The sequence below is a fragment of the Rattus norvegicus genome, chromosome 1 (assembly GCF_021556685.1).
Source record: "Rattus norvegicus strain SHRSP/BbbUtx chromosome 1, alternate assembly SHRSP_T2T, whole genome shotgun sequence".
In the NCBI taxonomy this organism is placed as follows: Eukaryota; Metazoa; Chordata; class Mammalia; order Rodentia; family Muridae; genus Rattus; species Rattus norvegicus.
In genome coordinates, this window is record NC_141534.1 from 183,650,474 (window position 1) to 183,722,562 (window position 72,089).

Sequence of the window (72,089 nt, forward strand, 5' to 3'; positions counted from 1 at the left end):
GACCTCTGAGTTGAGGCCAGTTTGGTCTACAGAGTGAGTCTAGGATAAGCAGGGCACCCTGTGTTGAAAAACCAAACCAAACCAAACCAAACCAAACCAACCAAACAGGGAGTGGGGGGGGGGGGGGGGAGGAAAAGGAGGAAAGATACTCTATTATGGAAGCCCAGGATGTTGGAGCACCAAAAAGAACCTGTCCAACAGTGCCAAATGCTGCCAAAAGGCCAAACATGATTGTATAGGCCTGTCATCCCAGTCCTTGGGAACTGGATTCAGCTGGATAAGGAATTCAGGGCCGTCTTCTACTACATATGTAGTTGTTAAATTTAGGCAGAGCTATCTGAGACCTCAAACCAGTGAACTAGTGGGTGGTGGGGTGGCTCAGCAGGCACAGGTGCTTGCTGTTCATACCTGATGACCTGGGTTCAATTCCCAAAATCCATAGTGGAAGGAGAGACTTCACATGGCATATATATGCCCTCCCCACAATAATAATGATAATTAATAATAATAATAATAATAATAAATGAAACAAAGTTTAAAAAAATTAGAGACAAAAAAATTCTAGTCTGAAAAAAAATCTTGTTTTATATTTTTCCCATCAAGCTTTAAATTTGATGGGAGTGTATCTGGAGGAATGGCACATCAATTAAAAGCTTGAGTACCCACATTGTGCAGGTCACAACTACCTGTTAACTCCAGCTCCAGGGACCTAACATCTTCTTCTAGTTCCCATGGGCATACACACACACACACACACACACACACACACACACACACACACACACACACACACACAGAGAGAGAGAGAGAGAGAGAAGCATACAAATGAATAAAAAGGAAATAAAAAGGAAAACTTTAAAACTTCATAGTGTGTGCGTGTGTGTGTGTGTGTGTGTGTGTGTGAGAGAGAGAGAGAGAGAGAGAGAGAGAGAGAGAGAGAGAGAGAGTGTTTCTAGGAGATGTGCATGCAGCTCAGTTGGTAGAGTGCTTGCTTACTATATACACAGTCCTGGATTCAGTCCCAGGATTGCATAAACAACACATGGTGGGGTAATCCCAATGCTCAGGAGGATCTGAAATTCAAGGTAGTACTCAGTTACATTGCAAGTTTGAGGCCAGCCTGGGCTACATGAGACCCTGTCTTAAAAAACAAAAATTAAGAAATTGATAAAAAAAAAAAGAAACAAACCAGAATGTGCTTTTCAGAGGTTCCAGAAAAGTCACCACTCTTCGACCCATCACTTTATATAAAAACATATTCATTAATCTCTCTGATTCTGACCCAATACCGATACCCAATACCCAATACAGACTTTATTCTGTGCTCCTTCTCTCTGTCCCTTTGTTCCCCTCATCCCCGATAGCGAGGGCTCTAGAAATAATTCACATGTTATTTATTTTCTCAACCCTAAGATACAAAAAAGTCATATCAGAGTTACCAAGTTGTTGAATGTAAACAAACAAAAATAGAGTTTAATATTTGTTTAAAAGTTTTTTAATCTTTAGTGGTGTGTGTGTGTGTGTGTGTGTGTGTGTGTGTGTGTGTGTGTGTGCTAGTCTGTCAAAAGACCTTGCTCAAGAGCTAGGCATAATGACATGTACCTAAGTGGGGACAGGAAGATTGGGAGGTTCAAGTCCAGTTCTGGTCACAGAAAATGTGTAAGGCTTTTATCCTTAAATTCTGGCCATATTCTGTGATTTTGGCCTCGTCCATGATCTCAGCTAAGGGCTAATTCCAGAGCCAAGTTAAAAGCCAAAGCAATTCACAGCCTAAACTGGAATCTATACTAAAGGACAGATGTACCAAGGTCATTCTAAGCTCATTGCTTCAGAACATGTCAGTATTGGTTCAGGCACCAGCTGATGATCCCACAGGAGAACATTCTCAATGTAAAGTGGCACACATGTATGCAAACAACACTGCCTGACCTCCACTGAGTGACCAGCCCCATGTACAACTTAACACTCCCAAGTGCGGGTTGGCACAGAATTAAGGCCCTCCAGACTAACCCAGATCAGAGCTAAAGCATGCCTCAGCATGGCCCAAATCCTAGAATGTGCTAGCCTACTCTCAGACTCATTAGTCTGTCTGTCAAGCACTTAGTCACCCTACTAGCTCTAGATGTCGCAGTAGGTGCTGGGCCTTGGACATGGGAGGACTTCCTAAAAGCTCGAATCATCCAGGAAGCCTAAGTAAAGGCTACACTTCCAGAATGGTGTCATCAAATAACCTCACAGATTTTTTTCTCATGACATATTTTTGCTTCATCTGCTTATGCAATTTTTAAATTACATAATGGTATGTCCTGTATCGATCCCATCCCATCACCTATGTCCTACTGGGTTTCTATACTGCCTGTGACCTACTTCAACAAATACTTACCTAGAAGATACAAATGTACTGCCTTTAACGTGTGATCTCTAATTCCATAAAAGGAGATTAATAAATTAATAAAATACTGTAAGTACAATAAAGGTATAATAAAGACACCTTCAGAGTTCAGCAAAGCATCATGGAAGAGTGGTTTCTCAGGCCAACATGGCAACATGCACATGTGATCCCAGCATTTGGAAGACAGAGGCAGAAAGATTATGGTGATAAGTTTGAAGCTAGCCTTCGCTACAGAGTGAATTTGTGTTAGGCAACTTGTAGCCCAGGCTGGCCTTGAACTTGATCCTCCTGTGTCTACCTTTCAAGTGCTGGGCTCATAGGTGTGCACCAACATACCCAGTTTAAAAGAATTGTTTCTTAAAGAGAGTGGTGTAGTTAGAAGTAATCTATATTATGTGCCCAACCCCATTTATGTGTGCGTGACAGGGGCCAGTGGACAACCTTGGCTGCTGTGGTGATTTGAATATGCTTGACCTGGGGAGTTACACTATGGGGAGGTGTGGCCTTGTTGGAGTGGATGTGGCCTTGTTGGAGGAAGTGTTCCACTGTGGGGGTGGGCTTTTAGACTCTCCTCCTAGCCACATGGGAGCCAGTCTTCTCCTGTTTGCCTTTGATTCTTTTTTTTTTTTCTTTTTTTTTTTTCTTTTTTTTTTTTTTTCCGGAGCTGGGGACCGAACCCAGGGCCTTGCGCTTCCTAGGTAAGCGCTCTACCACTGAGCTAAATCCCCAGCCCCCTGTTTGCCTTTGAAACAAGATGTAGAACTCTCAGCTCCTTCTCCAGAGCCATGCCTGCCTGGATGCTGCCACATCCCTAACTTGATGATACTGAACTGAACCTCTGAACCTGTAAGCCAGCCCCAACTGAATGTTGTCCTTATATGAGTTGCTTTGGTCATGTTGTCTCTTCACAGCAGTAAAACCCTAAGACAGATGCCATTCCTTGGAGAGGTACACTTTCTATTATGTTGCAATTTTGGAGAGAGAAGCACTCTCTGGGCTGGAACATGGTGGATAGGCTGGGTGGGTTAGCTCATGAACTCCAGGGATCTGCCTGTCTCTGCCTCCGAGCACTGGGATTAGAAACATGCATCATCATGTTTCTCCCCACCCCACCCCACCCCCCAAAATGGTTCTGGGATCTAACTCAGGCCCTCATGTTTCCAAGGTAAGCACTTCACTGGCTGAGCCTCTTCCCAGGCCTCCTCTGCTCTGTGATGAATAGGTAGGGTTTATTCTTTTTGTTTTTGTGATACCGAGGATTGAACCCAGGGTGACCTGTCTGTGAGACAAACTTTCTACCAATGAACTGTATCACCAGTTCTCAGCTAGCTCTCTCTACTTTTGGGAGTTGGGGTAGAACAGGGTCTTACAGTATAGCTCTGACTGGCTTAGAACTCGATTTGTAGATCAGGCTTGACTTAGAACTTGTATTGATCTTGCTTCTGCCTCCCAAGGGCTGGGATTATAGTCTTGTGCCACCCGGGTGCCTTTTCCCTTTTCTTATTCTTATTCTTATTCTTATTCTTATTCTTTTCTTATTCTATTATTATTGTTTTGTTATTATTATGCCAACCCATAGGATAATGCCACCTACATTCAGGGTGGGCTCTTCCTCCACAGTTGTCATTGGAAGCTCTCACATGCACACTCCAAGGTGTGACTCATAGGGGCTCTCGTGTTTCTTGATTCAAACCGTCTAAGTGCTGAGTATGATGGGGAGTTGTTTCCCTAAGCATGTGTGTGCAGAATGCTCTTCCAGTCCTTGATTATGAACTTCTTAGAGTCTCAGTAACGTGGCTGCCTAACCATGACCTGGCAAAGGATGACACCAATAGACAAGCTGACATGTCTATAGACAGAAGGACAACTCATGGCGTCCTGACCCTAGACAAAGAACTACAGGTAACTAAGGAACACTAAGAGAGGGAGAAATAGTCTCTCCCAGGGAAGACTTTCCCCAACAGTTGGTTATCCAATATCAAGTGGTCAGTTCTGAAATCATATGTAACATTGTATGTACTAAGCAAGTTGTGTTTAGTATATATGGTTATGAGTCACCATTGGGATGCTGGGAACAAACCCCGGGTCATCTGCAAGAACAAGTGGTCTTAACCACTGAGCCACCTCTTCAGGCTCTAGTACTGGGACTTTTTTTTTTTTTTGAAAAAAGATTTTATTTGCTATTTTATGTATATGAGTACACTGTCATTGTCTTCAGACACACCAGAAGAGGGCATCAGATCCCATTACTGATGGTTGTGAGCCACCATGTGGTTCCTGGGAATTGAACTCAGGACCTCTGGAAGAGCAGTCAGTGCTCTTAACCACTGAGCCATCTTTTCAGCCTTAGTACTGGGATTTTTAAGTGCTTTTTATTCAAAATGGCCAATGTGGCAAAGCAATGTGTTTTGGGGTGTCATGTACTCATTCAGCATAATGGTGGAAAGATGTGGTTAGAGCTGCAGGTTCAGCCCTAATGAAGGTTGCCTATAATGATGATTTGTCCTGGATTTCTTTCCCCTCCTACCACGTATTTCCAAACATTGACTCACCTGTTACCACTAGATGCATGTTGGCTACAGGTAGATGATTGTGGTAAACCAGGAGACCCTGTCTTGGTAAAGATGGACGTTATTTCTTTGTTCCAGGTAATTGATGCCCTGAGGCATGCAGGCCTCTGGCTATCAGGACTCCAGCATTTCAAGAGAACTCAGAAATTCTAGCTTTTATTTCAGAAATCCCAAATATAATAACTAATTAGGAGAAAGACAACTCAAAATCCTGTGTGTGGGCCACCGTCACTCTAAGCCTGGATTGTACCACCCTTTTGGGAGTGAGTCCTCCTCAGACTCCTCCTCTTTACGTGAGTAACAGATGAGCTACCTGGCTTCAGGTTGAGTTGACATTTCATGCAACCCAGGCTGGTTCTGAATCTCTCATCTTCCTGCCTCTGCTTCCTCGTTGCTGAGATCTCAGGAGCATGCCAGCACGCCTGGTTTATGCAGGGCTGAGGGTCAAACTCAGGGCTTCATGTATTCATGAAGGACTCTACCAACTGTACCGTTTCCTCAATCCCCAGCTTACAGCACAGTGCAGAATCACAGGCATTCTCTGATGAGACAGCTCACTGGATACGCCATTCATTCCTAAGCAGGGAGGACAGTCATATGTTCTTTTAACTTTATGGAATGAAGTTCCTGGGATTGGGACCAAGGGTTAGTAGCTGAGCTCATTACATTCTCACTAAGGTCTTCCCTTGGCATAAAACAAAAATTATGACTGTAACACACAAGATTTATTGGATAATGCTTCTTACGGAATGATTGGAATTTATTCTAAACTGCTGCAGTTCTTGTAACTGACAGAACATATATATATACACATACACACACACACATACATACGTTTAAATGTGAAATACTTCCAGTCAGGCTCATGTGTTTGAACACTTGGTCCCCGGCTGGTGGCGCTGTCAGAAAGTTGTGAAGCCTTTAGGAGATGGCATCTGGTTAGATGAAGTGAGTCACTGGGGTTGGGCCTTGAGGTTTGATGGCCTGACTCCTCTTCCTGTCCTCTGTCTGCTTCCAAGCTCTGGATGCAGTGTGACAAGCCACCTCATGCTCCTGCTGCCATGCTTGCCCCACCAAGATGGGCCGGATCCCTGCTTAAACTGTGAGCTTTCCTTTCCTGCTTACCAGGTATTTGTCATAAAATGAGAAATTTACGGGCTGGAGAGATGGCTCAGTGGTTAAGAGCACTGACTGCTCTTCCAGAGGTCCTGAGTTCAATTCCCAGCAACCACATGGTGGCTCACAACCATCTGGGATCTGATGCCCTCTTCTGGTGTGTCTGAAGACAGCTACAGTGTCCTCACATACATACAATAAATAAACCTTTAAAAAAAATGAGAAGTTTAGTGAATGCAATATGCTTCAGAATTCTATTTTGAGGTGTGTGTGTGTGTCACTGGGAGGGCACATACTAACCACTAAGCTATGTCCATAGGCTTAAAATAATTTTTTTTAAGACACAGTGCCACTAAGTTGCCCAGGTGAGTCTTGAAGTCGTTTCGTGCCCAAAGCAGGTCTTATATTTTCAATTCTCCTTCCTTAGCCTCCCAAGCAGCTAGAATTATAGGCCCATTTATTATGGACATATGTTTTTAAATTTACATAGTTTCATTTAGAAATGTTTTAACAATGCAGAGAAAACATACCTTTGAGAAAACCGGTGCTATTAGCATTGACATCATCGATTTACCATAAAAGGGAGGCATGGGGGTGACTCACAAGGTGAAACACTTTAGGGCTTGTGGGAGGAGCTTTCCACGGATGCCACTGGCTCCCAGGAGAAAGAGCCCTTGTTACCTACAACTACTCTGTTGTCTCCACGTGCTGGGAGGAGGACTTTGTCTCTGACTGTACCACTGACTGATTCAGTCTCTTCACCCTTTCCTGTAGAGCCTGATGTCACAGCTACTACTGATGCTTGCAGTAGTTTTCCTGGACATTCTTCTAGAGTCTTTCATAATGCCACCTTTGATTGCAGTTTCGACTCTGCTGCTTCTAACAAACGCTCTGCTAATGGTGGAGGGAGCACCGCTTGCCCTGACGGAGTCATCACGCTGTTGGGACTGTGCTCAGCTGCCATTGCCGGAAGAATCCATTGGTCTGCCTGCAAAGGCTGGCTGCTCAGCACAGCCCAGCCCAGCATGTGTTGCCGTCACTGCTTTGTACTTTTTTAGGGAAGCAGGTTTGGTAAGATTGCCAGCCAGGAGTAGGATCACTGCTCTTTCTTAGGACATTTTCTGTAGAGATAGTACGGTTTTTAAAGACTTTAAACTTGAAATTATGTCTACTGTAAATAGATCTCCATATGATCTATTGCTATGAATATTTATCTCCTACATGTTAATCTGCATAATAGCAAAAGGGAGAAATTGCATTTTCCATTTCCCCTTTCCTTTTCTTTTTTTTCAAGGCAGGGTTTCTCTGTGTAGCCCTGGCTGTTTTGGAACTTGATCTGTAGACCAAGCAGGATGGCCTTGAACTCAGAGATCTGCCTGCCCCTGACTCCCAAGGGCTGAGATTAAAGGCACATTTTTTTTTCTCAAGGAGGAAAAAAAGCAAAAGTGAAATTTCCATGCCAAAACATTATGAAAAGAAAAATACTAATATTTGAGATAATTTTTCTTCTGTCCATTTATATGTTTAACAAATATGTATTGATAGGATCTGTGTGATAACCCAAATATCTTCTATAACCTCACGAACCTTACAAGTTAGTGAGAAAAAAAAAATTGAGGAGCCAGGCACAATGGCACTTGCCTTGGATGCCAGCATCCAGGAGACAGAAGCAGGTAGATCTCTGAATTTGAGGCCAGCCTGGTCTACATAGCCAGCTTTAGGACAGCCACGGAGAAATAGAGAGACCATGTATTAAAAGAGAGAGAGAGAGAGAGAGAGAGAGAGAGAGAGAGGAGAGAGAGAAGAGAGAGAGAGAGGAGAGAGAGAGAGAGAGAGAAGAGAGAGAGAGAGAGAGAGGGGAGAGAGAGAGAGAGAGAGAGAGAGAGAGAGAGAGAGAGAGAGAGAGGGAATTACATCTCCCATATGCTCAGGTGAATATGTGATCAAGGCAAGGTTGGGTGGCTACTGGGGGCTGGCAGCACTTGAATTCCAGTGATTGAGAAGAACCAGTCACTCTTCTGAAATGGACCGAGCTTGGGCAAAGGTCTTAGGTGGGAAGGTTTCAAAGAGCAGACAAGCCCATGTGGTTGAAGTGTAGTGACTCAGAGAGAGTAGGAGGAGGGCAGAAGGAAAAGTGACATGCAGGCTTTGACAGATACAAGGAGTTTAAAGCGTTTAGACGAGAAAGTGCTGTCTTCAAGGAGTAAGTACTGTCTCTTAAAGCAGTTGGAGAAGGGATGACTGCGGGACCAATGGGGGTAGGACACTCACGAGAAACGATGGTGTTGGTGGAGGCAGAAGAACCCATGGACGGCTTAGATGCCTGGGATGGAGGAGGATCCCAGCTGACTCACAAGGTTTCAGTTGAGCAACCGAGTGCATACTGTTTACTGAGATAAGGAAGGAGTGAGTGCAGAGCAGGTTGCAGAGAAATAGATGCTAAGGTGCAGTCAGGGGTATAGAGACCTGTCAGGTAGAAGTTCTGGATCAGGGAAAAGGGCGGAGGTAGAGTTCTGAGTTGGGAGTTGGCTTATGGTGAGGAAAAACCTGTCACATCTCTGTCAGCTAAGGGAGGAGCTCAGGGGCAACCACTGTAGTTAGGAGACTTCTGACAGAAATGACACATGAGCTACAGGGCTTCCTCATTCACTGTCTGACGGTTGTTGTGTTGATGAAAACCGTGACTCTGAAGCAGGTAATAGCAGAAAGCTATGAGCTAAGCCCAGGTCTCCCTGCGAGGCTCCAGAAGCAAAGCCCCACATCTCCCAGAGAAAACTTTGTGTGGCAGCTGCATTAGTCAGACTTGGTGTCAGTGCGACCCAAGTGTCTGAGAGAACAATTTAGGGGAGCAGAGGCTGATTTTGGAATACAGCTTCAGAGCTGTGAGTTCTCCATGGTGGTGAGGGCATGGCAGAGCAGAACAGTTCACATCATGGTGGCCAAGAAACCGAGGAAAAGAGTAAAAAGAGACAGAGGAAGAAGATAGAAAATGTCCATTCAAAGACGACTTTATGAAGAAATGGTCTCAGAGGAGAAGTAGAAATGGAAGGCAGAGTTACATAAAAGTCCAAGTAAAAGAGGGGTAGGGTACATGGAGAAAGTCAACTGATCTGAATCAGCATGTTGTTCTTCAATGACAAGTTCCTGAGAGGGAGGACCAGGGGATGAGGAGTAATCAGGAAGCCAGGGCAGGTCAGGAGGTCCCGCACAAGCTGGTGGCTCATACAAGGAAGTCTATTAAGAAACCCAGTATCTTACTGACCGTTTGTAGAGGGAAGAAACAGAAGCAACAGAAAGCTATCATGGGGCAGGATGACATCAGCAGGAAGTAACCAAGCAATGTTGCATAAGGGCAGCTTGGACTATCTCACAGGCATCACAGACCCGGCACACAGAAACCTTGGTACTGATAACCAGGGTCCCTCTGTGGGGAAGAGTTAGATTCCCAGGATCCAAAATATGAAGTTCCCCCAGGGCCCTGGCCCCAGGCTATTGCTGGCTCTCCCTAGCCTGTTCCTGATTTTAGACAGGAACTAAGTTCCTTCTCCATACCTCAGGGCCTCAGGGATCTGTCTCTGCTTTCCACATGCTGGGATTAAAGGCACGTGGTGACACTTGGCAATCTTTTGGTGTGAATTTTAAAATTGTATTAGTTTTGGGTGTATGTGTGTATGACTATAAATGTCACAATTTTCAGGTCGAGAGGTCTTTCTTAGTTAGGGTTACTGTTTTAGGGTTTTACTGCTGTGATGAGTCACCATGACCAAGGCAACTCTTATAAAAGACATTTAATTGGGGCTGGCTTACAGTTTCAGAGGTTCAGTCCATTATCATCAAGGTGAGAGCATGGCAACCTGCTGACGGACATGGTGCTGGAGAAGGAGTTGAGAGTTCAACATCTTGATCTGAAGGCAGCAAGGAGGGGACTGGATTCCATACTGGGTGGAGTTTGAGCATAGGAGACCTCAAAGCCCATCTCCACGATGACACATTTCTTCTAGCAAGGCCACATCTACTCCAAGAAGGCCATAATAGTGCCACTCCCTATGGCCAAGCATTCAAACACATGAATCTATGGGATCCAAACCTATTCAAACCACCACAGTTACTTTTGCTGTATTGGAACACCATGACCAAAAGCAAATTGGGGAGGAAAGGGTTTGCTTGGTTTGCACATTACTGTTGATTATTGAAGGAAGTCAGGGCAGGTACTCAGACAGGGCAAGAACCTGGAGGCAGGAAATGAAGCAGAGGTCGTGGCGGAGTGCTACTTATTGGCTTGTTCCTTATGGCTTGTTCAGTCTGCTTTCTCATAGAACCCAGGACCATCAGCTCAGGGATGGCCCCACCCACAATGGGCTGAGCCCTCCCCCACAGTCACTAATTAAGAAAATGCTCTACAGGCTTGCTTACAGCCAGATCTTAGAGCAACATTTTCTCAATTAAGGCGCCTTCCTCTCAGATGACTCTGCTTGTATCAAACTGACATAAAATTGTCCAGACGCCGTCAGAGAGTGACTTTTAAAAGTTAGTTTTGTCTTCCTGCTATGGCCTCTGGGATGGAACTCAGATTGTCAGGCTTGAGAGGTTAGTGCCCCCTGAGCAATCTCCCCGACCTATCACAGCTTGGAAGCTACCTTGGCCTTGGGCTATATAGTGAGTCACAGGCCAGCCAGAGGTACCACGGTGGGACCTGCCTCAAAATAAATTTAAAATGTTTGAAAAATAAGCAGAAAAACAATTTGGAGGGTTGTCTTGGGGGTCAAAGAAGGGATTTTCTTGTCAAAATTACATTATGGATGTTTTAAGCATGTAGAAAAGTTGAAAGAACTTTGCACTAAAGTCACTGAGTTCTATACTATATGTTACTACTTTCTTTTTTAAAAACATTTCTTTATTTAATAGGGAGGGATTTTTACACTATGGGAGATACTCTGTGGTACAATATTCACAGGCCTGGTTGGTGACTCTACAGGCAGAGAAGGATTATGGGAAAGGAGAGGACTATCCAAAGACAGGAGTAGAGCCATTGGGTAATAGGAACCAAGTCAGCATGAGCAAAGCGACTGCCTATTAGGTTACACATGTGCAGAAAGAGGAAAGGAATAGTGAGACCAGAGGCTCTTGCAGATTTGAAACTGAGATACGGTGAGCATGGTGTTATTTCCCAACCAACCACTTAACTCGGTTCCTGCTTGTTAATGGAACCCAAATTTGGTGTGGGGGTAGCAATGTAGAAAGAAATAATTAGGATTGACACAAGTCAGTCACAACTATTGCCTTCCCCTCTGCCGGACACTGGCTATCCCAGGATACCCTAAGGTGAAGAGAATGATTGGCAGGACCACTGTGAAAAGTCCTGCGAAAGAAAGGGAAAGAACTTTCCCAGAAAAGGCCCTTTGCTGCCTTGCCTGCCCAGTCCCTGCCCTCCATGCTTCCTACTTTGGAGGTCAAGATTCATAATGTCACCAGGAGTATCGTAGTGTATCCCTCTGATACTAGCACTTGAGAGTTGGAAGCAGGAGAATCAGAGGTTCAAGGTCATCCTTGGCTACACAGAGGTTAACTTGGGCTACACTTGATCCAGCTCCTATAACCCCAAATAAAGAAAACAAACGAACGAATGAAAGTAATGAGTGGCTTGGGTTAGGGAATGTAGCTCAACCTGAGAGCACTGTTCAATGTGTGAGGCCTCAAGTTCCATCCTATGGTGACAACCCCTCGCCTCAACAAACCTGGAGACTGACCAAACTGATATAAGGAAGTTCTCAACAGAGGTGATTCAGGTTATCTGCTAAAAACATGAGGAAAAATTGTCCTCTGACTGCCCACTCAAATCATGCATTTACACACACACACACACACACACACACACACACACACAAATCACAGTAGTAGTAGTAGTAGTAGTAGTAGTAGTAGTAGTAGTAGTAGTAGTAGAAGAATACTTTTTTTTTCGGAGCTGGGGACCGAACCCAGGGCCTTGCGCTTGCTAGGCAAGCGCTCTACCACTGAGCTAAATCCCCAACCCAGAATACCTTTAAATATATAAATGGTTTGTATATTCATGGGAGACTGATTAGTAATGGATTAGAGAACTTGATAAGGGTAAAGCATTTTCTTTTCACAAAGGATACTGACAATAGGATTTTGCATGAATTATAAAGACCTTGATTTACTCATTTATTTTCTGTAAAGGCCAAGTAGTAATAATTTTCTTTTTCTATGATCCTGGCTGCTGAACATGCCTCGAAAGCACTCTCCCACTGAGATATATGCCCAGTACTCTCACACTGTATTCTGAGATCATCTTGCTTAATTCCAGGCAGGTCTCAAACTTGCAATCCTCCTGTCTCAGCCTCCTGAATAGCTGGAATTACAGGTATATGTGTGCCACTGCACCTGGCTCATAATTTGTGTCTTGAGAGCTGAAAAAAATTTTAATATCTACTCAGATCTGCCATTGCAATACCATGGTAGTCAGAGGCACTATGTAAAGATACTATATATGTAATGTGTTTACTTGGTAAATGTGGCTGTATGCCAACAAAACTATCTACAAAACCAGGCAGTGGGGTGATGGGGTCCAATCGCCACAGGAGGCTGATCTGTGAAGAGACCTTATTCTAAGTCTTGGCTCCCACAGAGTTTGCTGTTGAGTTGGGTCTTTCCTTTCTTTCTTTTTAGTTTTTGAGTACTTAGTGTGTCTGGAGTAGTAGACAGTCTCTACTGTCTTCGTCCATCTTCTGAACACAAAGAGCTTGCCTTTGTAACCAACTGAACAGTTGCTGCCAAGTTGAATCCTGGAAGAAGAATACAGAGGGGCATACTGTCATATCAAGAGGCCAAAATAGGCTGGGTGCACACCTTTAATCCCAGCACTGGGGAGGCAAAGGCAGGTAGACCTCTGAGTTCAAGGCCAGCCTGGATCACAGAGTGAGTCCCAAGACAGTTGGGGATATTACATCAAGAAAAAGAAAAAAGGTGGGAGATGGTGGCATATGCCTGTAATCTCAGCAGTCAGGAGACAGAGGCAGGAGGCTTGCTACTAGTTCAAGGCCAGTTTGGGTTACATATGTAATTCCAGGGCATTGAGGGCTACAGAGAGAGAAGCTGTAACAAAACATTAGAATATATGCAATATATGTACACACATACGCACACACATACACACACACTCACACTCACACACACACTCACACAGTCACACACACACACTCACACAGTCACACACACACACTCATACAGTCACACACACACACTCACACAGTCACACACACACACACTCATACAGTCACACACACACACACAGTCACACACACACGCACACACATACACACACATACACGCACAGAGAGAGAGGGGGGTGGGGAACAATGAACATAAAACAAACAACCACCCAGAAGCAGCTGAAAGGCACTGGCTCTCCCGAGGTACCAAGAACTACTCTACGGGGCACGGCTCACAGTTGCTGGTTTGTCCAGATGTTTTTCTTTACTTCTTGCCTGCCCTCCAGCAAACTCATTTTGAGTTTCTTAGCTGAGTTGAGGTTTCCTTGGAAATTAAAGAATCAAATTGCCTAGTTCAAGATGAGCGATATCCCATGAAGGCAATAATCAGCTGGGGTTTCCTAGGTAACGGGCAGATGGGTGTGTGAAGAGAGAAGAAAAACTCTATTCAGTACCATCTCCAGCAACTAATATGCACCCCGGGTCACAGCACAGGTGCAGAAATGCTTTTTAACATATCCCCGTAGCACGCTATGCAAGGCACCCTCTAATCTACTCTTCACCATCTCTGTAGCATAAATCACTACTGCCTAGGAGCTTGCTCATAGTTAATAACACTAAGCAACGGCACATTCAGTGGCGTGCACTGCCCAAGGCAGGAAGCAAATCTGGAGCTGTTTTTTTTTTTTTTCCAACATAATATTTTTTTAAAGTTTTTTTTTAATGTTTAGATTTATTTATTTCATATGAATGCTGTGTCACTATCTTCAGACATACCAGAAGAGGGCATCTGATCCCATTACAGATGGCTGTGAACCACCATGTGGTTGATGGGAATTGAACTCAGGACCTCTGGAAGAGCAGAGAGTGCCCTTAGCCACTGAGCCATCTCTCCAGCCCCCAACATAATATTTTTATTGATTATTGATTATTTGGGAATTTCACATCAGATACCCTCACACTTCCGAGTCCTCCCTTTGTGACCCCCCCCCAAAAAAAAAAACCAAAAGAAGAGATAAAGTCAAAACCAACCAACCAAACAAAAATACTGTCCAATTTGTGTTGCTCATATACCCAGTGGCCAGTTCCTTTGAGAAAACCGAGTCCTCTCTCACCCTCAAATCCATCGATTTCTTGCTCATTTTACCTCTCCATTCATATGTTGACTTATTGGTTACCTGACGAGCTGATCGGTTAGTCTGCTAGAATACACACCAGGCCTAGAGTCAGATAACAGATTCAAGACCAGGCACAAATGCCTGGCATTTGAGGTAGTGTCGGGGAAGGAGTCTGACTTGTGTAATGTCCTGACTTTTCTTCCACCCTTCTGCCTATCAAGACATTCTCCATCCTAGCTAAAACCTAAGTTTCAGGCTTTATTTATTAAGTAACATTTCTTTCTTTTTTTTTTAAGATTTATTTATTTATTATTTATATGAGTACACTGTAGCTGTCTTCAGACACACCAGAAGAGGGCACTGGATCCCATTACAGATGGTTGTGAGCCACCATGTGGTTGCTGGGATTTGAACTCAGGACCTCTGGGAAGAGCAGTCAGTGCTCTTAACCACTGAGCCATCTCTCCAGCCCCCTTAAGTAACATTTCTTTGTCCTCTTAGAACCTCATTCAACACTCACATGAGTCATCTTCCATGTTTTCTTTTTTTTTTCTTTTTTTTTTCGGAGCTGGGGACCGAACCCAGGGCCTTGTGCTTGGTAGGCAAGCGCTCTACCACTGAGCTAAATCCCCAACTCCCATGTTTTCTAGTATTTTGTTTGCTTTTGTTTCATACGGCAGGTTCTTACATTGTCCAGGCTGGCCTTGGCTTCCTATACTTTTGCTATACTACCGCATGCTAGTATTGATGTGTGGGGACCACCATACCTACAAGTCTAGTAGTCCCTCCAGCATTGGGGTGGCATATCAACTCAAATCGTACATGGTTACTAACAACACTTATGACTAGGTAATATCTCTCAAGTTGAAATTTAGCGTCCCTACACCATATTACTTTTATGTTCCTCAAGTGTCATTATGTTCAACCTGTTCATTTCCTTACACGTGTCTCCCTGCCTCCCGTCCTCCTCCTTCCTTTCAGTACTGAAGACTGAACCAGGGCCTTGAGTACACCAGGGATGCTCTCCACCACTGAACACATTTCTCACCCTTGCTGCTATTTTCCTTTACCAATTTTTTACTGTAAGAACTCATCTTCTTTGCTTTTGCTTAGTACTGTTTGGTGGGAGAGTTTGAGTCAGGGTCTCACCCGGTTGCCCAGGCTGACCTCAAAGTTGAGTCTTCTGCTTCAGTCTCTCAAGTGCTTAGATTAAGAGTCAGGCGGCGCCAGGCTTTTGTCCTCATGGCCTTCTGAAGTGCTGTGCCCCGCTGTTTCCTAATCCAGAATCTTGCTGTTTACTCATCGTTCATCCTGTTTTTCTTGTCTTCCCCGTGCCCTTCACCCCAGAAAGGTGCCTCCACCTCGGTCACCACACACCTGTTCCTTATCTTCTGAGTTACACCACTGGATGGATCTCACCTTCCCGTTTGCTAGGTTTTATTGATCTCCGTCAGATTTCTATGATTTTTTTTCCAGGCAGATCACCGCCAGGATTACTGAGGTTTGCCCTTAGAAAAGCTACACCCGGTTTTTTGTGCTCAACTCACAAGGTATTTGTCCTTGTGATAGATGATAGGTAATAAAAATGTTCCTGGGTTTAATATGTTTACAGTCTAGTATTTTGGTTTTGTTTCATAAGGCAGGCTCTTTCTTAGCCCAGGCTAGCCTGGAATTCCAGATTCCTTTGCTTCCATCTGCCATACAGCGGTACTGAAGGTGTGGAGGCGCCTCTGCCTAGGAATTCTAGGAATTCCCAGTGTTGGGGTGGCATATCAACTCCAATCTTACATGGTTACTAACGACCCTTCTGATGGAGGTAATATCTCTCAAGTCGAAATTTAGTGTTGTTATGCCAGAGTCTTTTATCTTCCTCAAATGTCATTACATTCAATTTGTTCATTTTTTAAAACCTATGTCTCTGCTCTTAATCCCTCAGTGGAGGCAGAGCCACACGACAAAAAACGGACCCTGATTCTAAAACACAAAAGGAGTTTAGCTTTGGGGTGTTATTCTAAGTAAATGGAAAAGAGGTGTGGGTAATACTTAAAATCTAGAGGCTGAGGTCTGTCTTGATTTAGTCATCACCCCAAGAATGGCTGAGTTACTACAATGTGACAGCCACTTTTTAAATTCATTTTTTTTATTGATTAGTAAGTGTGTGCGTGCGTGTGCTGTTATTGACCCCATTTTACACAGAAGGAAACGGAAGCATAGTGTTCTGATACCTTGTCCCATCCCTTTCCCCTTGCCATCAGACAGGGAATGATGGGTTAGAAAAGTTGAATGTTGCAAGAGAGAAGAAACCTGATCCCTAATGGTGCATGCAGCCACTAACCCATATTGTGTCTTGCTAACAGTTCACCTTCCTGTGGATTTCTGGGTTCTACATTTGTAGATTCAACCAACTTGAGATCGCGAGTAAGATGGAGACAGAGAGAGACAGAGAGGGAGTGAGAGTATCAACACTCCTCTCTCTCTGCTTCTTGTGACCAGCTGCCTCAAGTTTCTGCTGCTGTACCGAAGGGCACCCTTAAACTGTGAGTCCCCCCTTCGTTAATTGTTTTTCTTAGTATTTTTCATTGCAGCGAGGAGACCAATCAATACACAACCTAGAACTTTTTTCTTTAGATGGAAAAAAAATGCCCTAAAAATTAGTAAGGTGTGAGTAACAGGCACTCAAAGTGCAAAACCAGCTCCAAGGTTCTAAAGCTTTTCTACCCTCTAAGCAGGAACGTTTAAGAGCCCCACCGTTAAAATGTTAATGTTAAATGTTTTGAAGATGTCTTGACTCCATGGGGTAGAGAGAAGAAAAAGCTGTATCTCAAGATGTGCATGAGATAAAAGTGAGGTAGATGCTATTATTAGGTTACAGGGACGCAGAGCCCAGGATAATGTGGGTGGGGTACCTTTAAAGACAAGTCTAAATCTCTCCAAGAAAGAGGTTCTCCAAGGACCCACAAGAGGGCTGCCACTTTTTTCTCCGCCACTGTGAGCGCTGCAGGTGCAGGCCAGAGACCAAAAGCCTGCAAACCCTAAGATTTTGTGGAGGATCCCCGGGCAACACTTCACCCTCCGAAGTCCTGCACTACCAGCTAGTCTAGGACAGCAAAGGAAGGAAGAGGCGCGGCCTCCTCACCCGTGTCGGAGAGCGCCACGTCCCTCTTGGCTTGGTCTTCCCAAAGCGCCTTCGCGTAGGCGCGTCCCTGGACCAACTCACCAATAGGCGTTCTCCGAGGTCCGGAGCCGGACCAATTAGCAGCTGTCAGAGGCGGAGGCAGTCTCCATGGCAACCAGGAGGCGGGCACGCATTAGGCAGTGGATCAGAGCAAGGCGGAGGGCCGTGGGCAGGGAAAAACTGGTGTGCTCGCGGCGGGCATCAGTCGGCTTAGCCTCGCGCACGGGGACTCTGCAGAGAAGGTTAGTGGCGCGGAGCTGGGTGTAGATCCCAGCTTCGAGAAGGCTGGGAGGGTCACAGGAGAGAGGGTGTAGGTCTGTTCTTGCCCTGCCCTGGTTGTGAGTGTGGAGGGCCGAATTCTGGGCGGGCAGGATTGGGGAGGGTCTCCTAGCTGAAGCCGGAGGCTCCGGGTCCACTCCACCACTCTTCTAGCTACAGGGCACCTGAGCTTTTCTTCGGGATGGGTAGCAGGGTAAGTAAGCGGAGTAGGTGCTGGACTCAGACTGGGGCGGGGTCCGTGGGCGCGGGGCATGCCCACTGGTAAGGTCTCTGAACCTACACATTCGGGGCTGATGCTCCGCGCCCCCCAGCACTGTGGAGCAAAGCTAGGCCCAGGAACACGGCTCTTCCTTCCCAGAGTATGTGAAGCTAGCATCTGCCACTAAGGAGAAAGTTCCTGCCAGCTGTAGTATCGTTTGCCCCAAAGTGACAAATTAGGTGAAAGAGGAGCCCTTTCGATTTAGGGGGAAGAGAAAGATGTTTCTTGTTGCACCTGCTGAATGTTACCTCGGTGGGCTGCTGTGGTTACTGTGGTTGATGCAGACAGCCGTCTCACCAGACAATTATTTTGCAAAATCAGAAAGGGGTGGAGGGGGAAAGAACGAAAATGAACAGGAACCCTTGTTCCGATGATTTATACCTTTCACCAGGTTAATTACCTTTTACACAAATTGAATGCTGAGTCCTATCCTCTTAGTTTCTTAGTTAAGGCTCTGTCAACTCTGTGGATAAATAATATAAATTCTACCCCCCTCCCCAATCATCCTGATTTTGACAAAAGACAGGAAGGTGGTGACTCACACAATATTAGCTATTAGGGGAGCCCGAGGCAGAAGGATACAGGGCTTAAATGAAAATATTTGTTATAGTGAGTTATGGTTAATTTTGGGATTTCCTTATAGGAACACTTTAAATGTTGAGTTGATTGTCCCACAGAATTGTCAAGAAGTGATATGATAGTGTTATATCAGACATTTGGACCAGGTAGCCTTTGGCTATTTCAATTGCTTCTTAAGGTTTTCCTTGGCTGGTTTTGTTAACTGGACTCGAGTAACACTCAAATTGTTTTATCTTATTCTTCTTAGAAATTGTATCAGGACTTTTCCTTACTTAAAACTGTGTTATGGCTCTATAAAACTCAAATTCAATAAATAATGGTGTGTGTTCCAACACACACTCCTCCTTTAATACAGCAGGGTTGAACATTAAAATAATGGAAATTTAGAATTATAAATGAACTCTCAGACAGTATCACTCTAGTTATTAGGTGAGCACAGGACTCTCCATCATTAAGTTTGTCTGATGTGGGTCAAAAATTCAGTTCCAAAAGCCATCTAGGTGGCCCTGTAGATAAAGGCTCTTGCAGCCAAGTCTGATGTCCCTCTGAATTTGGTCTCAGTGACCCATATGGTAGAAGTGGGGCACCAGCTTCTACAAGTTGTCCTTTGACCTCCACGCAAACATCCATAGATACATTTTAACAATTCCTCTCTGCCTCCTTGTGGCTTCATAGATGCTGTTCTTAGGTTCTTTTCATTTACCCTCGGCTTTGTGGTGGAGGCCCTGTTGCGTTTACTCATCTCTGTTCCCCAAGGAACTTAGCTGTTCATTTCATTCATTTCTGGGCATGTGCATGTGTGTATGCGTGCATGCCCGCAAGCGCGTGTGTCCACAAATTTCAGGTGTCTTCCATCACTTTCCACCATATGTTTTGAGACCTGGAGCTCACCTATCTGGCCAAGGAGCTTCAGGTATCCTCCTGTCTCTGGGTCCTTATTGTTGGGATTGTAGGCATGTGGCCCACCTGGCTTTTTATGTCCGTGCTTGGGATCCAAACTCAGGTCCATATGCTTCTGTGGCAAAGTTAACTGACAGCCATCTCCTTAACCTCTATTTCCTAACGCCATCCCTCCAACCCCTCACACGTTTTCTATATCCTTTTGGTGTACTTTTTGTTTGTTTTTGCTTGTTTGTTTAAGACAGGGTAGACTCAGACTCAATATGTAGCCCAGGTTGGCCTGGATCTTACGGCAGTCTTTCAGTCTAAGCCTTCTGAGAGCTGGGATTACAGGTGTGTACCACCCAGCCCAGCTTTCAGCATGGCTTTTGCCAAGTTCATTTGTGTTCACTAAGTACAAATTGAAATGAAATCATGAGAAGGCAGTTAGGACAGTTTTCAAATCAGTAGTCATTTATGATGGGCATTAGCTCTAGTGTCTTTATTTAGGATATGTTGTGTGTGTCACTGCTGACAGTGTTAGAATAATGTATGTTAAACTCGTGTCCTACTTCCTAAGGACCCTCTTAGTGATTGGTGTCTGCAAAATATTACTTTGAGTATTTGGGGAGCTGGAAGGATCAAGCGCTAGTTTTTAAAACCTATTGAAGGGCTGGCAAGATGCCTCTGAGGGTAAAGGTGCTTGCTGCCAAACCTGATGTCCCAAGTTCAATCCTGTAACCCATGTCAAGGTGGAAAAAAGAACCAACTCTCTCAAGTGTTTCTCTGACTTTTATTTGAGTGTCATGGAGCTCATGTGAACACACATGAAGTAAATACATAAATAAGTAAAAATTTAAAAATGTATTGAAAATAATTTATACTTTTTTTTAATGTTTTGTGGCAGAGTTTCATGTAGCCCAGGCTGTCCTTAACTCACTATGTAGCCAAGCTTGGCCTCAAACTGAAGGCCATTTACCTAACTTATTCTCCTGGATTCTAGGATTATAGGCAGTAGACACCATGTCCAGCTTAATTCAGTTTCATAGTTAGGAAAATCAAGACTCAGAAAATCAAGACTCAGAAAATCAAGTTTCAGACTAAGAATGGAACCCTACCTTAGTATCCATTCAATTCCCAGCACCTGGTGGGGGGGTGTTGGGGAGGGAAAGGAAGAGATGTGTAAACAACTGTCAGATGAATGAAAGAGGCTAGGGTTCAATGTGCTGTTTATTTGTTTGTTTTTACCATGTTGTATTGAAGTCATGTACAAAGGTATCCTGCATATTCTCTTCCCTCTACATCAAATACACTGCCCCAAAAGACACCTGTTACTAAGATTTGGAGAGGTTTGGTTTTCTTATTTTCCTTGCAGACAACATAGAAGTACATTCAGTGTTATATTTAACCATGGTACATACTGTCTTATGTAGCGGAGTTTCAGAGACGGCATTGCAGTACACTGAGTTTTATGTCTGTGGCAGGGAGAGATGGCTCAGTGCTTAACAACACTTGCTGTTCTTGCAGAGGGTCTAGAACCCATATCGGATTGGTCACAACTGCCTCTAACTTCTATTTCAGGGACTCTGACACTCTCTTCTGGCTCCCACGGGTACCTACATGCATATGGTGTGCATATGAATAAGTAGGCAATACATGTATAATTAATAATAATAATAAAATAATAATAATAATAAGTAGCCTATCTGTGACAAACAGGTCAAGTTAGTTAATTATAATACTCATTTTTGTATGTGTGGACATTGGCATGCATTTGGAAGGTCAGAGGACAACGGTCAAAAGTTAGTTCAACTCTACCATGTGGTTTCTGGGTCTCAGGTTTGCCAAGCTTGGTGGCAGGTGCCCTTACCCATCAATCCATCCTGTCACCTCCAAGTTAACTGTTTTCAGGTAGTGGTAAGTAATTATAAGAAATATTTCAGTTAGGACTTTGTTAACTGTTTAGTTTAGTCTTCTTTTCTTCTTCCTTTCTTTTCTTCTTTCTTCCTTCCTTCCTTCCTCCCTCCCTCCTTCCTTCCTTTCTTCCTTCCTTCCTTCCTTCCTTCCTCCCATCCTTCCTTCCTTCCTTCCTTCCTTCCTTCCTTCCTTCCTTCCTTTCTTTTCTTTCTTTCAAGACGCTCGTGGTGCCCAGGTTGGCTCCAGGCTTGCTATATAGCCAAAGACAGCCTTGCTCCTTCTGTTGTCTACCTCATGCTGGGCCAACAGGCATGTAGCACCATCATACCCAGCTAATGGTTTAACAGAACAAGTTAGCCTTGAAGCTGAGTAGTTCCCTCGAGGTTAAGAACTCATTGTTCTTGTAGGGGACCTGTGTTTGGTCCCCAGTGCCCTCTTGGTGGCCATAACTCCAATTCTGGTTTCTAGGACCAACAGGGATGCACTTAGTGCATATACGTACTTACATGCAGGCACCCACACATACACATAAAATAAAAACAGATACATCTTTTTTTGAAAGAAGAAGTTACCTGTGTCTTAGCCTATGGTCGGTTGCTATGAAAAGACACCATGGCCATGACAACTCTTATAAAGGAAAGCCTTGCTTTCAGTTCTAGAGGTTTAGTCCATTATTATCATGGTGGGGAGCATGGTAGCATGCAGGCCGACTTGGTGCTGAAAAGGAACTGAGAACTCTACATCTAGATCCACGAGTAGCAGCAAGAGAGAGCCACTGGGCCTGACTTGGGCTCACCCTTAGTGACACACTTCTTCCAATAAGGCCGCACCTCCTAGTCCTTTCAAATAGTGCTACTCCCTAAGCATTTAAGTTTTTGAACCTAAGGGACCCGTTCTCATTCAAACTACTACACTGTATATCTTAAAGTTTATATGTTTGCTAAGAAAACCAAATGCTCTTATCCTGAGTTCTTTCTTGTGCTGAACAACTTAGTCATTGTAAACAGGATCTGTTTGTTCTGGCCTTTGACTGTTTTATCAGTATCTTGACAGGTCATTAAAAATTGGATACTCTTTTTTTTTTTTTTTTTTAAGATTTTTTGAGATCCGATTCTCTTCATAGCTCTGGCTAACCAGGCTGGCCTTGAACTCACAGAGAAACTCCTGCTTCTGCCTCTAGTGCTAGGCCACCAAGTCCTATTAATTTGATACTTTTCTTTCATACGAATTTTATACTATGTATACAATGGCACACATTCTTGTGTGTTTTTCCTACTAAATAAGGATGCGTTTATAATTCATTGTTATATTTAATCTCTCTCTTTCTTCATTTAGAACGCACCAGTCAGTTTTTCAAGGGAAAAATCTGGGCCGGGAGCCAAGGCCTGATCGCCACAAACTTAATATTGTGTAGATTATTTTACCACCTGATCTCAGTGGCCTCATCTGTGACAAAAAGAGAGAGAAAAAGAGATAAAACTTTGGCCTCTCTGAAGGTAAGTGTTCAGAAAAGAGTTGTCTTTTGTGCAACAAAAACCAACTATGGCAGCCAACAGCAAATAAACACGAGGAAGAGACCAGGTGGGAAGGGAGTAAAGATGGAGTCTCACTATGTAGCCCAGGCTGGTCTAGAACTCACTGTGTGGCCTGGGCTGGCCTTGAGCTGGTCTAGAACACACTGTGTGGCCTGGGCTGGCCTTGAGCTGACAGCAGCGTGCGCCTTCAGAGAGAGGCCAAAGGAATCTGATCCCTATGGAGCTGGAATTGCAAATGTAAATCACTTAACATGGAACTTGAGTTGAGAACAGTGTGTGCTCTTAAACACTGAGCCGGGCTGGAGAGATGGCTCAGCCGTTAAAGGCTAGGCTCACAACCAAAAATATAAACACTGAGCCATCTCTCCAGTCCCTAAATTATTTCTGCTTTATAAATTTAAATTTTATTTTATTTTATTTTATTTTATTTTATTTTATGTGTATGGGTGTGTTTTGCCTGCATTCATGTCTGTGCACCGTATGTATGCCAGAAGAGGGTGTGAACAGCTGCATGAATGCTGGGAATGGAATTTGGGTTCCCTGGAAGAGCAGCCCATGCTCTTAGGGCTGAATCATCTCTCCAGCCCCTAACAGAGTTTCTGAAGTCATAGTTTAGAATAGGCAACGTGACCTCATAAAGTTGTCTGCAGCCTCACCTTCTAGTTATTGATCTGATGCCCCTAAGGTTCCTCCAATTCTCAATGTCAAAGATGGCTGCTAGGCCTCTACTGTTACAGTGGAGTTCCAGGCAGCCAGGCAAAGGCAAAGAATGCATGCTGTCTCTCTGGAGGCTCCCTGAACCAAAGCTCAGGCTTCAAGGAGACATAGCTGAGGGTGGGTTGGTGCTACTGAGAAGGAAGGTTTGGATGTCATTGGAGAAGCAGAACTCTCTGCCATGTATAGAGCATCCCTCTCACTTCTGAGCTCGAGGCCCTTACAGTGGCTTACATGACCTGGGGGATGGGAGCAGACCTATCTCTGTGCGGAATTGCATTTCTGCTATTTTCTCGGGTTGTTTGTTTGTTTCTCCTAATTTGTTTGTGTTTTTTTTGAGACAGGATCTTTGTCTTAGTTAGGGTTTTACTGCTGTGAACAGACACCATGACCAAGGCAAATCTTATAAGGACAACATTTAATTGGGGCTGGCTTACAGGTTCAGAGGTTCAGTCCATTATCATCAAGGTGGGAGCATGGCAGCATCCAGGCAAGCATGGTGCAGAAAGAGCTGAGAGTTCTACATCTGCATCTGAAGGCTGCTAGTGGAAGACTAGCTCCCAGGCAGCTAGGACAAGGGTATTAAAGCCCATACCCACAAGGCCACACCTACTCCAAGGCCACACCTCCCAACAGTGCCACTCTCTGGGCCAAGCACATACAAACCATCACAATCTTGCTATATAGTCCTTGCTGATCTGGAACTCAAAATCTAGCCAGGCTGTTGAACTAGTCGGCCTCTGGAGTCGTGATTACAGGCATGCGCCCTTGTGCCTGGCTCTGCTTTTCTTTTGGTCTATGATCCATTATAAAGGCACTTTCCTCTTGTTTGGAGATTTGTTCTGGTTATTTAAAAATAAATGTTCAGTGGATGTTCTCTGTGCAGCGATGAGCTGACATTTATGAAACTGCAAGCCTGTATCGAAGCAGGACACTAGAATGATAGAGACCTTTTCCCAAGACTGTTGCTTACCCAGTCATCAGAAGTGACTGCCAGTGAGTGTGACCCTTCTTGGTGTAGTCTTTGTGTTCAGGATAGTCAGTCACACAGGACATGTGTCTGCCCGCCTTGCTACTAGTTGAAAGGAACTGATGGTCTAAAGTCACTTAACTCTTACCTGGCATGAAATTTTCAGGAGCAGAGGCTGGCCTGGGATACAAGGTTCAATTGTCACTATTTTAGTGTTAAAAAAAAAAAAAGAAACAACCTTGAGAAAATGAAACAGCATTTCAGGGAATGGAATTTTAAGTGAGGAAGGACGTAAAGATTCAGTCAGTTGTTCAGTATTTATAGGAAGGAGATAAAGAGAGATAAAGATTTTTTATTTCTGTGAAGTGTTTGCATTACCACAAGCTCTTCTACTTTTCCTCTTAATACCTGGGCATGGCCAGGCACAGCGCCACACAAATTCCTATTGGTTTTGAACTCACTGTAGAACCGAAGCTGACCTCGAACTTCTGATCCTTCCACTTTTACCTTTTTAGTGCTAGGATTACAGGCAGGAACCATCATGCCTAGTTTTCTGCAGTCCTGAACGGCTAGCAGGCTAGGCAGGCTCTTTTCCAACTGCACTGTCTTCTGAGCTTCTTACAGGGTTTTAAAAGTCATTTGACATTCGAGTCATCAGACTAAACATGTCTATTCCTGAATACCACTTGAATAGTTTTTAGCTTTTGTTTTGCTTTGGTGATTTAAGACAGTCTTACTCTGTAGCCCAGGCTAGCCTTAAACTTGTTGCTATCCTCATGTTTTAGTCTTCCATGTGCTGGGCTCAGCTCATTTAAAAAAAATTTTTTTTCATGGTTGGAGAGATAGCTCAACAGTTTAGAGCACTGACCACTCTTTCTGGGACCTGGGTTCGAGTCCCACCACCCACATGGTATCACACAGCCATCTGTAACGCTGGTCTCAGGGGATTTGATGCCCTTTTCTGGCTTCTGATTGCATTACATATACACAGTGCATAAACACACATGCAGGCAAAAGAAATGAATAAATGAAATTTATCAAGGTTTTTCAGTAACAGAAAAATGGCTGTTCTGTGTATTGTTTTTTAATTAATTAATTAATTAATTAATTAATTTTATGTATGTAAGTACCCTATCTGCATGTATACCTACATGCCAGAAGAGGGCATCAGCTCACCCTATAGATGGTTGTGAGCCACCATGTGGTTGCTGGGGATTGAACTCAGAACCTCTGAAAGAACAGACAGTGCTCTTAACTTCCAAGCCATCTCTTCAGCCCCCCGTGTATTGTTTTAAAAGTAGTTTTCCCCTCAGTACATTAAAGGCTTCAGTTTGGCTTTCTAGCATAACATCCAGTGTGGTTCTTAAAACATAAACCTTTGTTTAAAAAACCAAACAACCTACATGTCAGCCTTAAAAAGAAGAGAAAAGGGGGGATTAAGAAGGGAAAAATTAAAAAGGAAAAATAAAGGAAAAAGATTCACGAAGGCAGGGGTGGGTCTAGGAAGACGACTCAATGGGTAAGAAGGCTTGGTATGCAAGCATGAGGATCTGAGTTCAAATCCCCAGAACTCAGGTAAAAAATGGGGCATGATCCCTTATGTACCTGTAACCTCTTTTCTGCCCTGCATGTGAACATACCACCATATGGTATTCTCTATCCATTCATCCACCCACCTACCCACCCATCCACCCACCTACCCACCTACCCACCCACCCACCTACCTACCTACCTACCCACCTACCCACCTACCCACCCACCTACCTACCTATTTATCTCTCATATACACAGTTACATAGTTTATACTCTTCACTGAATAACTTCTTGACTACACGAGTGATTTCACAGCTAAGAACTCTGTCTCTGTGTGAGTCACAGCTTTGAGTTGATTTTCTGGACTTGGGGGGCTTGTTTGGATTTACTGGGTACACAGGGGAAGGTGTGATTCCTTCTGCATCTGTACTTCCTGTGCTGTCTTATCGTGGAGCTGGGGATGTAGCTTATTTGTCGAGGATTCGCCTGGCGTGCGCCATGCCCCGGGTTCAGTTGCCTCCCCCTTATAAACTGGTGTGGAGGTGCACACCTGTAATCCTGACACCCAGGAGACGGAGGCAGGACGATCAGGAGTTTGACCTCATCCTTGACTGTATAGTAAGTTCCGGGCAATCCGGGTCACCTGCCTCAAACGTAACACCACCACTACCACCGCCACCATCACATCCACATCCGACTACCCCTGTGCTCTACAGGGGAGGCTGAGAGGCAGGGATGCTCTGAATCTGAGGCCGGCCTGGGCTGCACAGTGAGTTGGCTGGGTTTCATGTCACCCTGCTGGGCGAGGCAGCTCTCAGCCTGTGATGATGGCTCCGTCTGCGGTTCAGCCGTTGGCGCACTGTCTCCTTTTAGGGTCTGTGTCATCCTTAGGGAAGAAGAGGGTGATAAGGGAATGATGGCCTGGTCGGGGGAGGAGACCGTCCTCTTCCTGTTGGCTGTCCTTCCTCTGCTCTCATGAGCAACATCCGTACATTTTCTAGTTGATGGAGGTCTGTAACTGGATCTGTCTCTTTCCACATTTTGTTGGTGTTTAGGGATTTTTTTTTTCCTGTCATTACTCTTCTACATAATATACTTGAACACTTTCCGTTTCTTCTGTTAGGGCAAGAGCTGACATTTACTAAGTCTTTATTAAGGACCTAAGCCATGTTTCAGTTAATTGTTCTAGTTACATCTAGAGTGAGCACTGAAAGATTAGAATCTAATAGGTAGGGGAAAGTACGTTTAGATGGTTTTCATTGATCAAAAAGAAAAGAACAAGAAGACTGTCTGGATAGCTCGCAGGTAAAGGTGCTCACTGAGAAGCCTGATGACCTGAGGCGGGAGGTGGCGGAGGCAGAGGACTAACTTCTACAGGTCACCTCAGATCTCCACATGGAATAGGAGAGGAGAGGCAGCGACTATTAAAAGGCAAAGTAGATAGAATGTCCTCAAGAAGATGGTGGCTTTCACACATTCGGTTCCTGTGTTTCCCTGTAGGACACACAACCGTATGGCATATAGGAACAAAATGCTGCCATTGAGAACTGAGCCAGCCGCGACATGATTTATCACGCACAGTCCACTTTGTTCCTGAGAGAGCTTTTACAGATTAATTTAGACACACGGCTTTTGCATAGCATTTATAAAAAGATTTGTGGGGCTGGAGAGATGGCTCAGCGGTTAAGAGCACTGACTGCTCTTCCAGAGGTCCTGAGTTCAATTCCCAGCAATCACATGGTGGCTCACGACCATCTGTAATGGGTGCCCTCTTCTGGCAGGCAGTTATATGTGTAGGCAGAACACTGTATATATAATAAATACATCTTTTTTTAAAAATTATTTATGTTATGTATATGAGTACACTGTAGCTGTCTTCAGACACACCAGAAGAGGGCACCAGATCCCATTTCAGATGGTTGTGAGCCACCATGTGGTTGCTGGGAATTGAACTCAGGACCTCTGGAAGAGCAGTCAGTGCTCTTAACCGCTGAGCCATCTCTCCAGCCCAATAAATACATCTTTTAAAAAAGACTTATTTGATTTTTTAAAAAATTTTATGTATAAGTGTTTATCCTGTATGTCTGTGTAACACATGCATGCAGTACTCCAAGGAGGCCAGAGAGGATGTCAGATCCCCTGGGGCTGGAGGTACAGACAGTTGTGACTTGGGGTACTGGGAATTGAACCTTGGCCCTCTGGAAGAGCAGTCAGTGCTCTTAACTGCTGCACAGTCTCTGCAGCCCTTCTTTGTTTCCTGTTAGGCTCCACTGCCTGCGAGTTTCTTCTAATCCTGTAACATGAACTTCACAAGCTTTGGGGGCTCTCGGTGTTAGCATAAGCTGGCAGAGAGCTTTCAGATTCCTATATTATTTTCAAACCCTTTAATTGTTTGTTAACCAAAAAGCACTGACAGCTGTCAGCTGTGGAGGAACAGCACCAATGTGTTCTTTTCCAGGTGTCCTGTTCCTTAACTGCTCAGACACATCATATCAGAATACTCCCGGAGCTAAGCGAACGTGCCCAGCAGGTTAGGCCAGATTCTTCAAGTCAGATTTAGCCACTCTTCCTTTAGCAGTGTTATTGCCCACCCCCACAAGAGCACACTGGAACATCTTTGGGAAGTCGCCTTGTAGTTTCAAATGTAGTGTGTCAGCAGCTTTGGCCAGCTATTTCTCTGATAGTCTGTCAGTGGAGTGCTATGGAAACCCACTTATGGACTTGCAGTTTAGTTGGTAGAGTGCCTGCTTGGATGCAGGAAGCCCCTGAGTTCAGTCCCAGCATGTACAGCCCTGGATTCGGTGTTCTTGAAGGGTATGGACATCTTCATAGTCATCACTGAATTATCTTGCATGGGCTGATGAACGGACACTCCATTAAACAAGTCTGTGGGGTCCAAAGGAAGCAGGCCAGGGAAGTGGCTCAGTCTGCCTAGTGCCTGCTTAGCATGTGCAAAGCCCTGAGTTCAACGTCCACCACCTCATAAACCGAGCATGACAGTGTACATCTATAATCTCATCTCTCCAGGAGAGGCAGGAGGATCAGAAGTTCAAAGCCATCCTTGGTTACCTAGGCCAGTTTATCTTTAAATAAATTAATAAACATCTCGAGAAGTAAAAATCTGTACGCTGATGCATATCTGTAATCTCAACATTTGAGAGGTTGGGGCAGGGGTGTTGCTGTGAGTTTGATGCCAGCCTAGGCTACATAACAAGACCTTGTTTCAAAAGAGCAAAAGCCCATTCTCTCATGCCAGTGTCTTTCCCCTTTAGGGTTAGTGCATTATTTTGAGGCCTGTGAGAGAACACTGGAAGGAGTTTGTCAACCCTTCCCATTGACTAAAATCAGCTTTGCCTCTTCACCTTACCCAGTGTTTCTGAGATCAAGCCCTTCACTTGGCGCATGCTAGATGAGAATTGTACCACTGAGTTAGAGCCTCTGTCCTCCTTTTCTTACATTTGTTAGAAGTTATGGAACATCTGCTCCGTGTCAGGAAGATGTTACTGACAATTTGACATTTGCCTCAGTGATGGTCACCTCTGTCCTGTCAGCCCTGGGACCTGCAGCAGTTTCTGCTGTTCTCAACAGTGCTCTGTGGCTGTTCATAGGGAGTTCTTCTGTGTCTCAGAACACAGAGTTCCATAGCTTTGTGTAGTAGCTTCCTGTCTAAAGTCTGGTAAAGCAATTAGTGCCCATAAACGAAAAGGTCAGGTTGTTCCTCTGACAGCAGTGTTGTTCGCCCCGGCCAGCCGCTTCATTTTCTCTGCTTTCAGAGGAGCACTCAGATGCCAACTACGGCCCCTTTCACCTGTAGGTCCAGAGATTGAGGTCAGGGCTCCACGCATGCTAGGCGAGCACTGACCATTGGGTTATGGCTGCCACCCTTTGTTTGTAGCCCAGGGTGGCCTCAGGCTCTCTGCAGTCCTTCTGTGTCAGCCTTCCGAGTGCTATGGTCACAGTTGTGCAACTAAGTCTGGGTCTGACTTAGTTTAATCCCTTTGAAGATAGTGAGCAGTGAGACGTAATGAGGTTCCGACAGTAAGAAAAACTGCAATGAAGTTTATGATTTTCAGGCCGTGAAGCTGTATTGCTGTCACCACCTGGCCAATCAGTTTTTTTTTTTTTTCAATTAATTGAAAGACAACCCCTGACTTTTAACACATTAAGCTAAAGAATCATGTATCAAGTTGATTAAATACAGACTCCGTGATCTGAGTACATTTAAACAGGAAATGTTTGAATTAGAAGGCAGATGAGGCTGTGGAGATGCTTCAGTGGTTAAGAGCACTTGTTGCTCTTGTAGAAGACCCAGGCTTGGTTCCCAGGACCCACACGGTGGCTCACAACTCTGTGGATCCAGAGGACCCAACCTCCACTTCTCACCGCCTCAGCTACTGCACACATGTGGTACAGAGATATACAAGAAGGCAAAGCACAAGAGAATAAATAAATAAATCTAAAAGAGATTTAAAAAGGAAAGAAGTTGAGATGGGACTCACATAGTGGACGGAGAGAACCAACTCCTAAAAGTCCTGTGACCTTCACACATTCAGTGTGGCACACATGCACACGTGCAAACACATGCGCACGCGCGCGCACCCACACACAGCAAATAAAAACAAAAAAGGCAGTTGTCAGTCATACAAAACAGTGTACATATGTACATACACGTACATGCTTATATTTTAACACACTAATAGGAACACAACTGATTTCAAGTAAAATTGGCCTAAAATACAAAGTCACTCAAATAGTAAAGTTCAGCAGAGGGCAAGAAAATTTAAATTTATGTAGCCTGTGCTTAGGTAAAAATTGACAGAATTATCAAGAAAATTATAAAGAAGGAAGATCATGCTTTTTCTTCTGATAGTGATAGAATAAAAGATGAATGTGTTAAGAAAATGAACTTAAGGGCTGGAGAGATGGCTCAGCGGTTAAGAGCACTGTCTGCTCTTCCAGAGGTCCTGAGTTCAAATCCCAGAAACCACATGGTGGCTCACAATCTTCTGTAATGAGATCTGATGCCCTCTTCTGGTGTGTCTGAAGCCAGCTACAATGCACTTATATATAATAAATAAATAAATCTTTTAAAAAAGAATATGAATTTAGATTATGGAAAATTATAAATCATGGCCAGAGTAGATGCTAAGCATGGGTTTTAAGTTATATCATTTTTTCTTTACAATAAAAACATTTAGAGCGATATTTTTCTGTGTCTCTTCTTTGTAAAATTGAAAGATGATTCTACATCATGTAATTTACACATAGACATACACATATACACACGCAGACACACACACACCATACACACACCCACACACACACACCATATACACACACACACCATATACACACACACACACACACACACACACACACACACACACACACACACACCATCTACCTCACTATGAGGTCCAGTCCAGTAGTCCTGGCTGATCACTATTGATCACTCTATAGTCCAGGCCTCAGGCTCAGTCTTTCTGCTCCAGCTTCCAGGAGCTGGAATTACAGCATGTGTCGCCAGTCGAGCTACACCCCCCCCCCCCCCCCCCGCCTTCATGTAAAGTGTCCACTTGACTGGTGCCTGCTGCTCTCTAATGCTATACTGCTGTCTGCTCTTCCTGATTTAACACATACTCATCCCCACTAAACAATCCTCTCCCCGGTAATCTTTATTTCTGCTTTCCTCTCCTGCTGCCATCAGCTGTAAGCAGTAATAATCTCCTTCTCTAGGGATTTACCTATTGGGGGCATTTTACATGGATTGAATCGTATAATATGTGTTTTTTCTCCTTGATTGTGTTTATGATTGTATTTGACTTAAAACCACAGATTTCTCCTTATAAATCTCAGTCTTTAGCTTTTAAAAATTCCTAAAAAGCAAAATAGCTTTTGGTTTTGAATGACATACAATGATGAGTTGTCTTAGCCATGTAAAAACCAAAACTAAACCCGGAATGAAAGAACACAGGCCCTTCAGTGTTTCGGCCCGAGTGTTGTTCCCGCCTCCGGAAGCAATTGGGCCTTAGGGTGGAGCCTCCTGTTTCCAGCGAAATCCAAAAGATTTCAGATGTCTGTGGAGTTGATCTGTGTTATTTTTGCTGTTGGCTTTTGTGTCCGAGCACTGGAGCTGGCCTCTTGCCTTCCCAGTATGTCAGCCTTCTGTAGTGAGCCCTATTCAACTAGAGGCTTAAATGTAAAGGTATTTATAAATTGTTTAACCTGGTAATTTCATATAATCGGTTTGAGCATGAGCAATTTTAGTGGCATTTCTGATTAGGTGTCTGAAAGAGTCTCTGTTTTACTGACTAATTTGATGGTGGGATTTATGAACTTAAAGAATACAGAGATCAGGCTGGTTGTGATAGTCCAGACCTACAGGAAGACCAGGAAGAGTTCAAGGTCATCCTCAGCTATACAGAGAGTCTGAGGCCAGCCTGGGTACGTGCCACCTGGTCTCAATAAAGAAAGGCTAGTGAGGTCTAGAGAAATCCTCCAGTGACTGAGCTGTGATGACGCAGCTGTGACTGGTCACAGCCGAGTAGAGTACAGCCCCCAGGGTCAGTGGGGAGATAGCTTGGTTGGTTAAGTGTTTGTTATGCAAGAATGGGGATTTCAGTTTGACTCCCAGAACCTATGTAAGAAGCCAGGCTCAATGGCAAATGCCTGTAATCACATCACAGGGACGGGGAAGACAAGATTCCCTAGCCAGCCAGCCTAGTCCACCTAGCAAGTTCCAGGCCCCAGCAAGAAACCTTGTCTCAGAAAAGAAGGTGGACAGCTTCTGGAGTATCTGACCACCACATGCATACAAGCACACACATGCATGTGACCACCAACACACAAACATGGGGACACTGCCCTCTACCTCAGAGCTGGGGTTGGGATGCAGGGTCCCATGCATGTGTGGCAATTGCTACTGCCTAGCTGCACCCTCAGCCCCCAAGCTGCACCCTCAGCCCCCAGTTACCTTAGAGAAAAGCACTCTAAGCAGTAGACAGAGGCGCGTGTTGAAGGGCAGTGCCTGCTGTTGCTTCAGAATTAGCTACAGGACTCGATAAGGATGGTGGGGTCTTCTGAGGTCTCTGGTCTTCAAGGCCAGCATAGGCCCTGGGAATTTGCATTTCTGCAAAGGAGCTCCTCACAGGTAGCCTGCCACTTTGTGTCAGTCACTCAAGGTCTCAGCGCTGCTCTTGGCTTTCTGAGTATTTCGTCTGTTTCCTGTGTACCTTCCTCCATGCTGTTGATGTTCTTAACATTACTCTCTATCTGTTCCCTTCGTAAGCTTGCATGTGTAAACGCATCTTATTCCTTTCTATTTCTTGGAGGAGATTTAGATCTATGGATCACAGAGCTATGGAAACAGAATAAAACTTGAACAATTGTATTCATAATATTTGAAATCTTTTGTTCTGTTTTAACCCTGTGACAGCCTACATGTAAGAGATGAACACAATGTAATACTCACTACGGAAACCTCTCCAACATCCTTCCTATTCCTTTTTTGTTACTGTGTTTTTGAAACACAGTCTCTTCTATACAGCCCTGATCGCCTGGAACTTGTTATGTAGACTAGACTGGTCACGATCTTGCTGCAATCCTCCTGTCTCTCCTTTTTAAAAATAGATTTTTAAATGATTTTGTTTATTTAATGCATGTGAGTACTCCGTAGATACACTAGAAGAGGGCATCAGAACCCACTACAGATGGTTGTGAGCCACCATGTGGTTGCTGGGAATTGAACTCAGGACCTCTGGAAGAGCAGTCAGTGCTCTTAACCACTGAGCCATCTTTCCAGCCCTGCTTCTTGAGTTATGTGATTACAGAGGTGTGCCTCTACACCTGACCTATTTGGTATTTTACTGGCCAATTTAATTGAAAGCAACTATTGACTGTTTTTGTTTGTTTGTTTTTGTTTTGTTTTGAGACAATGTTTCTCTGTTTAGCCCTTGCTGTCCTGGAACTTGATCTATAAAGACTAGGCTGGCCTCAAACTCAGAGATCTGCCTGTCTCTGCCTCTCAAGTGCTGGGATTAAAGGCATTCACCACCACAGCCCAGCTTTTTTTTTTTTTTTTTTTTAAACATTCATTCATTGTCTGAGTGTGCACATGGATCAGAGGATAACTGTGGAGGCAGGAGGATAGCTTTCAGCGGTTCTCTCTTGCCATCGTATGGGTCCCAGGGACCAAACTCAGTTTGTCATGCCTTTACCCACTGAGCCATCTTGACAGCCTGGCTGGTTATTCACCATGTTTTCATTGTAGTTGTTTATTAGTTTTTATTTTTATATGTTCATGGGTCTGTGTCTGTCTGTCCGTATGCTTGCAGGGCCCACAGAGGCCAAAAGAGGGCATCAGATTCCCTGGAGCTGAAGCTGCAGGTGAACGTTAGCTGCCAGATGCAAGTGCTCTCAACTGTCGATTCCCTGTAGGCCTTTTGTCATATTTATTAATTTAAGATTTGTTTATTTTTAATTCTATGTGTATGGGTGTTTCACCTCTGTGTGTGTCTGTGCACCACATGCATGCCTGGTGCCTGCGGAAGACAGAAGGCCCTCTGGAACAGTAGTTACATAGTTGGGAGCAATATGATGTGGGTGCCAGGGGCTGAACCCTAGTCCTCTGGAAGAATGCACATGCTCTTAACCACAGAGCCATCTCTTCAGCCGATTGTATCGAGGATTTTGTAGTTAATCTTTTTTCCCCTTCTGCTTTCTTTTGTTTTTTTTTCAATTAAAATGTTTTTGTGTACAAAATAATGGGCTCACTTATGCATTTTCAAACATATGCTTTGCCCTGTTTTGTTCCTACTTTCCCGTCAGTCCTCCTCCTCTCGCTGGCCCCTCCCCCTCTCTCACTAATATCACCCTTGTGGTTTTATGTCACAGGTGTGTAAGTATGCATGTTTAAATGTAGATTCCTCCCATGATGCTAAACAAGCAGCGTTTTATGTCTCCTGCCTCTCCTGTCTTTACCCACTAGTGTCTCCATCTCTTTCCCTGCCTCTCCCCCTCACACCGACCCACTCATGTCCTCCGTTTTCCTTATTCCCTCCACAGTCTCAGTGTTACTTTCTATTGTTTGTTTATTGATAGAGCCTCTGCACCCAAAATGGCCTGGAACTTAGCTATGTGGCTCAGACTGGCCTTGAACTCATGTCCAGTCCTCCTGCCTCAGCCTCACAAGTGCTGGGATGCAAGAGTTGAGCCACCGGGTCTAATTTTCAAATGTTTCCCTCTAGAAGCAGTTTAAAGGTAGAAGTTTTGTTCTTGTCTTTTGAACATTTCTCCCATACTTTCCTTTCAACACCCTCCTCTCCCTCCTTTTTTGTTTTTTTGAGACAGGCTTTTGATATAGCTTCCAAGCTGGCCTGGAAATTACTGTGTAGTTCGGGCTGGTTTCAGACCAGCAGGGGTCTTCCTAACCTCGCCTCCCACATGCTGGGCTTGTAGTTGTGCACCACCGCACCAGGCTCTGTCTGTTTTGAGGTAGGGTCTCAACAAGTAGCCTATGCTCACCTGGGGCTTACAACCCTCCTGCCTCAGCCACCAGAGTACTAGGATGATAGGCCATGTCAATTCATCAGGCTCTCCCTTGATTTTCCTCTTTTTAAAATTAATGTTTTCTTATATGCATTTATTTACTTATTTATTTTGGGTGTGTTTGCCTTTACCCACTGAGCCATCTTGCCGGCTGTTCTCCCAGTTCGCTTTGGTGATTTATTCTAAGTGTCAATTTTCCAAGTTATCAATTTTCATCCCACTTCCTGGAGGTGTTTCTTGGTTGGTTTGTTTGTTTTTGTTCTGCGTTTAGCCTCTTGGGATTGGGTATATGATTGAGGTGACACTGGGAATGCTTGTCTGCAGCCTTGCAGCTTCTTTCCAGGCTTTGCTGTAATGTTTTCTCCCTTTCAGATGAGGTGGAGGACCATCCAAGCACGGTACTGTTTTCTCTTGGTTCCGTGCGTGCTCACTGCGCTGGAAGCTGTTCCTATTGATGTGGACAAGACCAAAGTGCACAACGTCGAGCCGGTGGAAAGTGCAAGGATAGAACCGCCAGTAAGTGCATGGGTGAACCAGAAGTAAATGCCTTAGGATGGCCGAAGAAATGAAGATCGCTGCTAAGACTCACTCAGTGAAATCCTGGCCAGTGCTGTGAAGTATTAATTGTGGCCAGTGGATGGACCATGGAGTATTAATCCTAGCCAGTGGAGAGATTGTGAAGTATTAATTCTGCCAGTGACTGTGACGTATTAATCCTGGCCAGTGGAGGGACCATGACGTATTGCTAATGTTGACTGCACATATAACCCCACATTTGGGAAGTATTTCTGAAGCAGTAGCAAAAAGCCACTGGCTGGGAATCAGGTGACATAACACTGACCAATGCTATTTAATGTAATTGGTATTTAGGAGAAGTAATCACACATTTTTAGTATGTAGCAGTGATTAGCCAAGAAGAGAAATACTATTATTTTCTAAGGAGGGAGACATGATCATGGGAAAGACCATTCTTTTTTCTTCCCAGAAACCCATTCACACCATTGTGTTGTTTTTCAGTGGTGGGGATGGAACCTGGAACTTTCTGCATTCTTGGCAAGCACTCTACCATTTAGCTGCACACTCAACCTTAAAGCTTCACTTTCTAAACCACACAGGACATTATACTTATTTTATAATAAACCGTGTTATTGGTCCTGATTTGGAACTCTCTCTTGACTGTTGAAGCTGTTGTTGACACCAGGGGTAAATGAGGTGGGGTGTAGAGTCAGCAGCAGCCCAAAAACTGGTAGCTCCTGGCACTGTGGGGGCCTCCATTGATCTCAGCAGGAAATTAAAAGGGAAAAGAGAGGGAGCCCGAGCTGGAGGTTCTGGTGGCTGGAGACCAGCACTGCTTGTTACTGGCTTGAAATTTTGAACTCTCTTTTACTCTTCTGGGGCCAGAACTGATTGCTTCTGGCCATTGCCTCCTGCTGATAGCAGCAGGTGATTAAAAAAAACTTTCTTATTTGGGGCTGGTACTTTCTGTGACCAGCGAGAAACTCTGAACTCCTTTAACTCTTAGGGTCTATTGAGAAAGAAAAAGAAAGAGAAAAGTCATGCACACACTGGATGAAGCAAAGGAGGTTTTAACAAGCAAGTTTCATCATTTTCACACATGCATATGTATACATATATACACACATACCTACATATATACATATATACACACGTGGTGAATTGAGCAAACTCCAACAACTTTATTTTTTCCTTTAGTCCTTTTTATATCCCCTAAGACAAAGTGTTCTATGTAAGAAAAAAAAATACCTCATTCAGAGATAGATAAAATATTACATAAGAGGGAGTTACAGCAGAATTGTTGATATGTTCAAAGTAGTAGTTTTATCTCCTTTTCATTTCATAGCTCATTATAAGTTCAAAGCAGTAGTCTTTTAAAACAGATTTATTTATTTATTTTATGTGTGTGAGTACACTGTAGCTGTCTTCAGACACACCAGAAGAGGGCATCAGATCCCTCAGATCAGATGGTTGTGAGCCACCTTGTGGTTGCTAGGAATTGAACTCAGGACCTCTGGAAAGCAGTCAGTGCTCTTAACCACTGAGCCATCTCTCCAGCCCAATAGTATTTTATAGCATCACCCAATCCTAGTTCATCCTTACTTTATCATGGTGCACACCTGTGGCTTCATCCTTGAACCTGACCTAGAATGAATGTTTTCTTTGATCATTAATTTGTTCTAAGACTATTTTTCTTCCTACTGCAATTTGCATGCTTGTGGTGCATGAAAGCTCATTTTACTCCTTCATGGAGCGTTTACTAACTATTTATTTTATGAGGAGGGAGCACATTCTATTCTTGATTCTAGTTTTATTATATTTTTTGGCAAAATAACTAAAACTATCTTCTTAAACTTTCTATCAATTACTCTAACTTCCTAAACGTATTCGAATCAAATCAGGAATTTTATAAATTCAATAATTCTTGGAAACAGCATTAGTTCGTGAAAGTGTATCTTTCATGTTGATCTGCAGGACACTTGCCCAATAGGGTGGGCTGATGCCCAGGAATCAGTCATAGCAGGCTGCAGGCAGAAAGGGCCTTTGTTTGCTCAATCACAGCATGACAGAAAATGAGGAATGCAGCAGTGGCAGACATTATCAGCAGCAAGAAGCAATCCTGGGCTGAAGTCCCTGGGCCTCGGGACTCTTCAGGGCACACCCACCACAGTCATGCAAAAGACAGTGGGCCACCTCCAGGAAGCTCACTTGCTTGCCACAGTTCTCCCTGCATGACTTCTCCCACAAGAACATTCTGTCTCTGTGTACTCCGCTTGGACTCAGGTCTTGCTGTTCTGACTAAGGCACACTTTCTGAATTGTGACTGTTTGTATCAAAGGACACGGGACTTTATTATGATGAATACCTCAAGCAAGTGATTGAAGTCTTGGAAACAGATCCGCATTTCAGAGAAAAGCTCCAGAAAGCAGACATAGAGGAGATAAGGGTGAGTGGAGTTGGACAATGGGCCTGGCACGCGCTGAACTAAATACTGGAGAAAGGAAGAAGAGCTTTGCAGACAAGATGGGAAAGGGGCTGGGTGGATGGATCCGAGCTGTTACAGTACAGAGATGTGTGGGAGGTAGACAGTGTGGCCTGTGGGAAGCAGAAGAGGAAGTCATTCTTCCCAGCAGAGATCATGTCAGAGCTCAACTATAGAAGGAAGAGGGAGGACTTGCTGGTGTCTGAGCCCGACACGCAAAGGCTGGGACTCACGTGGTGGTGCAGAGCTGTGTACAGCAAGTGTAGTGGATTGCATCGTGTTCCGAGGAGAGCAGGAAGTTACTCAAAGGTGAAGAGCAGGCTAGGGCCTAGTCAGCTCCAGATTAACCGAGGAGGCAGTGAGCTGTATCTTATGTTAATACGGCAGGGACAACCATTTGCCTCCATCCTAAGAACACCATTATGTGTAATATACGTATTGAAAGTGTAGTTTGCATAGGTTATATGTGACACTTGCCATTGTGTGTAAGGCACTTACACATCATGGTCTCAATGTGTGTGCAGGTCCTGGAACTAATGCCCTATTCTAGGGATTGACCTGAGGGAAGGCTGTTGTAGAGTTTTATCTGTCACCAGTGGATAAGATATTTGGGTTATTTCTGCCTATTTCTGAGTAATGCTTTTGTGAACACCAGTACAACAGTGCTGAAGTTACTGTGTTAACATGCTTCGGACTCTGAGTTAGAGTCCTGGGGATGGAATTTCTGGGTCATGTGCTCACTCTATTTTTAGTTTTTAAAAGAATTGCTTTGAAGGAATAGTTTGATTTTGTCTTTTGAGGCAGAGACTCGGTATTCTAGCCTGGTCTCGAGCTCACTGTGTAGCCAAAGCCTTTGAATTTCTGATCCTCCTGCCTGCAATTACAGGTATAGACAGATACTCTAGTAAATGAGCCAAGTCCTCCCCCCCTCCACTTTTTTTTTTGAGTCAGGGTTTCATGAAGACTAGGCCGGTATGAAGAGGAAGGTAGCTTTGCACTTCTTAGTTCCTGCCCTCACCTCTCAGGTGCTGGGATTATAGTCCTCATGCCCAATGAAATAAAAGGAATACTTGTGTAATGTAAAAATGTATCCAACTCAGTCAAAACTATTACAGTTTTAAGATAATGCTGTTTAAAAATATGTTTTAAATTTTAATGCGTGAGTGTTTTGCTTGTGTGTATCTGTGCATGTGCATGCGGTGTCCATAGATCTCAGCTAGGATGTTGGCTTCTCTGGATCTGGATGTGGGTACTGAGGTCCTCTGGAAGAACAGCCTGTGGTCTTCATTGCTGAGCTGTCTCTCCAGTTCCTGCAGTGCTATGTTTACTCCATTATATCAGGTATAAAATAAAATGTGCTAGATAAAACTAATTTATTAGTTTTGTTGACAGAGCGGGAGGCTGAGTCAAGAGCTGGACTTAGTAAGTCACAAAGTGAGGACGAGACTGGATGAACTGAAGAGGCAAGAAGTAGGAAGACTGAGAATGCTCATCAAAGCCAAGCTGGATGCCCTTCAAGGTGGGTGCTGGACAATGGGAGGAGATTTGAGTGTTGGCTCAAGGAGGTTCTTATGTTAAGTGCCAGCATGCTGTCTTTATGTTTGTGGTATGTATGTGTTCATGTGTTTGCATGAGCAGTGTGTGCACATTCATGTATGCATGTGTGTAGAGCCTGAGGTTAATGTGAGGTATCTATCCTCCGAGACTGATGTTTGCTGTTTTCTCACACTGTTGCAGACACTGGCATGAATCACCACCTTCTTCTTAAGCAGTTTGAACACCTGAACCACCAGAATCCTGACACATTTGAATCCAAAGACTTGGATATGCTAATCAAGGCGGTAAGGATGCCCTCAAGCTGGGGTCCTCTTGTTCCTTTGAGGATCTGTGATTTGACAGATAATCTCAGTGAAGCAGGAACCTAACTTTCTTATGCTCTGGAGAGCTTCTGGAGGTTGCGTTAAGCTCTCTCACTACAAATATCAGGACTAACACGGGTGCACATCACTTATCCAAGCCAAAACGCTGCAAAAGCTGTACGAGGCTTGAGCTAGCCACTCACTGCAGTATCTGTAGTTCTTATTTTAGACTCTGTCCTGCTGCCTGTGAAGGTTCTGCGGGACTCAGTTTCCTCGTCAGCTCACTTTCTTGGTATTCCTTGGAATGGTCTCTGAAATCTTGCTCCGTCTCCATTTGCCCTTCCTCCCTGTGAAAAAGCCATAATAATTTCATTACTATCATACTTATTTTATATATGCTACATGTATATGTAGTAGTATTTATTAACTATTATATATTATCATTTTATTGTATGATTATATTGTATTTGTGTGTGGTTCTAGGAGTGTAACTGAGAGTTTCATGCATGTTAGGGATCCATGCATTCTGGGAATACTGGCATGAACTACCACATTGGTTGGCCCAGGCAGTTTTAGAGGAGAGTTTGTGGACCTATTATTATCTTAGTTACGAGGGAAATTGACAAGCTTGATATTTTAGTTGGGCAGTTATAAAACTCAGTGAATAGCTGTTGACTACCATTTTACTCCCTGTATGTTCACGTTTGACCCAGTGTCTTCTTTTTGAAATCAGTTTGTATTTTGTTTTCTTTGAATAGTCCAGTGTTTGTTGGTTTTACTCTCCTGTTTGCATTTGTTAGAGAGCTCAGGGTATTTTTAAGAGCGATTTTATTTTGTTTTGGGGAGATAGCTCTGGGCTCAGTTGAGAGACCCTGCCTCAATGACTAAGGTCGGGAGGAGCCATCGAGGTAGGCCCCTAACATCAACCTCAGACACTTGCACACAGATGCCCGAGCACATGTGAACGCACGTGTACACCCGCATGCACACTGCACACATGCAGGTAAGAGAAACAAAAAAGAATGACGCTTAACACTTCTCTCTTGCACACTGATGTGCTGTGCTCTAGGCCACTGCGGATCTGGAGCAGTATGACCGGACTCGGCATGAGGAGTTTAAGAAGTATGAGATGATGAAGGAACATGAACGCAGAGAATATTTAAAAACGCTGAGTGAGGAGAAGAGGAAAGAGGAAGAAGCCAAGTTTGCAGAGATGAAGAGGAAGCATGAAGACCACCCCAAAGTTAATCACCCCGTAAGGACTGCGATTCACAGAAATCATGTCTAGATGGCTATTGTAGCAGAATTTTGTCCTAAGTTTAGCATATAAATCTTGAGTCTTAATTCTGAAAACTTCCTCAGATGTATTTTTTTGAGTCTCTATACATAGATTATGTTTTGTTTTGAGCACTTTCTTAAAATTGGTTCACAGGGAAGCAAAGATCAACTAAAAGAGGTTTGGGAAGAGACTGATGGATTGGACCCTAATGACTTTGACCCCAAGACATTTTTCAAATTACATGGTAACAGATTTGAATCAAATATTGATATTTATAACTGCTGTTTGAAAAGTCTGTATTTGATTTACTCGTAACTGGTTACTGTGATGGCTTGCTGTTGAGTTCTACCAGTAGTCACATTTAGAGTTTCCCCTTCAAGTGAAATGACTAATAGTTTTTAGCTGACCTCAGAAGGTATCTTAGATCATAACTGTGTCTGTCTGCCCACATTTGCTATCAAGTCATTGTATGATTTCCTCCAGAGCTGTCTGCAAACTGGAGGTAATTCAGTGGCTGGTTAGGAAATACCTAACGAACTTTTTATGAGAGAACTAAAATTTACTAAGCTGTTATGGTGGTGACACCTGTAATCCCAGCACATGGGAAGCTGAGGCAGGAGGACTGCTTGCATAGGCTATCCTGGACCACATAGTGAGTACCAGGCCAGTTAGGGATACAAAGCACGACCATGCTTAAATCTTGTTTTAGCTACTTTTATTCTTATGGATACTGCTCTGTCTCTTTGGAAAGAAATAGCAGCTATGCACTTTTCTGAAACATGGTTATGCACTGTAAATATAGCCTTGTCCCCTGGGTTGCTCTGAGGCCTCATGAGAAAGCTGAAGCCCTAGCCTGCAGCCGATGGTTGCTTTACCCTGCACCACTTCTGCAAACTGCTGTAATTGTATTTTACCTGTTTACCCTCTGAAGGATTCAAATTTGCTTTTGCATTTGTGACTATTGAACTTTAGATGTTAACAACGATGGATTCCTGGATGAACAAGAATTGGAAGCACTGTTCACAAAAGAGGTAAATGTTCGTTACACCCTCAGTCGGTCGGGCCTGCCTCGGTCCCCTCGGTCACCCCCTCTTCTTTAATGTTAGTGTTTCACATTTCCTTTCTTCAGTTGGACAAAGTGTATAACCCGCAGAATGCAGAGGATGATATGATAGAAATGGAAGAGGAGAGGCTCAGGATGAGAGAGCACGTCATGAATGAGGTATGCTTTAAGGGTAGGGCTCGTGCCAGTCCTTTCATTATTCAAGTTCTTGCAATAACTCTTGTCATACGACGGAGGAATAAACACGCAGTTGCTGTTTCTTTAGATTTATTTATGTGTGTGAGTGTTTGCCTGTGTGTACGTATGTGCACTTGTGCCTCTCTGGTACCTGAGAAGGTCAGAAGAAGACTCCTTACCTCCTGGAATTGGAATTAAAGATGGTAGTGAGAGCACATGCGGGTGCTGGGAACCAAACCTGCGTCTTCTGCAAGAGCAGCAGGGCTGTTAACCACTGAGCCATCTCCCCAGCCCCCACAATAAGTATTTAATTGATTTTGTATTCGTGACCATAATATTATACTAGATTTCTTTAACAAAATAATTTGTAACCACTTTAAATATAAGATGATGCTACTATTGGATATCAGCAATAAACATTTGGGGTAGTGAAGAAACAATTATGTTAATATCTTTTAAATGTACATAAGCTTTTATAGGGTTGAAAAGCCCTTATCAGAAACCCAAAATGCTTCAAAATTCAACACTTTTTGGTCACTGATCAAGGTGCAAGACATGGGAAAGCCTATCCCATGAATTTTCATGTTTCATGCACCAAGTTATTTATTGTATACAAGCCTTCAAGCTGTATGTATAAATTGTATATATAAACCATAAATCAGTTTTATTTAGGGCTCTGTCTTAGTTAGGGTTTCATTGCTGTGAAGAGATAACATAACCAAGGTAACTCTTATAAAGGACAACATTTACTTGGATCTGGCTTACAGTTCAGAGGTTTAGTCCATTGTCATCATGGTGGTGTGCACGCAGACATGGTGCTGGAGAAGCTGAGGCTTCTACATCTGGACTGGCAGGCAACAGGAACTGACAGTGACACATGGGCCAGGCTTGAGCGTCTGAGACTTCAAAGCCTACCCCCTAGTGATGACTTCCTCCTACAAAGCCACACCTAGCCAAAAAGGCTAATAGTTCCACTTCCTATTTAATTGGTCCCATCCCAAGATACCATTATGTATGTGCAAATATCTCAAAAATTTCTTGGGGGGAGGGCAGGGTTTGAGACAGGGCTTCTTTGTGTAGCTCTGGTGTCCCAGAACTCTCTTTGTAGACCAGGCTGGTCTCAAACTCACAGAGATCCTCCTGCAAGTACCTCCCATGTGCTGAGATTAAATCCAAAATGAATTAATTAAAAAATCTAAAATATGAAACCACTTCTGGTCCCACACATTTTAGATAATGGATACTCAGCTTATACTAAGAAATCTCCCAAGTTCTTTACTAATTACGACAACAAATTTTACATCTTGCTTGCCGTCCATAAGCCTCAGGGGTATAGGAAGGTAGGACTGCTCAGCTAAGGCTGGGCCTAGAGTGGTTTGGCTCCTTGGAGTCCTATATTCCCAGGCTTCAGAGTGTCCTCTCCCTGGATGACACAGGAGCATAAGCTGCCCAAGGCCCATTCACGGAGGGTATAAGACTGATGCCCAGCCATGCCAGGCCCCAGGTCTGCTCACTTCCCTCTGCCTCAAGTGTCTCCACAGTCAGTGAGGAGACAGTGGCACCTCTCATGGGCTGTCTAAGCACATGCTGAGCTGCAGGGAGCGATGTAGAGCCCTCCACAACACAAACCATCACAGAGACCTGAAGTTTAATTTGTCTTTTTTAAAATTGGATATTTTATTTATTTACATTTCAAATGTTCTCTCCTTTCCTGGTTTCCCTTGGCAACCCCCCAATCTAATACCCCCTCCCCCTGCTTCTGTGAGAGTGCTCCCCCACCCACCCACTCCTACCTCACCGCCCCACCATTCCCCTACACTGGGGCATCGAGCCTTCACAGGACCAAGGGCCTCCCCTCCCGTTGATGCTGATAAAGCCATCCTCTGCTATATATACAGCTGGAGCCATCTGTCTTTTAGAGCAACTGACTTTTTCAAAATTTTACTTTTGAGTTTTTCTTTCTCCCATGACTTGGATTCTAAAAGCAGCACCCTGTTAAGTACTGTTGTTAAGTGACTGGCAGGGGTGAGCAGGGCAGGTGCCTCAGCACAGTGTTTGTCCAAGTGTGCAACCCTGATGTGCACCCCGATTCACCCCTCTGCCCCCATACTGGAACAGAGACGCAGGGCGGAGACTAACACAAAAGCAAGCTCACTGACTCACTAGTTCCAGGCTGTGAACCCAGATCCCTAGGAGGCCCTGCCTGGCTTCCTAATCCCTGGTCCATTAACTTCCCCATTCTTATTCCCATTCTTATTCTTTGTTCTTAAAACCTCAAGATGCCCTTCTTCCTCTTCCCTTCCTTCCAGTGTCCTACAAAGGGGCAACCAAGAGAATCACCCATCTTTCCCACCAAATCCTCCAGGCCCTCTTCCTCTCTGCCCGTTCATTTTGCCTTGTATCTGCTACGTGGGTAATCAGTCATGGTTGGTGCTCCTGTTGAAAGCCCTGAAGAGTGCTGGTGTCTCTCTTCAAAGACCCTTCTGCTGTTGATTCCCCTGAATCTCTTGGGCCTGGTTTCATCTCTGTACTGGATCACTCCTTCCACTAGAGGGCAGACGTGGTCTTTTATTGTCTCCATAACCCGTGCTGATTGTCCCAGTGAAGGCTATCTGGTCTGGGCAGCCCTGTGCTGGCCAATGCAGTGCGGCCTTGTAGCACTTGGCACTCTGGTACAGTTCACACCGTCGTCTTCAAGTCCCTGGAATCCTCTGTATGAATGTGGCAGTGGCTGGGCCTGTGCTTGGCCGTGTTCACCTTCCTGCTCTATTCAGTCCTTGGGTGACCGTGACACCCTCTATCAGCCCACGTGCTCTACAGCCCAGAAGTAGAAGCACAGGAAGTTGTGAGCCACCAAGAGGGTTCTGGGAGTTGAACCCCAGGCTTCTTCAAGTACAGTAAATGCTCTTAAGTGCTGAGCCTTCTCTCTAGCCCCAGGGTAGCTGCTGTTTGGCTTCAGTGATATCCACAGGAATGTTGCTCTTTCAGTGCTGAACTGAGGCCCCTGTAGAGTGGAGGTTTGCCTGGACTGCCAACCAAGACCCTGTCATAGCCTGAGGGTCACATGAATTTGTTTTTGATCGTTAAAGTTCACCATTGTAACTGAGTTTGCCAAGAACTGTACACTGTGCACTGGAGAGGACTTAGAGAGGCCATTGACTTCTGCTTAGATGTCTGTAGTGTGCTTTAGGTATATTCCTTTTTTAAAAAAAAGAGTTGAAGGGGCTGGGGATTTAGCTCAGTGGTAGAGCGCTTACCTAGGAAGCGCAAGGCCCTGGGTTCGGTCCCCGGCTCCAAAAAAAAAAAAAAAAAAAAGAGTTGAACAAGGCAAGTGTGGTGGTACATGCTGTCTTAGTCACTTCTCTGTTACTTTGAAGAGACACCATGGCCAAGACAGTGTGTGTGTGTGTGTGTGTGTGTGGTCACGGCAGAGAGCATAATGGCACTGTAGCATGGTGTGGGAGAAGTAATAGAGTTACATCATGATCTACAGGCAGAAAGAGTGAGACACTGGGCCTGGCTTGGGCTTTTGAAACCTCAAAGCCCACTCCTAGTGACACACTTCCTCCAACAAGGCCACACCTACTCCAAAACAGCCACGGCTCCTAGTCCTTCTCAAATAGTGCCACTGATGCCCTCCCTGATGACAAAGCTTCCAAATATATGAGCTATGGGAACCATTCTCCTTCAGACCACCACACTGCCTCTAATCTCAGCACTTGATAGGCAGAGGCAGAGGACTTCATAGCCAGATCCATATATACCGAGGCCCCACCTCGGAAAGCATAGCCCCATGCCTGAGAAAAGCAGTAGTTGAGCATCTCAATCTTACCTGCTTTATTCTTGGCCTTTACAGCTGTTTCTGAGTGGTGGGTTTTCTTGCCTAAGCACTTGGGTCTAGCTGGATTATGTTTATTGTGGTGAAGGCATTGGCCATAACAACCTAACCAGGCGGATTCCTGACTTGGTCTTGGGCTACAGCATATCAGGTGGATGGACAGCTTACATTTCCAGGTTTTAATTCCGATAGAAGAGGAAGATATGTGTTTCTTTATGCGATGAAAACAGAGTCCTTCTATTCTCCTTCCTGTTTTTGTGTACATTAACCTGTTCCTAATAGCTGAATGTTTGCAAAGTGGCATTCCTAAGAAGATTTATACTTTAAAAAATATGGAAGATTTATTTATGTTGCTTTTATATTTTCCTTTAATCAGATTGATAACAACAAAGACCGATTGGTGACTTTGGAGGAATTCTTGAGAGCCACAGAGAAGAAAGAATTCTTGGAGCCCGATAGCTGGGAGGTAAGAAGACCCGACTTTAGAGGGACGTGTGGTCCTAGAAGCTCTGCACCACTGTGTCCCGCCTTTAACTGTCACTCCTCATTATGTTTGTTTGTGTAATTCTACAGTATTCATGTTTGACATAAAATGCCACTATAAAATAATAGTTCCTTGTCTCCTTGGAAAACGTTCTAGCAATAAATCTTTTTTATGATTATACTATGTAAAATTAGAACTCTTTTTTTGTAAAAAGGCTTCATTTATTTTTATTTTATGCGTATGTATAAGTGGCTGTATGTATATATGTATACCCTGTGCATGGTTGGTGCCTGAGGAGGTGGAAAAGGAGTATCCAGTTTCCTGGAGCTAGAGTTACAGACCATTGTGAGCCACCATGTGAGTGCCAGGGACCAAACTTGGGTCCTTTGCAAGAGTGACCAGGGCTCCTAACTGCTGAGTTATCTCCCTAGCCCTCAAATTAGAAATCTTTTTAAAAGTAGACATTTGCTAAATATAAAATTGCCACTGAAAATTTAAAACATAGGTACATTTTAAGAATAAATTAAAGGACCCGCTGAGCTGTCTTTACTGTAGAGAGAATCTATTGTGCACTGTGTGGAAGCATCACCTGTCAATAAAAAGCTGGTGGCCTATTAGCATAAGGAAGGAAGTAATAGGCGGGGATTCTTGTAGGAAGAGAGGACTCTGGGATAGAGTTAGGTGCAGGAAGAGATTCTCCCGGAACTCTGAGGAGACAGATACATAAAACTGAGGAGAGGTAACCAGCAATGTGGCATTCATAGAATAGAATAAACATATTGATTAAGTTATGAGCTAGTTGGGAAACAAGATCAAGCTTATCTGGGCATTTATTCCTAAATAATTTAATCTAGGGGTCATTATTTTGGGAATTGGGGTGTAAGTAGGAAAGTCAACCATTACACTGTATAGATATTTCATTACTGTTGTTTGAGGCAGTGTCTCATATAGCCAAGGATGTCTCCCTGCCTTATCTCCCATGTGCTGTGATTACAGGCATGCACCATTATGTTTTTGTTTTCTGAGACTGCCTCAACCTCACCCTTGAAATAGCCTTCCTGCCTCAGTCTCCTGAGTGCTGGGATTATAGACATAAGCCACTGAACCTGTCCTCCAATATTTTATTGCTGTTACAAAAGAAGCTGGGCCTGAAAGATGGCTCAGAGGGTAAGAGTGCTTGCCATGCAAGTGTGAGGGCTAGAGTTCAAATCTGCAGAATCCACATGAAAAGTCAGACGTGGTCACACACCTATAACCCTGTTAGGGGAGGGGCAGAGGAAGAGGACCACTGGGACTTGCTGTCTGCCAGACTAGCTCCAAGTTCAGTCAAAGACCCTGCCTGAAGAAATAGAGAAGGACACCCTGTCTTCTCTGACCTGTGCATTGCTCCACCACCTCGACTCTCCATCTACAGAAGCTTAAATGGGGATGTATCTGTTAGGCCAGGTACTTTCCAGAGACTGAGGTAGGAACATTGCTCTAAGTTCAAGGCTAGCCTAAGCTACAGAGTGAGTTCAGGGCCAGCCTGGGCAAACTGACAAATAAAACCTTGTCAGAGTAGGAAGTGAAAAGAGGGTGGTGGTGGGAAAAAAGGAAGCGGGAAGTGTAGCTCAGTGGTAGAGCACCCAAGGCCATGCGCAAGGTCCTACCTATGTTCAGTCTCCAGTAACACAAATAAATACAAAGCAGCACATAACCCACATGTGGTCATGTGTGTCTGTATCTCAGTACCTAGAAGGTAGAAGCAGGAGGGTCAGGGTCCTACCTATGTTCAGTCTCCAGTAACACAAATAAAATACAAAGCAGCACATAACCCACATGTGGTCATGTGTGTCTGTATCTCAGTACCTAGAAGGTAGAAGCAGGAGGGTCAGGGTCAAGACGTCATCACCAGACATACAGCAAGTTTAAGGCCTTCCTGGACTATATGTGACTCTCTCAAAGAATCAGAAAGGAAACAGTTTTTAAAAGTATGAACAGGAGCTGGAAAGATGGCTCAGTGGTTAAGGACATTTACTGATTTTGCGAAGAACCATGGCTGGGTTTCCTGTACATAGAAGGTGACTTACAATTGCTTATACTTCCAGTTCTATAGGATGCAACACCCTCTTCTGGTCTCTACGGGTACCAGGAATGCACATGGTACACATAAATACACTCAGTCACACACACACATTTATACATAACATAAAATAAATATTTAAAATATAGTAAATCAATTAGTTAAAAAGAAATCACTGATAAACACACTTTTCCCTCCCTCCCTCCTATTGTTCCTTTCTGCTCACCTACCCCTGCTCACTCGCTCACCCACCCACCCACTCACTCACTCACTCACTCACTCACATGTAGCCCAGGATGTTCTGGAAGCTGCATCACTAACCTGGGCATGAATCCTTTTCACTTGTTTGTTTTGTATTTTGAGAGGATTTTATGGCCCAGGCTGGACTGGAACTCACTGTCACTTGAGCTGACTTTGAACTGGAGGCCATTATAGGGATGAACCAGGATGCCTTTTTAATATATATTTTCTTATTTTGCCAAAAAGCATACCATATATGTTCCTCTGTGCAATGATGATTCTAGAGTTTGAAAGTTGAACACAAACATCTCTGTGTTCCTGGCATTGCTATTTACGTCTCTTTTCCTTTAGACACTGGACCAGCAGCAGTTATTCACCGAGGAAGAGCTCAAAGAGTATGAAAGTATCATTGCTATCCAAGAGAGTGAACTTAAGAAGAAGGCAGATGAACTGCAGAAGCAGAAGGAGGAGCTGCAGCGCCAGCACGACCACCTTGAGGCCCAGAAGCAGGAGTATCAGCAGGTAGACACTGAGGGGTGTGGCTTGCTGGGACTTTCAGGGGCCCCTTGAAGTGGTGCACATCTGGAATCCAAGGTACTGAGACAGGAGGATTGTTTGAGCCCTGCTACCAATTTGTGTCATAGAGTAAAGTCTGTCTAAAATAAACAAAACAAACAACAAGCAAACCCAAGTGAGGGGCTGGAGGAATAGCACAGAGGCAGGGAGTGTTCTTAGCATGTGTGAGGCCCTGGGCTTGGTCTCCAGTGTAATAAGAAACCCAAACCAGATGTCAGATGCTTTGCCAAAAGCCCATGATTTTTGTTCTGTGCTATTTATTTATTTATTTATTTATTTATTTATTTATTTATTTAGCTTTTTCGAGAGAGGGTTTCTGGGTGATGGCAGCATATGCCTTTAATTGCAGTACTTAGGCAGAGGCAGGCAAATCTCTGTGGGTTCAAAGTCAGCCTGGTCTACAGAGCTAATTCCAGGACAGCTAGGGCTATACAGAGAAACCGCATCTCACAAAAACAAAGGGGGAAACCCCCTGAAAACCCAAAACATCACCACCACCAAAATAAAAATCCCAAAGAGACATGTTTTCTCTGTGTAGCTTTGGCTGTCCTGGAACTCACTATGTAGATCAGGTTGGCTCAGACTCAGAGGGTTTCTCTGTGTGATCCTAGCTGTCCTGGAACTCGGTTTCTGGCTGGCCTCTAGAGATTCATCTGCTTCTGCCTCCAGAGTCCTGGGATTAAAGGCACCTGGTGGTGGTGTTTTTGGATTATTTATTTCAAGTTCTCAGGTAGCCAAGTTTGGCCTGGAACTTCTGGTCCTCCTGCCTCCACCTCTCTAGTGCTGAAACTTCAGAAGTCCAATAAAATACCAGGCTAACTTTGTGTTTTTATAATATGCTTTGATGTACCATTAAGCAGTCATATTTTAAATTTTAGTGTTTTTTTTTTAAGATTTATTTATTTCATGTGTGTGAGTACACTGTCTCTGTCTTCAGACACACCAGAAGACGGCATTGGATTCCATGACAGATGGTTGTGAGCCACCATGTCATTGCTGGGATTTGAACTCAGGACCTCTGGAAGAGCAGTTGGTGCTCTTAACCGCTGAGCCATCTGTCTAGCCCTAGTGTTGTTTTAAAACTAGTTTTGTTACAAGTTTTCAAGGAATCATTGAAAACCTGTCACACCAACTGAGCAATGACTTTTATCTTTGGCCAAGAGCAGGAAAAATTCCCCAACCTACAGAGGGTTTAGGGTAGGGGCTTCTTAAAGGGAAGGGGAGGGAGGCAGTGGTGCAATGGTGAGGCGCAGTGGTGCAATGGTGAGGCGCTGCGGTTGTAGCCTTATTTGGTGAGTTTAGGCCTTTTAGGGTGGTCTTAGGTCCATCGTCCCTTTGGAACCCAGAACTAGGAGCTGGCTTTGTCCTGTGCTTTGCACAGGCTTTTGGAAGCATGGGTTCCTGGTCAGAGGAGAAGGGTAGGGACCTCTTGGCCCATGCCATCTTAGCTTTGTCCCCAAACCTCCGGCCTAACAAAAGGGATGCCTATGTCCTTTCTGGGTATAGATTTTCCAGAAATCTGGGCACCACCTCTTTTAGTTCTTGTTATGGTTCCTTCCATGACACCTGTCACCTGTCTTGGCACTGGGAGGTGTGTCCTTCAACATGCATATGTCACAGTAGTGAACTTAGAGGTTGTCTGACATCACTCTGGCAGCCTCGATTTGTAGACCAGATCAAACTGAATGCAGCCAGTCTTATCAGCCTGCCTGAGGGGGACCTTGTGACCTTCACATGCCTTGTCTTCAAGATAAACAAGATTAGGGTAAAGGAAAACTCCTGTGTCCCTTAGGCCTCACTCAGGGTAACAAATTGTATTAGTTACAGTCTCTGTTGCTGTTACAAAGTACCAGAGGAATTTTTTTTTTTTAAAAAGATTTATTTTATTTATGAGTACACTGTAGCTGTCTTCAGACACACCAGAAGAGGGCATCGGATCCCATTACAGTTGTTTGTGAGCCACCATGTGGCTGCTGGGAATTGAACTCAGGACCTCTGGAAGAGCAGCCAGTGCTCTAACCGCTGAGCCCTCTCCCCAGCCAGTACCGGAGGTATTAACTTACAGGAAGAAGGCTTGGTTTTGGCTCATAGTTGAGGGTGCAGTCTGTCAGGGAAGGAAGGCGTGCTGGGTAGTAACAGGTAGCTGGTTATGCTGCATTCACAGTCAGGAAGCAGAGACGGACAGATGAAGGTATCTGGCTTGCTTCCTCCATTTTATGCAGTCTAGGACCCCATCCATGGAACAGCAACACCCACACTTAGAGCAGCTTTCCCCACATCAATTAACTCAATCTAGAAACTTCCTCACAGATTCGCCTGAGCTTTATCTTCTAGATAACTGTAGATCTTGCCTTGTCAGGTTAGGTGGGTTTCCTCATTGCCTGGTCAGAGATCTACCCTACCTGTTTATACCCCAAACTCTGCTGTGCCTAACTTTAAGGCCATTAGACCTTTCCCAGTGAATGAGCCCAAAGGGCTGATGACACATAGCCCTAAGAACAGAGCCAAGCAGGAGTACCATTAGCTGGCCAGACCGGATTAAAAACCCCATTATTGTTTAGTAGGGCCTCTCAACCACCTTTCAGATCTCCATCACAGTTTGATACGGGGCCAGGTTGCCTTTTCTAAAAGCCCATGGGATTATATGGCATTCATGTTTTAAAAAAAGACAAAACAAAGCTCCCCCCCCCCCCCCCAAACTAGGTATGTTAAGCAACTGTCAGAGTTTTGGGGCAACATTATTTAATCTTGAGTAAGAGGAGTCATTGCTTAATACCTCATAAAGTATATTTACACAAGAGAGCAAATTGCTTGTTTGTTTTAATTGGCTTTTGAGACAGAGTTTCATGTAGTTAGGGTTGGCCTCAAACTCTATAGAGTGAAGATAACCTGGCCTTTCCTCCCAAGTGCTGGGATTGCGAGTGTGCACCACAGAGCCTGACTGTGAAGTTAGATCTTTGTCAGAGGGATAATTGAATGTGTATAAAAATAACAGGTATGTTCTCAGGCTGGAGGAAGAGCTGCTGGGGAGCCCCATGGAACCGATGACCCATAGTGGACCCTTCCTTAAAGCCCATCTCACAAGCTATCTTCTGCTCTGAGTCCGAGTGAAGTCAGACAGTGTTCACCCAACATTCATGTCCAGGGTATGACAGAAGAGTGTTCTAGGAAGACTCAGGTTGTTAAGCTTAGCCAAAGATCACATATATGACCCAAAATAACAAGCAGTGCTTTTATATTTTGTTTCCACTTATCAGGCCGTACAGCAGCTGGAACAGAAGAAATTCCAACAAGGGATTGCTCCATCAGGGCCGGCAGGAGAGCTGAAGTTTGAGCCACGTATGTAATGTTGTTCCTTTGTTTGTTTAGGGAAATAAACCTTTATAAATTGATACCCATTTTCATTTCGAATACAATCTATCTTCACATGATTAAAATTCATGTTATAGTCTATATATTTGAGGAAGTAGAGAAATTTACATTTAAGAAAATTGAAATGTTCTCCAAAAATTTCATGGGCGAACATTTTTCAAATGCCACATAATTACATAGCTATTATTATGGTGCAGTGATTTATTTCAAGATTTATAATTTTTTATGATCATTTATATTGATCTTACTAGGGAACATGTTTATAATTTATATTCTTTGATGAGATAGTCATACTTTTAAAAAGTAAAATAATGTATTTGTAAGTAAGAGAACATTCGGAATAAAGGAAGATGTGTTTAAAATGCAAGCATACTTCTTTTGAACAGACACATAAAAGTCCTGATGTCTGCCAGAACTTGGAAGAAAACCGTTGACTCAACATCTGTTTCATCTTTCAACATCCCTTCTTTTCTCTTCACTCAATAAATACTTTAAAAGCACATTTGGAATAAAGGAAGAGACTTTTAAGTGAGAACACAAGTTTTTATTTTTTGACACAGGTATTTAAGGATTGAAATCTCCCAGAACAGGACAAAACCAAACCCAGCCATTCCTCCCACTGTTCTTCATTTTTTTGGTAAGTGGCCCAAGGGCCACATCCCATAATTTCACAACACTGTCATTGGCTAGGTCAAAGGCTCTGCCAGTGGCTTGAGGTAATCTGCTGTCACTCTGAGGATGGTTTCCTTTCATGGGTGCTTATTTCCTCTCTTAGCAAATCTGTCTTTGATATACATGGTAATTCTGAAAAGCCACCCCTTCCCACAGTGTTTCTGTGACTTTGGACTATTTGTAGCACCCTTCTCTCTAGAGGGCTTCAGTGGAGTGGCCCCCACCACCTTGTTTGCTTCATTCTCTCTTTCTACTCCTCCATGTTTTATAAAACCAGTGACAACGATATAAACTAACAGGAAGTCTCCCTCTTGCTAAGGAAATCCAGGAGTTGTACAGAAGTTTCTGTTCTTCTACTCTGCTGTCCTCAGTGTATGATTTTATCCTCTGGCTATCCTGGCAGTGAGGAAGGACAGGGAAAAGGACGTGAGGAATATTCTAGAAGAACTCAGCAGAATTTGAATTTGTATCTCCTATATTTAGACTGTCTGCAAATGTTCAGGGACGTACCTGAATGGACGTTCAGAGGATGTCCTCCTATGTGGCTGGCAGCTTTAGTCCATGTCCTACCACTGCAGGTCACATGACTGCTCCTCGATGCCCTGCAAGCTGAATGCCCCACAAGAACAGTGACCAGCCTCAACTTAGGGAATGCTGGGAGAACACTTTCTTAAATCAACCACATTCCACTTTGCTCCTCATTTAAATTTCTTTCTGTGCTCCCCTGAGCACTCCTCCCTCTCCAAGGAGAAGCTCACCCATCATCACTGCACATGAGCCCAAGATCATGCTATCATTGTTCTGGTGTCTTCTCCTTCAGGTTAGAACTTGTGTTTTCTGCCCCAAGAACACCACATAAAGGCTGCCCTTGCCAGGGAAACTGCGAAGACAGGCAGCTTAGAGGAAGGCTGGGAGGTAGCTTATGGGAACAGCGCTTGCCTACCATGAGCAATACTATTACCAACCTCCAGAACCATAAGAAAGTTAGGAGGAGGAGAAAGGGGAGGAGGATGGATAGGAAGAGGAAGAGGAGGAGGGAGAGAAGCAATCAGAAGCAGGACAGCTGATCTTTATCACTTAAAAGATCCTATCTGGCAAGAACAGTGGCCTCTCTGCTGACCGGTGTGATTATCCCTTTGCTTACCCCTCAGGCAGTCCCTGGTTGGCAGTTCTGAGAGTAGCCTCTTTGACCCAGTGTCCTCAGAGCCCTAGGTTCTGTCCTATAATTATTGTCCTTGAATGTTTGGGAACATACCTGAATGGACTTTGGGAAGGGTGTTCTACTTGTCTGGCAGCCTTAGCCCATGTTCTACTGCTGTAGGCTTCAGGCTCAAGACTTGGTTTAGCCAATAGCTGTGGCATTGCCAGGTTGGATCATGTTTTGCTTTGTTTTGTTTTTGCCAACAAGTTCAAGTCTTAGCAGGTATCTTGGTATCATCATCGTCGTCGTCGTCGTCGTCGTCGTCGTCGTCGTCATCATCATCATCATCATCACCATCATCATCATCAATATTTTGAGACAGACTCAGGCTGCCTGGGAACTCACTGCAGAGCCTGGGCTCACCTTGGACTCATGGCAGCTCTCCTGCCTTAGCCTTCCAAGGTTGGGATTGCAGATGTAAGCCCGGACACTTGGTTCAAAGTATGACTCCAACATGGTTTAAATATGGGTTCGTTTTGTTTCTCCCGATTTTCTGATGGTGAGGACTGAATTGAGCTGTCTGCATGGTAGGTGAGCAGTCTACCGCTGGGTGACATCCTCAGTGGACAGTTTTGGAGAAAGACTCTCATCATTTGTCTGCTGGCCTCTGTGCTCTCTCTTTCTCTGGGGTCTAAACTCAAGGCGCATCTTGGAGGCTCTTTAGCTCATAGGTTTGGAAGGGATGACGAGAGCTTTCACTGGATCTTTTCCCTGAGATGATTACTATCACAGGGAAAATTCCTTTTTTTTTTTTTTTAAGATTTAGTTATTTTTATTTTATGGGTATGGATGTTCTACCTGCATATATCTCTGTGCATTATGTGTGTGCCTGGTGTTAAGCAAGGTCAGAAGAGAACATGAGATCCCTGGGGTTGGAGTGACAGATGACTGTGAGTCCCCATATGGGTGCTGAGGATTAAAACCCAGTCTTCTCAAAGACCACTAACTGCTGAGCCATCTCCCCAGCCCAGTACAGAAAATCCTTCAGGGAGAGATCTTGGAAAGGTTGAGGAAGCATCAGTTCCCAGAGCCTGTGCTTACTCCCAATTCCGTTGGGAAGAGGACATCTGTAGTTGGCTTTCAGTTCTTTGAGGATTTGGGCATTTCTCAGTCTATGCCATTGCTACTCTTTGTAACCCAGCCTGAGTCACATTTCCCTTGTGACTTTGCTAAAAAGGAAGGAAGGAGTGAGCAGCTAGCACTCTGGAGTCCTGCTATCTTGTTCTCTGGTACTTTAGACTGAGAGGTAGGTCTCATTGCATCCTTTCTACTCAACCATGCCAGCCCTTTCCTCTTTTTTTGTGGTGGTGGGACTTAAACCTACAAATGACCTTGCACATGACGCTGAGCACGTGCCCTTCATGGGTGTGGTAGTGAATGCCCAGCATCCTAGCACTGGGAAGGCTGAGGCAGAAGAACTGCCACGAGTTTGAACTATATGACAAGTCCTCATCTCAAAAGAAAGAAGGAAAAAAAGAAAGAAAGAAAGACAGACAGAAAGAAAGAAAAAAGAAAAGAAAAAGACATGCTATGCCCTGAGCTACATCAGCCCCATGCTAGCCTGTGTCCAGTACCCCTGTACTAGCCATAAATCCTTTCTGAGTCACAATTCTTGGTTGTAGGTGATGAGATAGTCTGAAAGAATTTTTTTCTCATTCTTTAAAATAGAAGGGGATTAAAGAGTATAGATAGCTCATAGAATCTTTGGGAGGCTTTGAGATTTTTTTTCTCAAGAAATAGATCTAGGGCTTAGGATGGAGTTCAACATGCAGGAAGCCCTAGTTTGACCCCCCAACTACATAAATTGGGTGACACGTACCTGTGATACCAGATCTTCAGATGTGTAGGCAGGACGATCAGAAGTTCAGGGTTATCTTCGGGTACATGGGGAGTTCAAGGGCAGCTGCATGATACCCTGTCCCAAAAAGAAGAGCCAAACAGCTCCAAGGTGCTACGTCATAAGAGTAGACTATGGACAGTGAGCTGCTGTGTGGGAATAACCAACAAGCAGGAAGCTGCCCCCTGGGCCAGGAAACCCGGATCCTTGCCAGCTCCAGAACCTCACCAGCTCTGCCAGGTGCTATAGACACGGAAATGAAGGACTCACTTCCTGTTTCCATAGCCACATAACTCCAGTAGAGTCTCAGGTATGTATGCCTGATTAACTAAAGGATTGCTATCCGGAGCCCTCACTATACTGGAGGGTGGGAATGCTGGTGTTTTCTTTCTTACTTCTGTGTTACAGGAATGTGTGCTAAATGACGGTTTAACCTTCTTGCCTGTTAGAGAACTTTGTGTCCCTAAACTATCCATACATTCTAGCACTTCAGAATTTCACACCAAGTTCATTCTGCTGCTATTTTGTTTCTTTGATTTTGAGACAGGACCTCACTGTGTGGCCCTGACAGGTCTGAAACTTGCTGTGTAGGCCAGGCTGGTCTTGAACTTAAAAGAGGTCCAACTACCTCTGCCTCTGAGACCAAATTAATCTTTAATTGATTAACAAGTCCTAATATGTTTTTCATCAAACACACTGTGTTCTCTTCTTGATGTGCTTATTGGCAGAACAGAAAAGAAAAGAATTAAGAAATGCTATTTTCAGTAAGGTGTGCATTGGGTTTCTTCTGCAAAGGCTGTGGGTGGATAATCATATAGGAAGATATTGTGGGGTAGTACAATCCCCAGATGCCCAGCCTAGTAGCTGACATCTGTTATCACAGCACTTCCTAGCTCTGAGGCAGAAGGATAGGCCTCTGTGCTCAGGTTAAGGTCATATTTGAAGAAGGAGAGACTGTGGCCACATCTTGGCCATGCTTAGCTTAAGTGAGCATAAGTATATAGGAGCAGACAGGGCTGCTCAGTGGTTATAAGTGTTTACCACCAAGCCTGATGACCCTAGTTTGATCCCTAGGACCTACGTGATGTTGGAAGAAGAGAACTGATTCCTCTGACTTTCACACACTCATTCCTGCCCACACACCATAAAGGAATGTTTGTATGGTTTTGTTTTTGTTTGAGGCAGTGTCTCATTGTATATCCCTGGCTAACAAGAAACCAGGCTGGCCTTAGAGATCTATTTGCCTCTGTCTCCAGAGAGATGGAGTTAGAGGGAACCACCTTGCTCACCAATAAGTATAATTCAAAATAAACAAAGCAAAATAACAAATACAAACACTTCTGAGCATGCTTAACTGATGCCATAAAAAGATGGCGGGCAGCAGACTAGGGGGTGCCTCAGTAGGTATGGCTGCACAGACATGAGGACCTGATTTAAACCCCAGTGTCCATGTAAAAAGTGAGACATGTTTGCATGTCTGTGGCATGAGCGCATGCCTGCAACCTCACCATTGGGTGTTGAGGACAGGTGGACCCTGAGAGCTCACTGTTGGGACAGACTAGCTTCTGATTTGGTGAGAGATCCTGTCTTACAGGAGTAAGGCTGACAGCAATAAAGAAAGACTCCTGCTATCTTGCTCTGACCTGCACATGCAGGTGCACCAGCACACCTTCATGAATATACCACACATACCACGCACACATGCAAACCAATAAAGCAAAACTCCTCAAAGATGGGAGGGAGGAATTCTTCTAGACATGTTCAGTTTCTTTTTCCCAAAAACGTTTAGCCGAAACCAAAGAAAAGGATACTTGAAGATATGTTAACATAGGAATTCCCCTCTAAGAGCATGCACCTGGCCAGGCTAATACTTTTAAAAATAATCCCTGCATAATCCTATACATATTTGGTTTCTTTTAAAATAACAGATGTTTGTGTTATTACATAGTTTACATGCCAGTTTCAACCAAAACCCTTGGTTTTTCTCTCCTTACTTTGTGTTGTTCTAGTATATATGATGCAACAGAAGTTACCTCTTCTCATAGCTATATACTTCGATTCTCATGTGATTCATTAGAAATTTAAATAGCTCAGCTTTCCATTGTCAACATTATGGCTCTCCTGTTTGATTACGCCTCTATCTGTCTGTGCTGTGGTTCTTTTCTGTTTCTACACCACATGAAGATTCTTAGGTAAAGCAGGCTGTACATGATGCTGCCATTGGAGCCCCAGGTTGAGAGCTGTGCAGCTTGCTGTGCCTGGTTATATTACTAAGAACATGGCTGCATATCAGCCATGGGCTTGGGACAAGACCTATGTTTCATTCTGAGATTGGCTGTTCTGTTGTCCAGGTTGCATGATCTGCTGCCAAATGACTAAGAACCCAAAATGGCTCAGGGGGTAAAGTACTTGCCAGGAAAGCCCAAGGATCTGAGCTCAAATCTCTAACACCTACATAAAAGCAGCCATACCAGCACACATCTGAGACCCAGCACCAGGGCGGAGAGAGTAGCAGAGACAGGTAGATCCCAACAGTTCCCTGGTCAGTCAATGTGAAATGCTTCAGAGCTGTGGGCCTGGGTAGAACGGTGTAAGTCTTGAGCTGGAGGGACTTGGCAAGGCATCTCACAGAGGTCTGGCAGCTTGGTAGGAGCTGCTCACTCTTTGAAACCCACATTTCCTGCATGTGAAGATAACTGGCCATCCTCAGATTATGAGATCCAACTCAAGGATAAACAATCACCCTTCCTTGGCCCTCACGCAGGAATGCCCATGACCTCTGGATAAATCTAGAACTTTCCAATTCAAACTGAAAAAAGAGAAAGAAAAAGAAAAAGAAAAAGAAAAAAGAAAACAAAGTGCTACACAGAAACCAAGACCGAGTAGAGCGCAGTCTAGTTTAATCTAGTTTATATTGTAGAATGAGAGGACACGGATTCAAAGAACCGTGACTCTAAACGATACATGGGAGTGTGCAAAAGAATGATTCTGGAAAACCCCAGAGTGACTTGGACTTTCCCTCCTGCTTCTTCAGACTGGGATGCTGTTTGCTTCAGTTATCCTTGGGATGCTCTGATGCTCTGTGAGTGTTCCCAGGTGTGTGCGTCAGGCCCCACTCTACAACTGTGGCTCTGGGTGCTTTCTGCATCCCAGAAAGCCACTCAGGCTGAGGTCTGCTTGTCTCATTCTTTTTGATAGTAACCATCTCGGCATAATTTTTGTCTGGTTTAACCCCCTTACTTCTGCTGCTTGGTCATTTAAATCTGTGATGCCTTTGAGCTTTGGTAGCTGTTAGGCCCAGATCTCAAGATCCCCACAAACCACCAGAGACTGCCAGGAGTCCAACTCGTATGCAAAAGAAAAGAATCTTTGTTCAAACGCAAGCTCAGAATTTCTAACCTCCCCAGCACAGTGGAAGGCGTGGAAGGTGTGGAAGGTGTGGAAGGCGCGGAAGGCGCGGAAGGTGCTGAACTGGTACAAGCCTTGCCTATTTATCTTGACTGCAGTGTGAGCAACTTTCCAACTTGGCAATTACATGATTGGTTGACATTTGCTTGCTGCACTTCTATTGGCTAGTAATGATTTCAGCTTGGTATGAGCAATGGTTGCTAGCTTCATCAATCTACTTTAAAACGTTTTTTTTTCCCCCCCCTTAAGTACTGATTGGTTGTTACTAGGAGTGGAGTGGCTATTTGCCCAGGGGAATTGTGATTGTTGCCAGGGTGACATGGTTCTTGGAACAGCCTGGAGTTTTTCTGGTAGCTTAGTTTATTCAGAAGGCAAGTTAATTATAAAATGGATCTGAAAACAAAATAGAGTTTGTGATGTTAAGCTGGGCTATTCAGTAGCCATTTTGGATCTGTTTTTAGGCTTCTGTGGCCCAAGTCTGCAGTTGTCTGGATGGACTGCTCACATTTTTTTCTTAAATTACAATCTCAAAATTAAATATAGTAATTTAGAGGTGGTGAATGCCTTTAATCCCAGCACTTGGGATTTGGGAAGTGGAGGCAGGAGGACCAAGAGTTCAGTATCAGGATGGACAATAAGAGACTTCTCAAAATAAAAACAAAAACTCCACCGGAAGAAAAACCCAAAACATTTATTGGATGGAGATATTAGCTAATTGGTAGATCACTTATGTAGCATGCTAATTAATTAAATTAACTTAGTTAGTGAAAGGGAGATGGAAAGTATCTATTGTTTTATTTTCTTTAGAGTGAGATTTTGGTGTGTGCATATATTTTAATCCCTGTCTTGCAGCTGTGCTGGACAATCAAGACACTGTCAAGAAGCCAGAGTGAGAGGCGAACCCCTTCATGGTTGTGTGAGACTCTCATCCCCAAGATTCTACAAGACAAGTCAACCCTCACCCTGAACTGCCTCGGCGGAATACCTTTTAGACTTCCAGGCCTTCCTTGATCTTCCAACTCTTCTTACCCCTCTGCTGTCTGAGTGCCGGAGCAGTGGGCATATACCACCTTGCCCAGCTACAAACTTGGGATTTTAAAAAACTTGTTAGTACCTGTTGAGACTGAAGTCTAAAGCGTAATAAAAAGGGTGTTTGTGTTGTCATTTCTGAGGGTGACACAGTGGAAAGACAACTTAGAAGTGCGGCATTTAGAAACAGCTGATCTTTTTTGAAATGGGATCTTCTGTTATGGAATTTGCCCTGTGGTCCTGGCTGGCCTAGAGCTCTTGGTAATCGCTCTACCTCTGACTCCCTAGAGCTGGGCTTACAGAAATCATCCATGTTTCGCTTTCCTACCTATCTTAAAGCTTACTTCCTAATTAAGTGGTTAGCTATAGATTCATAACTTCTTCTCAGAGAATCGTGGAACTGAGCCAGAGCAAGCAGCAGCGATTACTGACTGCCGATCCGAGAAATGCGAGCTTAAGCCTTCAGGACTGTCGGCCTGCTTATTGAGCGAGTGGCACTAAACCAACGAAACTTTCAATTAAAAACATTGTTTATTGGACTATACATAAAATTGTAGCATTTCATGATGACATGTTTATGGGTCTTAATGGCAGGTATTTCACTGTACAGTTCTTAGTGTAGATGCTATCTGATGGGAGTCCTGCACTTGCTAATGAGAAATGCTTTGGAGCAGCTTGGGCGTCGGCTGCCATGACTGTGCACTACTGCCTCTGCTCATCTTTCTGGTTACCTTCTCTGTAGCATGGCTGTCAGATCAAGCTTTGTTTTACTGGTAATTTTTTTTCCCTGCTAGCACTTGAACCTAGGATCTGGTACACACAATACAAGTGCTTTGCTTTGCTATATCCTCCCCCGCCTGCCCCCATCCCCCTCTCTCTTTTCATTTTGGTTTTTTTAAGATAGGGTTTCTCTTTGTAGCTCTGGCTGTTCTGAAACTCTCTGTGTATTGGCCTTGAACTCTGAGATCTGCCTGCCTTTGCCTCTTGAGTGCTGGGATTAAAGGCGTGCACACCATTGTTTACTCCTCCAACACCCTCTCTCCTTCCCTCCCCCTCTCTCTTTTAATATTTCTTCAGACTGTAAAACTTTATTTTTGAGTATCTTCATGACCAATTAAAAGTCTTGAGAAGTTCTTGATCTCTAGGATTCGCAGGATTCACACTTTGATCCCAAAGTGTCCATAAATACGGACAGAGTACCAGGCTTCTCTTTGTAAAAGATCTCATTGAAAATGGTAACTGATGTTGGCCACAGGCATTGGTCTCACTCCTCAGAGTCAGGGACATCCTCCTGCATCCCAGTGTCAGGGTTGTGAGGTTACCCCATCATCCAGAATGTATAGCTTAATTCCTATACTGAACAGGAAGGTTTATGGTCCAGCCTCAGTAAACCGTCTCCAGGTAACACTCAGGTTTAGGTGCCCGGGAACACTTCTGTCCCACCTTCCTACAATGTCACCTGGTCTCTCTCCTTTTCGTCATATAGTTAATGGAAAAGCTTCTTTGAATGTAACATGGTACTGAGATGCAGCCAGCGAAATCGAACTACACTGCACCTTCAGCTAGAGTGCATTCACAAATCCTGAGGCCACAGTCTTGTGCAGTGAAGGAGATGGGACATGAGTATCCGACATGGGAGATGAACATCCCAGGAAAGTGCTTCTCAACCTTCCCAATGCTGTGACCTTTAATACAATTCCTTATGTTGTGGTGACCCCCAATCATAAAATTATTTTGTTGCTGCTTCCTAACTAACTTTGCTGTCATGAAACATGATGGAAATATCTGATATGCAACCTGTGAAAGGGTCATTCAATCACCAAGGGGTTGAACCACAGGCTGAGAACCACTGTCCTAGGAAGCGCTCCTTGGCCTGAGCTTGCAGCGTATCCCCCATGGGTGCTCTTCCCACTCTGACATGGAACCATACAGTTTGTAGACATATCAGCAAGACCATAAATTGACAAAAAGCACATGGAGCCCTCCTAACTCTAGGATACTTCACTGGAGCTGTACATCTCCTTAACCCAGGGCTTCATGGAAATAGGAAGTCCCGATCCTTGTCTGTATAAATTCATCAAGCTAAGTAAGGGATTGGCCAGAGCTCTAGCCTTGGTTTATGACCTGTAGCAACCAACTAATTTGGCTTTTGCTGTGCAAATTTGATTGTCTACTTTTATCTTTACTAATAATGATATTTTCTAAACCTTATCATGTTCATTAATAGAAACATAGCAAGGTGTTAAAATACTTATTACAGGTCTCATAATTTTGCTATTCTGTGGAGTTTTCATAAGTAGTGATTTGTCATTTATTTAATTTCAAAATTATGGCTTTCAAATGATTTGAAAATGAAAGAGGAAAAAGATCCATGTAGTCCTCTTTTCCGTCTCCCATGAAGCATTGTGTTTGATGTCATTTTTGTTAATCTTGTCTGTTTCAGTGGTGTCAGAGCGTATGTTATAAAGGTAAATCTATCTCCTCACCAGAGATTCTCCCATGTGGGATGAGAAAAATGTAAACAATCTCATTCATCCTCTTATAGGTTTTGTACCATGTTGCTGTGTCTTCTTTCTGGTCCACTCTGACTCTGTGGACTTTAATTCACACTTGGGTTTGCTTTTCCCTTTTATCTCTTCTGCTTGGTGTTTATATGGCCAAATACTTCTTTGTTTAGAGCAGCAAAACATCAGTTCATTTGTTTGTCTTGAGACAGGGTCACCTGATCTGAACTTGCAGGAATAGGGGTCCCCAAAGGCAAGGTGTTAAGTCGGAGGACTGGTGATGAGAAAGAGAAGACAAGAGTAATAGCCAAGACCAGCAGGTCCTGCATAAACTTATGCCAAGCAAGTTTATTAAGAAGTAGAGCATCTAATACAGTATTTACAGGGAGAGACAGCTGCAGCCTGGGCTCCGCTGCAGCACGGGCTTAACTGCCTTGCCAAGTCTCTTCCTGGACAGACAAAGCACTGAAAAGTCTTGGGTCAGTCTGGCTTCCCACAGGTCCCCCTTTTTATTTTTTAAACTTAGACAACTAATTTGTATCTGAGTGTCTAAGAGTCTCTGCTATCCCTTAAACTAATAAATGCCCTAATATTGTCAAAAGCAACACCAACACAAATAACATGTAGGTTATTTAACATTATATGCAGATTACACAGCAATCTGAGTATAATGCTGAATGAATGTTGAAGGATGTTAAAAGGTTAAACCCTTGAAGCTTGCGTAATGTATCTTCGGCCTGCTCCTAAGGGGAATTGAATGTGAGATGAACATGACCCAAGTCAGTGGCTGATTCTTTGAAGGTTACTAAATTTAAACTAACATCCTCACAATGTCATATTCCCTGCAAGTGATTTTAGGTTTTATCCCACTTTTTATAATAGATTCATTATAGCTTAAAGGAGTAACACAAACATTCCGAAGCCAGCTGGACACTGTAGACTCTACTGTTTTACCTGTGTCTCCTAAATGTTAATACTACAGCTTCTAATGCATGTAATTAGGCTTCTAGGGTTGTTAATTTATATGTTCTTGTTGTGTTGGCAAAGCTACAGAGGTATTGCAAGCAAGCTGATTAGCAAATGGGTAGTTTGCATTTGTAGGTAAGGGCCACAGTGGAAGGAGCTGCAGATGCTATAGTAAAACTGTTAGTTAAAACGAAAACTGTACACAATCAGAGGGGGAACAATTGACACAAGTAACTTTGAAGTATCTTCACATTTTTAAATAGAAGGACTCCTGGTCAGTGACATAGATGAAGGGTTAATAGGCAGTGGGTCTAAATATGAAAGGATGTCCGTGCCATGGTGTATCTTTTCCAGAAGTCCCATAGATGGTCACATTGTCCAGGGCTGTGGCTAACATTATAGCAGGACATGGCCAACGAGGAGATCCTAGGAAGTTACCTTCATCCAGACGAGGTGGATGCCTCCAAGGCAACCAGCATTTCAAGTCATCTACTCTGAGACACAAAGTTCTTTAGAGGTGTGGATCACTCCACCCAAGAGGGAATCCCATTCTGAAGCCAGGGCACCAGATTCTCACTGCTTACTGGGAAATGTCTATCCAACAGGGTAACCTGTGAGTGATCAGAAACCGGAAAACTCAAGTGAGAATGAATTGATGATATTGAAAACCTGCACATCCAATCCTTGCCGGACTCCAAAGCCATGTCTTATGGGTCACTCAGATGAGAGGGATATGTATGTACTGACCCCTAATGATAACAAGTTGGAGTACTGGGTGTTATTCCAGTGTAGTCAGAGAGGGTGAGAAACCTCCAGATGAGTTACCTCAGCCTGAGGATTTATAACTATTATATAATATTTTAATAATGAGTTATTTTAAAATAAATTTTGATTTGACATACATTATAGCCAGCTTTTTGTAATTGTTAATCATAGACCTTATAAACTTAAGTATCTTATTTATAAGTGTTATCCTTTCTCTCTATTATACCTTCTACTGTTCTTTAACTTATTTGGACCTTTATAACTTATAAAAGTCTTTTAGTTATTCATTTTGTAAGCATATATTATCTTGATATTTATATATAAATTCTTACTTATTAAAATAATTTTAATCTATATATTTTATTAAGATAATTTTTATTTCTATCTTCATAACATTTTTATTTTTAATATCATATCTTTTAAACCATATCTTTTTATAATTGTATAGTTATATCTCCCCTTTATTAAAACAAAATTGGTTGGGATGTCCTGTTGATCTTCTTTTATTGTGAATGAATTTGTTGGGGTCATTTTACACTGACTCAACTGAAGGCAGGAAGAAGATAGTCATTTAATTTGGAAGATAGGCCAGAGGCTTATATTGGATCTCAAAAAAAAAAACTCATTTGATTATTAGTATGTATTTAGAGACCATGGAAGTAAAAACATCTTTTAATATGTGTATATTTAGACATACATTTATTTATATATGTATAAAGTATATTTAAAGGCATAGACAAGTTATTCTTTTTTTAATATTAATAATAAAATGTTTTATTATGATATACATTCATGTAGAAAAAAGAAATACATATCCTTACTTGTTACTAATGGAGCTAGCAAAAGAACAATACCGAGATTTAGCAGAAGAAATATGTGAGGTAGAAAGGACATAAGTTATTCTTATTGAAAGAGAACAGTTAGATGTTCACTCTCCCTTGTCTCCTCCAAATCTCATCCCCAGGTCTGGAGCAGGCCACCTGCTGTCAACAGTTCATGCAGTCCTTCTCTTAGCACCTTCTTCCTGACCCATCCCTTTGTCTCAGCCCCCATTCCTTGGGAACCTGCTCATCACACCTGCCAGAGAAGCAAATAAGCCAGGGAGGTAGGCGCAGCCATCAGATCTCCACTCCCTCTTTTCACCTCCAAATATAATCCTTGAGTCTCATCCCTAGCTTTATAGCAGACCACCTGCTATGGCTTTTTTGCCATCTCCACCCTCACTCCAGTGGATTGAGTAGATCCTGGGAGCATACTCTGCTTTCCTCTCTCTTGTGTACCCCCTCAGACCTCCTCCCTTCTAGCCTATTCCTGTTTCCAAGTGCTAGCTTCAATAGCTCCCAATATCTAGACCAGTCTAACTAGAAACCCCAGTGGCCACACTTGGGAGGATCCCAGAAGCATTCCCTACCAGGGAACCTACATCCACCACACTCTTCTAAGAACCAGAGAGAATTGCAGCTTAAATCACACATTGACCCTAATGCACTGATAATAAGTGACTTCAATAACTCATTCTTATCAATAGGCAGGTCATCTAGACAAAAACTAAGCAAGAAACAAAATACCCATCCAGCAAATGACAAGAATGATATCAACACTTAGAATTACAATCATTCCAAACCCAGATACCTAGACACCAGCATAATATAATTTATAACAACCAAGATAATATATCACCAGTAGAGCCCAATAACCTTGCTACAGTAGAAATGAAATACACCATACGAACAACAGTGCCAACAAACCAGAGCTTCCAGGGACTAAACCACTATCGAAAGACTATACATGGACTGACCCAGAACTCCAACTGCATATATAGCAGAGAATAGCCTTGTTGGGGCACCAGTGGGAGGAGAAGCCCTTGGTCCTGCCAAGGTTGGACCCCCAGTGCAGGGGAATATGGGGGGGGCAGTAAGGAGGATGTATTGGGGGAATATCCGTATGTGGGAGGGAGAGGGGAGGGGATGGGGGCTTATGGACAGGAAACTGGGAAGGGGAATAACATTTGAAATGTAAGTAAAGAAATATATAATAAATAATAAATATATAATAAACAATAAAAAATAAAAAGAAATGAAACATAGTTGAAACATAAAGACTAGGACTTAAAATAGCCTTTATGAATATGTTAGTGGTCCTTAAAGAGGAAATGAATAAATCTACTAAAGAAATTTATGACACGGTGGGATGAAATGAATAACACAGTTAAAGACCTGGAAGTGGAGATAGAATCAGTAATGAAAACCCAAACTGAGGGAAACCTGGAAGTGAATAGTTAGAAACTTGAACAGGAACCTGAGAGGCAAGCCTCACCAAGAGCATGCATACAAGAGATTGAAGAGAGAATCCCAGGCATTGAAGACAAGATAGAAAAAAATGGATACCTCAGTCAAAAAAAAAAAAAAAGAAAAAAAAAGAAAAAAGAAAGCAGGCACATAACATCCAGGAAATTTGGGACACTAAACAAAGACCAAATCTACAATAATAAGAATAGATGAAGGAGAAGAAACCCAGGTCAAAGGCACAGAAACTATTTTCAAGACAATCACAGAAGAAAATTTCTCTAACCTAAAGACAGAGGTCTTAGGCACCTATTAAGGCACCAGAAGCTTACAGGACACCAAATAGACTGGACCAGAAAAGAAATTATCCATAGCACATAATATTAGAAAACTAAGTGTACAGAAGAAATCAAAATAGTAAAATCAGGAAGAGAAAAAGACCAAATAGCATATAAAGGCAAACCTATAATACTTGACGTCACGATGGGTCTAAAAGCCAGACAAGCCTGGGCAGATATTCTATAGAGTCTAAGGGACCACAGATGCCAGTCCTGACTATTAGACCCAGCAACAGCTTCCATCGTAATCAATGGAGAGAGAAAAATATTCCATGATAAAATAAAATTTAATGTAGCTATCTGCAAATATAGCCCTGCAGAAGGTGCTAGAAGGAAAGCCAACCTGAAGAGTTAACCACATCCAAGAAAACACAAGTAATTCGATTCCCAGACCAGTGAATCAGAAGTATGCGTGTATACACCACAACAACAAAATAACAGGAATCAACAAAGACTGCTCATTTATGACTCAACACCAATGGTCTCCTTCCCCAGTAAAAAGACACGGGTTAATAAGACGGATGTGAAAACAGGATCTATTCTGTACATCTAGGGAACACACCTTAATATCATCTCATGTGAAGATAGGTGTCACCTCACGGTATAATGATAGAAAAAGATATTCCAAGCAAATGGACCCAAGAAGCAAGTCAGTGTACCAGTTTTAATATCTGACAAAATAAACTTCAAATTAAAACTAACCAGAAGAGATAGGGAAAGACACTATATACACATCAAACAAAACTCTACCAAGAAGATATTGCAATTCTCAACATCTGTGCACCAAACACAAGGGTACTGAAGTTCATAAACACTACTCTACAGCTTAAATCATATATACCAATGCTTCACGGGAGATGAAAAAGAGAACTACCTTTTTCCTCTCGTTTTCAAATTATCTGAAAGCCATAACTTTGAAATTAAATAAATGAAAAATCAATACTTATAGAAGTTCTACAGAATAGCAAAATTATGAGACTTGTAATTAAGTATTTTAACACCTTGGTATGTTTCTATTAATATAATAAGGTTTAGAAAATATCATTATTAGTAAAGATAAAAGTAGACAAATTTGCATAGCAAAAGCCAAATTAGTTGCTTGCTACAGGTCATAAACCAAGGCTCTGGCCAATCCCTTACTTAGCTTGATGAATTTATACAGACAAGGATCGGGACTTCCTATTTCCATGAAGCCCTGGGTTAAGGAGATGTACAGCTCCAGTGAAGTATCCTAGAGTTAGGAGGGCTCCATGTGCTTTTTGTCAATTTATGGTCTTGCTGATATGTCTACAAACTGTATGGTTCCATGTCAGAGTGGGAAGAGCACCCATGGGGGATACGCTGCAAGCTCAGGCCAAGGAGCGCTTCCTAGGACAGTGGTTCTCAGCCTGTGGGTTCAACCCCTTGGTGGTTGAATGACCCTTTCACAGGTTGCATATCAGATATTTCCATATTTCATGACAGTAAAATTAGGAAGCAGCAACAAAATAATTTTATGATTGGGGGTCACCATAACATAAGGAACTGTATTAAAATTATTCCACAAAATAGAAGCACAAAGAAAAATACCTAATTAATTTTATGGGGCTATAGTTACCTTGATATCCAAACTATACAAAGATCCACAAAGAAAGAAAATTCAAACCAATTTTCCTCGTGAACATAGATATAAAAATTCTCAGCAAAATAGTTTCAAACCAAGTCAAGAACACACACACACGCACAGAAGCATCCATTACAATCAAGTAGGCTTCGTCTCAGAGTTGGGAAGATCTCCCAAGTTCATGAGTCAATAGGATTAATAACTTAAAAAAAATAACCATCCTACCAAAAGCAATCTACAGATTCAGTGCAATCCTCTTCAAAATTCCAACACAACTCTTCACAGTTCTTAAAAGGATAATTTTCAGCTTCCCATAGAAACATGAAAACCCAGGAGAGTTAAAACAATCCCAAATACCAAAAGAACTGCTGGAGGTATCAACCCGGCGTCTTCAACAAGTGGAGCTGTCGGGCGTATGGCCGTATGCAGAAGAATCCAAATACATCCATACTTACCTCACAGACTCAAGTCCTAAAGGATCAAAGACCTTAACATAAATTCCGATAAACTGAATCTGAGAAAAGAGAAAGTAGGGAATAGCCATGAAGTCATTGGCACAGGAAAAGACTTTCTGAATAGAACCCTGATATCTGAGACACTAAGGTCAACAATAAATAGGACATTATGGAGCTTTGGCATGGCCAAGGACACTGCCATTCAGTCAAAGTGGCAGTCTTCAGAATGGGAAAAAAATGTATATTTACCAACTACCCATCTGATATAGGGCTAATGTCTAAAATAAAGAACTAAAGACAAAACAAATAAAAAGCAACCAAACAAACCTGGGCATCAAGAAAACAGAATTCTCAAATGAGGAAACTCAAATGGATGAGGAACAATTAAGGAAAATTTCAATATCCTTAGTTGTCAGGGAAATGCAAATCAAAATTGCTTTGAGATCTCATCTTACAGCTGTCAGAGTGGCCAAGATCAATAAATCAGTTGATAGCTGATGTTGGTGAGGATGTAGAGAAAAAGGAGTACTTACCCAGGGCTGGTGGGAGTGCAAACTTGTAAGGCGGCTATGGAAATCAGTTTGGTGGCTCCTCAGCAAGCTGGGAATCCATCTACCTCAGAACCAGCTGTGCTACTTGTGGATATACCCAAAGGATACTTTATGTCTGCTACAGAGGTTTAAACATTGTTGCTCTGTTTATAAAAGCCAGAAATTGGAAGCAACCTAGATATCTCTCAATGGATGAATGGATAAAGAAAATGTGTTACATTTACACAATGGAAAGTCACTGAGCCATTAAAAATGAAATTTGCAGGGAAATGCAAAAAAAAAAATCATCCCTAGTTAGGTAGCTCAGACCCCAAAAAGATAAATATGGTTTGTATTCCCTTATATGTAGATGTTAGATGTTAAGTCATTGATAAGCAAGCTTCAATTCACAGAACCACAGAGGTTAGGTGTACAGCAAAGGACTAGAGGGAAGGATAGGTCTCCCTAATAAGGGGAAATAGAATCGATCGTTCCAGATGGATGGGGTGGAGGAAGGACTGGAATGGGAGAATCAAATGGGGAAGGGAAGGAAGTGGGGGGCTGAGGGACAGAGTAGGGGAGGGACAGCTAAAATTAAGGTTCAAATGAAGGACCACATAGAAACCTATTACAATAGGTGCTTCCTAAAATATGTACACATATGAAGGCGATCTAAATGAAATTGCCGAGCAACAGGAGAGACAGAGAGGCAACTGTCCTTTCTGGGTTACCTTACT

The 72,089-nt window shown here is 43.4% G+C and overlaps 1 protein-coding gene across 2 annotated transcripts; it reads left to right on the top strand.

Annotated features, from left to right (window-relative positions):
* Positions 1-17,739: 17,739 nt before the first annotated feature.
* On the top strand, positions 17,740-54,294 carry Nucb2 (nucleobindin 2). 2 transcript variants are annotated; one of them, NM_021663.2, is given in 14 exon segments: positions 17,791-17,842; positions 22,849-23,009; positions 36,184-36,327; positions 38,666-38,773; positions 40,202-40,328; positions 40,547-40,650; positions 41,738-41,923; positions 42,101-42,191; positions 42,920-42,978; positions 43,077-43,169; positions 47,402-47,491; positions 50,163-50,333; positions 53,645-53,726; positions 54,146-54,294. In NM_021663.2, coding segments are annotated over 12 exon segments (1,263 nt in total). In that variant the 5' UTR covers positions 17,791-17,842; positions 22,849-23,009; the 3' UTR covers positions 54,154-54,294.
* Positions 54,295-72,089: the final 17,795 nt, after the last annotated feature.

What these genes read in the sequence shown, in the direction of transcription:
- Nucb2 (XM_087585336.1), top strand. Translation starts at nt 36,184, where the DNA reads ATGAGGTGGAGGACCATCCAAGCACGGTACTGTTTTCTCTTGGTTCCG. An exon ending in GTGCAAGGATAGAACCGCCA is followed by an intron (nt 36,328 to 38,665) that starts GTAAGTGCATGG and finishes TTTGTATCAAAG; the next exon opens with GACACGGGACTTTATTATGA. An exon ending in TGGATATGCTAATCAAGGCG is followed by an intron (nt 40,651 to 41,737) that starts GTAAGGATGCCC and finishes GCTGTGCTCTAG; the next exon opens with GCCACTGCGGATCTGGAGCA.